General features: G+C 35.9%; 2 protein-coding genes and 1 long non-coding RNA gene across 3 annotated transcripts; all 3 read right to left on the reverse strand.

The window, feature by feature from the left end:
* Window positions 1-11,998: 11,998 nt before the first annotated feature.
* On the reverse strand, window positions 11,999-12,418 carry LOC137388088 (octapeptide-repeat protein T2-like). The gene has a single exon (XM_068074601.1). It carries the CDS (start codon window positions 12,416-12,418, stop codon window positions 11,999-12,001), a length of 420 nt encoding a protein of 139 aa, XP_067930702.1.
* A 17,756-nt stretch (window positions 12,419-30,174) lies between these two features.
* On the reverse strand, window positions 30,175-31,668 carry LOC137388089 (uncharacterized). Its single transcript, XM_068074603.1, has 4 exons — window positions 31,569-31,668; window positions 30,904-31,320; window positions 30,654-30,799; window positions 30,175-30,327 (listed from the first exon to the last, which is right to left on the reverse strand). Exons 1-4 carry the CDS (start codon window positions 31,666-31,668, stop codon window positions 30,175-30,177), a joined length of 816 nt encoding a protein of 271 aa, XP_067930704.1.
* Window positions 31,669-38,491: 6,823 nt separating this feature from the next.
* LOC137387163 (uncharacterized) lies at window positions 38,492-50,067 on the reverse strand. Its single transcript, XR_010977872.1, has 3 exons — window positions 47,535-50,067; window positions 39,239-39,359; window positions 38,492-39,018 (listed from the first exon to the last, which is right to left on the reverse strand). It is a non-coding gene; the product is annotated as an uncharacterized lncRNA (long non-coding RNA).
* Between the last annotated feature and the right edge of the window lie 2,766 nt (window positions 50,068-52,833).

The raw sequence follows: 52,833 nt of genomic DNA on the forward strand, positions 1-52,833 counted from the left end.
TTTTGCAAGTGCAAGGGTAGGCTTGTGGCAGTGATTGTGGGAAGTTGTTGTCAGATTCCGAGTTCAATGCAATTTTCTTGTAAACTTTTTTTCAAGAAATTAAGAGCATTTGCAGAAATCTTAGTTAAAAGCATCAAAGCTTTATCTGAGTTTAGATGCAGTAGTTTGTATTTACAGAGAAACTTGAGAATGCTTATTGAAAATTGAGTAGACAATCGTAAATTTACGATTGATCAGAAATTAAATTTAATCTCAGAGTTAAGCAATGACTGAAGATGGTACCATATAGTTTTTTACCCTCCATCAGTGTTATATACCGATACTTGTAAAAAGGCTTTTAAGTAAAAGTGAGGCTCACCTTATTAGTTGTTACAACCAACTAGTGTTAGAATAATCCTCATATTCTAAACTAAAAATTCCACTGTCATACAGCCCACGACCAAAGTGATAATGGAAAAAAGAAAGGGTACTGATGGTTGTTGAAAAAGTAGTTCTCAGCAGGAATTGACAGAGTATAGTGTAAATGAGACTTGTTTGAAATAGAAATGTTTTAGAAATAGCTTGAAAAGCTTGGATTAATACAATAATAAATCACACCTAATCACACAAAAATCACACCTAATTTACTACTATCTTAAACCTGTTTTACCACGATAAAAAAATATTAATTTTAGCTGTAGGCCTAACCTACTGGAATGTATGTATTTTAACAACAACGATAAGGAAATATGTTTATTATAACCCTGAAATGCAAAAGTAGAAGTAAAATGGCAAATGGTTGTGTTGAATGTAGAATGGTATTGATAGCGATCTTTAACAGAAAGCAAGTATGAGCGTTCACGCGTCTGGAAGATTTCTGCAAACTGCAGCAAAATAAACGCTGTTATAAAAGTGTTATAAAGCTGTAGGCCTAATCTACTGTAATGTATGTAATTCAACAACAATAAGGAAATATGTTTATTATAACTCTGAAATGCAAAATTAAAAGTAAAATGGCAAGCTAATGTGTACTATACACAGTTTGAAAGTTGGTTGCGTTGAATGTAGAATGGTTTTGATAGCGATCTTTAACAAAAAGCATGTATAAGCATTCACGGGTCTGAAACTGCAGCAAAATAAAAAATGTTCTCGTCATAAAGGGGTGCTGTAGTGCCGCCTTAGCTTGTACATAATGTTGTAAAGAATTTCGGCTAACGTTTTAAATAATGAAACCTTCGGTGATTGGACAAAAAAACATAGGCTGATAAACTGTGTACCACAATTTTGTATCTGTAATTCGGTCTACGCCTCAAACGGTCTACATTTATTACAGAAACCTTGGAATAATTTCGATTACAAGTAAACAATGCCATAGACTGGTGAAATCCCTCTCATCTCCCCTCTTTCTCCCCCTCTCTCTCTCCCCCTTTCTCTCTCCTCCTCTCTCTCCCCCTCTCTCCCCCTTTCGCTTCCCTTCTCTCACCTCTTCTCTCTCCCTCTTTCTCCCTCTCTATCTCTCCCTCTCTCTCTTCCTTTCTCTCTCCCGCTTTCTCCCTCTCCCTCTTTCTCTTTCTTTTTCTCTCTCTCTCTCTCTCTCTTTCTCTCCTTTCTCCCCTCTCTCTCTCCCTCTCTCTCTCCTTCTCTCTCCCTCTCATTTCTTATTCTCTCTTTCTCTCCCCCTCTCCCTCACTCTCCGCCCCTCCCTCTTTCTCTCTCTCTCTCTCTCTCTCTCTCTCTCCTCTCTCTCTCTTTCTCTCTCTCTCTCTCTTCTCTCCCCCTCTCCCTCACCTTCCGCCTCTCCCTCTTTCTCCCTCCCTCTCTCTTTTCCTCTCTTTCTCCTTCTCTCTCTCCCTCTCATCTCTTATTCTCTCCATGCACAAAATAAGCCAGAGCAAATTAACTACTGTATATAATGAAGTAAATTATGAAAAAAGAAGTGAATTGAAGGCACAACTCCAACTTGGAGTTGGATATTGTTATTAATTCTTCATCCTTTGTCATAGCCAAGAAAGTTCGTTGGGCCAAGTACTTTGTGTGATACAACCTACCGGCTCAAACAGAAGCGAGCTGAAATCAACTCTTTGTACTTTGCTGAAACCAGCAGGCTATGCTGAAACTGACACTACATGAAATGCAAACAGCTGGACCAATATGGTACGAAATAAATTTTTATGGATAATACATTTACCCTAATCTAGTCTCGGCTTTACCATACTAGTGTAGTAGTACCCATTTAAAAACACTCAACTAATAGGTAAGGGCCTTTAAAAATAAAACGATTTATTTAAGCTTGTGAGTTATGTGTGTTTTAAGACAAAAGCACTAGCTGACTATCATCTATCACTCATAAATGAGCATAATTTAACTTAGCAACAATTGTTTAAATTGTTCAATCACAGACATTGCTGACAATAAAATATGTTTTAATTATGTAGATATTTGTAATGGCAGGCAATAGCTGAGCCCAGGTTAAAGGAGTCAACTGGTCGGCATCTATACTGAGGCCTGAAGGCCGATTCAGCCCCTTTGAACTGCCAGGGATTTAGATAGGTCTCGCCAGACCGGACACCAAAACAACAACAACAAAAAACTAACTTACGACTGAGCCGACAAATGAACCCTAGACTTGTTACCAAGCCGGCTAAGCAAGGACTGACCTGTTACCGACTCGATCTTTTTGGCAGAGGGCAAAGCCTATTGATATGCTTCATATATAGGAGCCGAGTTGAGCCAAGCAAGGCAGAGCACCAAAAAGTCTTATTTAATGCAGTTCATGAGCGTGCGCACTTTTGGCTGTATACAGATATATTTGAGAAACACAAATGTATATATTTGCCTTATATGTATACTCGGGTGATGTGTTTCCTTGTGGGCTAGGTAAAAGTTGCTGCCAGGTATTTAGCGTGGCCTGGGCATGGCTCTCGTTGGGGATTGGGAGAGAGAGCCTGGGACACATAGCGAAAAAAAGGTAAGATAACTTCTGCAAAACTAGCGACATATGTTACATATGACGCTCAGACTGATACTAATGGAAATGTGTCATTAATTTCAGATCTCACGATGTATTAGATGTGGCGCGTTTAAAAACCTATCGTCATGGTCACGGGACTTGATCTAGTAAAAGGTCCTAATGTATGTTTTTGATAGGCTGGGTGGTTACGTAGTACCCCATTTAAAAATAAAATGATAAGAACCATAGGTTACTGTTCTCTTGCGTTTTCACGCTAGCAGTTTCATTTCATATACTGATTAAAAAATGGAGCGATTCAAAATTACTACCAAAGCTAGGCATACTCACACTGAGATCAGAACAGTTTCAAGCTTCACAACATATTATCGCAGGTTTTGACCAGTTTATAGTTCTTCCTACTGGCGTTGGAAAGAGTATTTGCTTTCAGATGGCACCGTTTTGCAGTGGTAGGTCTGAGTTATTCATAATAACTGTCGCGAGTAATCATAATACTCGCGAGTAAAATAAAACTGAAATTACTTTTTACTAGATAAACTTTTCTTTACTAGCAGCTTGCAATTCATTTTTGTTGTTCTATTGCTATACGTTTGCTATGTTTGTATTGTTATTGTGATTTTTTTATTTATTTAATTGATTTAATTTTTTATTATACTTAAATCAAAACATAATCAATTGAATACATGAAATAATATAACTCTCGTGATTGATTTATTATGCAACCAACATTTCATACTTACTAACCAGCGTTTGTTTGCTGCCAATTCAGATTAAAAATAATACGTAATACTCGCGTAGATCATAAATAAGACCGTCACATGATACTCCTTCGGAAATAACGATTGTGATATTAGCGACTGCAGAAGTCGACTTTTAGAGTTGTCTTCCTCGCGTGTTGCTATGTGTCCCAGGCTCTCTCCCAATCCCCCACGAGAGCCATGCCCAGGCTATATTTCACGGCACACCAGCTAATTCCCCTTTTTCAAGCTCAGAAATAATAGCGCATTAGAGTAGAGTGCTATATTAGCATATAACAAGCACAGTCACAGCCAAAGACTACTCTGCCATCTCAAAAAAGTGCCAGCCTTTTATATAATTGGCCTATGAAAATAACAAGTGTTACACAAGTTAGTAGGGTCAATCTCGAAATGGCGAGTACATAAGCTGTGGTAAGACGTTATTGAATGATTTAATAAATGGCTAAATATAGATATGCATACATGACAACTACTACTACGGAAGATCAATAAAATAAATTGGAAGATTTTAAAATGTAGCCGATAATGTCTGTGCCCGACGGCCACCACTCACTCCCCGTTGGAGGTACTGGGAGCCTCCAATCACGGCTCAATGAAGGCTGTAGTAATTTGGCTATGTCCGTGTATCGTTCGCTTCAATGGTCTAAATAGTCATTTCCTGAGTCAACAGTCATTTATCGTCAGGGCTAAGTGTCTCATCATGATCTCCTATATCTCTGGTTGTGTCTCCGGTTTTTCTCTAAAACCGGAGACACATCCTCTAGCACCTATCGATAGCATTATCAGGGGCGGATCTACTGTGATGCATATGGTGCAAATGCACCACCATAAATATGGTAAAAAAATTTTAAAAAAAGATTTAAAATCCATCAAGAACTGAGAAAATTACAATTCATTTCACTGAGAACTTGCTTTGGGAGGAAATGAACAATAACGGCCTAGTAGAGCTCGTTATAACGAACCAGTTTTAATAACATTGACCTGAATTTGTTTAGCTTAAAAACAAATGAGAGTGGTCCCAATAAACATCCCCAATTGAGCCACAACTTTTTGAAAGAAGCACTACAAGCAATTTTAAAAGCAAAATGTCTCAAAAGAAAGGTCAAGAACGAACTTTGGATCATTTTTTTCGACGACAAAACAACAATTCAAAAAAGTATGCCCTAATATGTCTGTTTTATAATAGCATCGTTATGGAGCTAATACTACGAAACAGTTTTTATGGTGGTTTGCAGATATGATGGCTAATTTCTGCACAGCCAAACCAAATAGCTGTTGAGGTTTTGTGATTGATTTTGTCTTGATTTTATTTTATTGCATAAATGTTTGTTAACTTTCTGTTTACACGTAATCTTGATATACATAGTATAAGGAACATTATAAAACACCAATTTAATTAATCATATCTAATGTCAATTTGTACCTCTAAACTTGTTGTTTGCTGCAAATAAATGATTACACTTTTTTTGGGCTCAAACACACCTCTCCTTCATTCTAAGATGCCTAAATTTCAAAAAGTTGCGCTAGCGCGGGGCCAGGTAAAAGGGTTGCCCCGCGCACCCCCTCCCACTCTAGATATACCCTAGGACACTTATATTTCGCTAGTATTTAGTTTCCTGAGTAGCCTACAGAGTAAAATTTTGCAGCAACTTAATTTCGAAGCTCTGATGAGTGCGAAAATATAGTGATGTAAAAATAAATGCAGTGGAACAAACATAATTAGATTCCTCAGGTTCAGTTCAACGATAAAAAAGTTTCAATTTGCGACTAGATTGTAATTGTGAATCGCAGGTAGAATGGTGTGGGCAAGGTCGATAATGCAGTTTGATCGCTCGCTGCCATATGTTTCTTGGATTATCAACAGGCCTGTATTCCCTGGGGCGGCTGGCCGGCTGAGCAGCCCCAACTTTTTGGGAATTTTTCACGGCTAAGTACAGTCAAACTCGGATACCTCGCCCTCGGATAAAATGTAACATTTCATCTCAAACACAAGGTTAACTCGAATGGATTTGTTTGGTCGATTCCAACGCAATGATAAATTGCTTCAGATAACTCGACTTCAAAATCATTTATTCGAAAAGTTATTTGCCCGACGGCCATGAACACGGTTTTTATCGCTGTAGAATATCACTTCATTCCAAGCCATAGAGACAAACATCAACTTTTAGTAGTTCTTAGGCATCATTATTATCATCATCAGTGGCAAAATATTCTTGTTAACGACTTTTATAAAGGTTTGCAAAAGATCAAGTTTTACCAAACACCCGCTTTGCCATGTCCCATCGAAAGCGTAAAAACCTCCGAATAAACTAATAAAATCCGCAAAATTGATCTTTGTTAAAACGTTTAAAAGAAAAATATGTCTTTTTTCTGAGCGTTTTAACTGCGGTCAAGTTTTGCCTATTTTAATTTAAAAACGTCTAGTCATTCACATCACCTAAAACAAAACAAATCCCAAAAAATATAAAAATGTTGATACTTTCCGATAAAAATTTTTAAAACTTCACACGAGAGGCCTGGCTGAGGCCCTACATGAGAGAAACCTGTTGGGGGCTTACACCGCCCCCCCCCCCCTCCACACCCTAAATGTTCATAACTAGTCACCTAACATTAGCCGCCCCAACTTGTAACCAGTGAATACAGGACTATCAATGAACAAAGCTATTTAATTTCGCATTTTCTCTCGTTCGTTATGATTGTTTAGTTTCGCACATGAAATTTTCGCGAAAGGATGACTCCGCGAAAATGCGAAAGTTAGATGAGGCGAATACATAAGTGTCCCAGGGTATTACACAAATTTTGCACCACACACTTTTTTTCCTAGATCCGCCCCTGATTATGCATGTCTTTCACACACAGTCTGGCTGGGCGACCTCGTAATATAGTAGTAAGTCTCCTGGGTAGCCGAGAAGTTGTCCTCTTCCGTAGCCTAATATGGCCCACTCTGACCGTCTTTTTTTTAAGTTGCTAAAGACTGGGAGACATTATCATTAAATAAAGCAAATAAATCGACCAATAGCGTGTCCCGCTAACAAATAGACCAAGTGCCATCTATCCATTGCCTACACACTAGCGTGTCCCGCTAACAAATAGACCAAGTGCCATCTATCCATTGCCTACACAACTATTACTCAATGCAAAGTCATATCTGAAATATATCATTGTAAATCATAGCATATATTTTTGCAAATTTTCTTTTGCCTCTCAAAACATTTGTATATCATTTTATTTGCGTGTCAGGGTATTACTGTACTATCAAACTTTTCATAGTGATTTTTATTATGCTTTCACATTGTACCTTTTGAACTACTATAATAGCTAAATGTTTTACAAGTTCTCTATGGTCCTTTATAACCAATAGAGTGTTGCAGGAAGCTAACCAAAGACGAATCTACAAAAGAAAGTTGTAGGCCATAGCATGACTATACATCTGACTGTACAGAAAACAGAAGGACTTGATGGTAATAAAAGTGCACCATCTTCATTTCGTGAGGCTGCTATCAGCCTAAATCACTGGTTTTAGGTTTGCAGGTTTTCACTATTAAATAAGAGCTCCACAAAGTAAATTTTTTTTAAATCACAGACAATCAAATATTATTTTCATTCTCAATAATTATTAGTTAATGCATATAAATGACAAAATGCTATATTAAGAGGCTATCCTACACAAACTACGTTACTGGCACAAGAATGTAGTTGTCCGCTGTTATTAGAACATACTATCTATGATTATATAATTATTAATATTCTAATTACATTATTATATGTATTGTATTGTATTAACTAGTATATTATCTAATTATGTAGGTTGATATAATTATATTATTGTATACATCATGCAATTTTTGCATTGTTTTACAGTAAGCTACCCGAAAACAAATGCATCGGTTCACAAATTAACAGCGACAATCTTGGAAAATGTTATATTTTCATACAGTCAAAGTTGAGATCAAACAAGAATGCTTTGAGTACAATGAACAAGCCTCTTAATTGCACATTGTAGGCATTTAAGCTACACCATCATAATACAAGATAATCATATACATATATGAGGTCATTGAATTTAACCATAAATACATCTGCAGTGTTTAGTCTGTAGTTGATAAGTTCAGCAAGAAATAGTCTGCCTACTTCTCTTTTAAGCTTCCTGTTTAGAATGTCTCGTTGTAAAAGACTTTGAGCAGACAACAACTATAAAAAGCTGATCGTAAAAGACAAAAAACTTATGATAACATATTTTATAGCATATAACATATGTTGACATATAACATATAACATATTTTGACTATAACATATGTTATAGTCAAAATGTGTGCTAGGAGAAATCAGCAGATATTTTGCATATTAATTTTATTTTAGGCAGTTGTAAGGTGCAAAATAGACGTTTAAGCTATGAAGTTGGTTCAAAAAAGACTAAGAGACTTGCTTAAAGATTCTTTTTAAAGCTCCTCTCGCGTTAAGGAAATATATTCAACCATATTTTCCTAACCTCCATAACAAGTTCATTTCACAGATCATACCTTACCGTAAAACTCTTCCTACAACCGACAGTTAGTCAGTTGCCTCGTCTATCTTGTCTTTAGCAGTTACTTTTTCTGACACTCTACCAAAGGCATTCATGTAGACATACTTTTTTACATAGTCTAAGTTGTTACAACTCTTGTAAGTTTACAGAAAGAGCTAACCACCTGCTCACCAACTAATGCTGATCAACCTAATAAATACCTAAATTACCTCCTGCAATAGCACTTGTAAAATATTGTGTTAATGAATAATCATTCTTTTTGTTTTTTTTTTTACTTTTGAGCAAAGGCAAGATTTAAAGACCTGTTTTTGCTGCAAGCCATCAATTTACGGAGAACACTCTCTGGAGGCACAAATACCTTCATCAAATTCAGTCTGTTTCATTAGTAAAGATACAAGTTTTTTTCAAGTCACCTACAAATTCTAAAAGTAAAGAAAATGCTTTGTACATCAAACAAACGAACAACAATAAGCAATTGGATTAGGAATACAGTAGACACTTCTACAACGTAAGTAATCCGTTCCAGGAACATTTACGTTATAAGAACAATAACACGCATGTAAGTTGCCTAATTAGTTCCAAGATCTATTCAAACTTATCTTTTGGCCATACAAAAACAATAAAACTAGAGTTAACTTTTAAATTTGTTAGCTGTATTGGAACTGTAATAATATTAGTGTGCACCGACAACTTGTCTTCTTTTTTTGATCAATTTCACTGGTTTTATAGACTATTATTGCCTTAATTTTACAATAAGTGGCTCAGAAATGCAAATATTTGGTGACCATTTACAATTTGCTCATTTTTCTACGCAACAAGTCTACTCCGGAAAGTAAAAATAATAACAAATATTTTATGTCTACAAAAAAGCAAAACAAAAATACATTTTACAACTAAAAAAGCAGTGTCTACCTGTCATCTATCTGTATCCAGGGGTCAAGATTAGAATAAAACATAACTTTTGGCAATACTCTCAACCATAGATATAGTAGGTATGCCCTAAGGGATAACCCTAGGTATGCGAATAATCAAAATACGTGAGGCCTATAAATAGCATGATGCACCGTGATGGTAATGCGTAGATCTATGAATTCCTATTGACTTAACACTACAAACTGCACAATTTTTCCTTAGTTTGTGCATCTAAGACTGCATATTTTATTGAAAATATATAAAACTTATATAATGTCTTTGGATGAGAAAGGCAAGAATCTTACACACATGGTAATGGATAATACCAATGATTTAGAAGCTTCTATATCATTGATAATACAAAGAGTGACCAAATAGAAATTAAACTAATAACAAACTAATGAATCAAATAAGATTTAGAAGCAGTTGAGCTGGACCACTGTATTAAACACCCGTTAGACATGACTGAAAGTAACTAGGCGAGATAGTCTTTGTCTAAGGCTGTTTGAACTAGTTCCTGTTTTGAAGCGCCATAGTGTATTCTGATTTTTGAATACACTACCGTGTATTCGAAAATCAGAATCCATTTTGAGTAGATTGGTGCATGCCACCAATCTACTCAAAACTGTAGTAAATCGCGATTTACTATAGTTTTGAGTAGATTGGTGGCATGCACTGTGCATGTGAAACATTGATTGAGGTTATGTAATAAAACATATGTTATTGTCTATGATGTTACTTGTTTAAAAACTCTCTGTGTGATACCATAGCTCTTCATGTGTGAACATAAGCCCTTTTCTGCAACAATACATATTCGACCTATCAATGGGTATGGCGTCACCAATCCTTCTATGTTTTAACTGAGATTAGGGTTATGTCATCACTAATTCTACTTCCCACTACTTCTACATCGGTCAAGAACTTGATACAGTCATCACATTTGAGCTAGAAAAAATTTCTCATCGCTGAACTCCTCATCTTCACCTTTTTCAGCTTTTGTCTCTACTTTCCTCTTTCTAGCCAAAAAATGTAGCAGGGGTTGGCCAGTTTTTTCAGCCCTGCTCACATCCAGATCAATACAGTTAGCATTGAGACTTGGTGTGATATCTGCTTTTATGAGCAGTGCTCAAGTGCAGATCTAAAGCACTGCACGTTGCGGAAAAGATATTGACTAATGTCATGTACAAATTTAGCTGCTCACTCAAAACCAATGCTGAAGGTTTTCCTATTATTTTTCCACTAGCAGCTTTCGGCTTGGTGTCTTTAATTGGCATAGATAGCTTATGATATTGTTGAGAACTTCTTGTTTTGAGTTGAAGTTCTGTCTTGTTAAGGGCAATTCAGGATATACCAGGGGTGTTTTAGTCTCCTCTGATGACATTTCACTAAGAATTTGGTCTTAATGTTACGTTTATGACTTAGAAACTAGTATGACAAGCATGCTTTCACTACTAAACTCGTTGCTCAATTGAAAGCTCTGATGCTGTGATGCACATCACTGCAACGTAACGCCATGAAAACAACAGCCAATTATATGCCTCACTTTTGCTCCATTGTAATGATAGCTACTCGCCAGTCAAGGATTTACTATAACTATGCTCCCAACTCATGACATTCAGATAGGTAGACTGACGCCGTAATACCTCCACCAGTAGATAGCTTTTAGGTATTTATTAATAATTGCGCTGCTGCTTACAATGTACATTTATTCTGTTTTGGCAACATGTCTAAAAATTTATCACGACGAACTACAATGTCATGGAAGTTGTACATATAATAGATACATCGCTATATGTAGATCTTTTTTTCTCACAAGTGCATCGAGATATGCTAATATTCAAATCGAATTTGAGAAGTTGCTCTTATTTGACACTTACATTTAATGGAATTTTTTACATAGTAAGAAGAAAAAACTTTTCATAATTTTTTTACATTTTTTGGAATTTATGTTTTAGGAGACATATGTTATAGGAGACATACGTTATAGGAGACATACGTTATAGGAGACATACGTTATAGGAGACATATTTTATAAAAGCATCTACTGTATATTGTATAATGACAAATTTTAACTCAAATATTTTACCTGAAACATTGATATCGAGTTTCTTGTTATATGATATTTTCTCAACCTTTTTTCTCTTTTCTTCTCATTTCTCTCTCTTTTTTCTTCTTGTTTTCTTTTCTTTCCCATATTTTATGTCTTCCTTCCTACTTTATGTCTTCCTTCCTACTCTATGTCTCCCTCCCTACTTTATGTCTTCCTTCCTATTTTATGTCTTCCTCCCTACTTTATGTCTCCCTTCCTACTTTATGTCTCCCTTCCTATTTTATGTCTTCCTTCCTACTTTATGTCTTCCTTCCTACTTTATGTCTCCCTTCCTACTTTATGGCTTCCTTCCTACTTTATGTCTCCCTTCCTACTTTATGTCTTCCTTCCTACTCTATGTCTCCCTTCCTACTTTATGTCTTCCTTCCTACTTTATGTCTTCCTTCCTATTTTATGTCTTCCTCCCTACTTTATGTCTCCCTTCCTACTTTATGTCTCCCTTCCTATTTTATGTCTTCCTTCCTACTTTATGTCTTCCTTCCTACTTTATGTCTTCCTTCCTACTTTATGCCTTCCTTCCTACTTTATGTCTTCTTTCCTACTTTATGTCTTCCTTCCTACTTTATGTCTTCCTTCCTACTTTATGTCTTCCTTCCTACTTTATGTCTTCCTACTCTATGTCTTCCTTCCTACTTTATGTCTTCCTTCCTACTTTATGTCTTCCTTTCTACTTTATGTTCTCTATTTATCCCTGGTCGTTTATACTCTTTTCTCTTTTCGATTTCTCTCTTTCTTTATCCTTTTGTCTACTTTCCTTTTATTTCTAGTACGTTCAATCTCTCCTTTATATTTCGTGCTACTTTTCTCTTTTTTGCTATGCTACATTCTTTTTTCTTTATTTTCCTCTTTCCCTCCCTTCCTCTTTCTCCCTTCCTCTCTCCCTCCCTTCTTCTTTCCCTCCCTTCCTCTTTCCCTCCCTTCCTCTCTCTCTCCCTTCCTCTTTCCCTCCCTTCCTCTCTCTCCCTTCTTCTCTCCCTCCCTTCTTCTTTCCCTCCCTTCCTCTCTCCCTCTCCCTCTCTTTCCCTCTTTTCTTCTCTCTCTGTCTCCTTCGCTTCCTCTCTCCCTCTCTCTCCCCCTCCTTCTTCCTCTCCTCTCTGTCTCTCTCTCTCTCTCTTTTCCTCTCCCTCTTTTCCTCTCTCTCCCTGTCTCTCCAAGAGTGAGATCATATTTTCTGTTCTACTCACAAGTAAGCTAATGATACCAAATATACTTTTTTGCAATGATTTGGGTTACATATGAGGAATATAATTTTTCTGTTATGGTACTTAATGGAAAAGAGCTAAACAGCCTTGAGTCTGCTATTTGCTATATCATCACCTCCTTTGACTTCATGAAATATATCTATCTAGATAAAAACTCAATCTGCCAAAAAGCTTAATATCAGAGAGGAGAGGGTCCTATGTTCTAGAACTTAAATAAATGTTTTTTGTATGGTAGCCATCAAGCTATGCACATTTTTAATGTGTCACATGGATTTTTATGTAGAAATAAGCGATTATTGCCCTTAAATTCAAAACTGCACCCGGCAAGCTCCTTCATCTATTTATTTTGCTGCAGATGAAATACTGCTCAATGTACTAGCATTAAGTTCCAAGTTGCATAGAATTTCTTTGAGATTTAATAAAGGTTTTTAACCCTCATCGCTACACAATTTTCATGATTACAATTATGCATGAACGCTTCATTACAACAATTATCTTTAACTCATGCAAAAGCAGTTTCTAATCAGATAGATTGCGGCACATGTCTGAGGAAAACAAAAGTTCTAATTGTCCAAATTGAGCCGGGCAATTTTGCCCTGAAGCTTACTTAATGCTTTTTATATTAAGTAAGCTTCAGGTAACACACGGAGCTCAGTCAGGCCACTCTAACTACTCTTTCCTTATGTGGGAATATTTTAACGTCATCACGGTTGTAATAGTAAATATGATACAGCAATTCCAGAGGTTGGATTAGTACAAGTAATAAAGTGCTAGACTACCAAGTTGAAAGTCATGAGTTTGGGTACCACATAGCAGATTTTTATAAAGCCCTTCAACTACAGCCAATAGCATTTTCTTTGCGCGACGATTTCAAGCAGGAATAGAAGATGGTCAGTGTTTTATAAACAGATTTAAAAATCTAATTTTATGACAAAGTTATATGTTTTTGCAACATTTCTGCTTAAAAATAAAAGCTGTAAAGTCCCTAGACACTGTTACTCAATTTGGCATAACTTTATGTAGACTTCATAAACTCAGCAAAGTTTGCCCATAAAAATAGAAACTCAAGAGTGCCTAGACACTGTTACTTCATTTGGAAAAACACAGCAAATCTATTTTTCAAATTTCAGTGTTGTTATGCATAAATTGTATGCACAAAAAAGTAAGTAATACTTATTACGATTTTAATTGTCTAGACATTTGTCATACTGTAGCCTGACTAGAAATAAAAAATTAAGCAAAAGAGACGAGGTTAATTGAATGTAAAAAGGATGATAATGTGTTGTTGATGACTCTCACTGAAATGACATGTTTTTGGACAAAATTCAGTCTCATGTGTTCGTTGCTCTGCTGTTGTAAAGTTTCATTCGTACGAAAGCAAGCTAAGTAATGAAATATGAAGTATTTTTATTCCAGGCTTAGAATTTTGCAACTTGCCATGTTTTGGAAGTTTAGTGCAAAGTTACAAAACTCGCTTGTGTTTTTTTAACTATTCTACTAACTTCTGTGTCATACCACGTAATCAAATAAACTGTCTATTTATAAAATTCCTTGAAAATGTGAAAGTTACTACTTGTACATAGATTTGGTTTGATATTAAACTACCAAAAGGTATGTAAGGCTAGCCTCTTAGATTATTACTCATCAGCTAAAACAGTTTAGATTGAAGTGAATAGTAGATCACTTTATTGAATAAAGACAAGAAAAAAGAAAGACATGAGTTCCTTTAGATTACCGTTCACTGACGTGAAAAACAAACAGAAAGAAATAACAAAAACATGAAAACATTTGTTAATTTCTTGACATCTTTTTTGCATCCTTGACTGATCATAAGCATGAGCTTTACTCTAAAATGAATGAGGTGAAAGTAAAGATGAAAGTTAAGATGAAAGTTATGATTAACACAAATTTCTGTTTTTCATTATAACTAAAGTATGTAATTGAAAGCTTTGTTTAGCTATTGTTTTTATATCTGCTACCAGATTTCCTCAATTATCTTTAAAAAGGTTTTAAACCGATTTTAAAATCTATTACAGTCTTGTTGAGAGGCTGCTGTATTTACTTTATAATCAATTTGTGATACTAAAAGTTTAATTGAAAGGAAAATTTTTGTCAACTATTTTGACATCAGGTCTCTCTTACTAATATATAGTATTATAGGTATGTAGTGAACAGCTTGAATCTAAACAAGAATCTGTAATATTATCTTTAAAGTGTAACTTCAATACTTTCATCAAATTGATTTTTGCCTTCTGTTTATCTAAACTTGGGTCAATTTCTGAGACCTGTGGTTGAAATCATATCACCCAAAATACTCAGATAAAGAGTAAAATTATCATAAAAATACAGCTTGTAAATGAAAACAGCATTTAAACATCTCAAAAATACTTCAAAACTATGTTCTATCAAAAGTTTGTGTAGACTGCAATGCTTAAAGAATAGAGAAAGCATAATATTATTATGCTTTATTAGTTATCTTGAGGTGTTGACTGATGTTCTGAAAAAAGAATCAAGGAGATTGATCCCCAAGAAGCTGAGATATAGACAGCCAAACACAGGTCTACCTAATAAAGAATCAGAGGAAAACCCTTCGAAAATCCCGAAAACTATGACGTATAAAATCGACTTAATGGTCATGTGCCGGAGTTGCGCACCCTTACCACCGTTACTTATAATGATTGTTTTGGCTACGAGATGTGAAACGCTTCTCGCGATAGTAAATAATTTACATACTAGCTCTGGTTTCTCAGGAAAATCATCCAAACATTGTGTGGTAAAGGCATTTGTCCACAACCCCAGGCCATGATTTTTTAAAGCAGAAGAGCAGATTTTGACTATTGTGCTTCAAATTTTAACTCGATCTCCACGGATATGCTCCGAAGATCATCTGTTCAACGAACGGCGCGTGTATAGTCTATATGCGATATCCGCGATTGCAGTTTGTTTAGAATACGAAATAGGAATGGGACTTTTTGTTCCTTCATCATTTTTCTACTGTGTATCTACTGCAGCATTCAGTTGATTTTCATGATTATCGTCACTATTAACAGACTGGAAGTTCACTACAGCCATAATCTTAAAAAGACTAACTTGACCGTGCTGCTCTTGCTATAAGAAAAGAAAACGATAACTTTTGCTTTGATTTTTCTATTGATCTATTATCTTATCTATGATTATTTTTTATGATTTATATAATATTCATAATGCATATTATACAAAATAATAATATAACTGCGTATAGAATAAATGATGTAACTAATATAATTTGTAGAAAATTCCAAATGATAACCGAGATTGATGATTGATTTAATTGATTCTATTTATTAGCTATAGTTAAAAAATCTGAACAACGCTAAAGATGAGTCTGAATAGGGAAGCTAAGTAGGAGAACAACAAAACTGAGCTGAACTAGCAAGATAGCGAAATGTTGTGAAATAATAGATGCGTGTAATTATTTTATGCTAAAACTAATCTACACGTCCGGAGGGACTGGTTCGGAATTCTAGGAGCGATGATTGTTAGGCCCAATTTGATTGTTCTATACTTCCAGGGATTAAACCAATTAAAACGCCGTGATTGTTATAGGAGAGCGCATTAGTTGGCTTAATTGACCAATGACACACAAGTCGATTTCATACGTCATATATTGATGATTACCAAAACACTTTTGTTTTTTGGTAGACCTGTGTTTGGCTGGCTATATCTCAGCTTCTGGTTGGTCAATCTCCTTTATTTTTTTTTTAAAACACCAGTCAACACCTCAAGATGAATAATAAAGCATAATAATATTATGCTTTCTCTATTCTTTAAAGTAAGGAAGCAATTGGATACCCTGCAATCCATAACGGCTATAATCTATAATCTAGAAGTGTATAAATAGTCTGTGACTAGGAGTGAGTAACAAAACAGATTTAACAGACCGTTAATTTTACAACCATGAGCTTTTACACAAAACAAGTTTTCAATGAGTATAGTCTCAAAAATGGTTGGAAAGTTTAGTAAGAGCTAAATAAACTTACTTCTTATCGCAATAATCTTTTTTTACGATAGAACTAAACAGCTGTTGGTTTTGTATGAGGCTCTGAAGCTCTGCAATAAATAACACAAACCTTCCAGAGTCTGCCATAGTATATAATTATATGCCTATAATGTATATATATTTATATATATTTCATGCATATATTCTGTGCATGTCACTAGTGTATATATATATATATATATATATATATATATATATATATATATATATATATTCATATAAGAATGTATATATATTTATATATAAATACTAGCGGAATGTCTGGTGTTGCACAATTATTAAAAAACAGCGAAGAGAAGTAACAATCTCTGATATAAAAGATATAGACTGGATACTAACCCTTGTGTATTCTTTCCAGCAGCTCCCGCTCCAGCACTTTGATCCTCCATTCTACCTATTGTGTACATAGCTCAATGACATCAACATAAATAGATTAGAGAATGGCTGAAGAGGATATTAGTCACCATACAAAATAATAAAACAAACATAAACAAAACATCGCTTCTCTGTAAGCACATTTGACAGATTTATTACACATCTTGTGATAACTCTATTGTTAAGGTTTTTGCTGTAGACATACTTCAAAAAGGCGTTTAACTCTAAAAGCTAAAACCATATGTTAGCTCACTGTATGCTTCCTACCAAATACAGTAAACTACTTAAACTGCATTATAATGCTTTATGTTTCCATTAAGCCCTTTTATTTTTCAATGAAATTAAAAAGATCTCTCACTGTTGCATTTGTAGTAGCTTAAAATGACTGATAAAGAATAATGAAACTTGATTGACATGAAAACTTATTTCTTTTAAATTTTTAGAAACACACAATAAAAAGTTCAGTTTATTGGCATCAACAAAGTAGCCAACTATACAAATGCATTACTTACTATTTTTACTAGACAAGGTTCTATGTAAGAATAAGGTAATTACATACACGTAGTTAACTATGAGTAAGTATGTATGCTAAATAATTAAACTCTACTAACAAACTATAATTAAAAGGTGCTGTTGATACATGCTCATGCAAAACAATATATTTACACCAAGTTGTTGAGTAAAGTCTCAATTGAATACAAGAACAAACATTTTTTGGTAATTTAAAGCATTAGTCAGGATGTAACTAGTAGAAATCAACAAACATATTTAGCAATGACTACAGAAATTTTAGCTTATCACAAGAGAACTGATGTTCCAAGACACCTAAATTTTGTTGTTTTTAGTCAAAAGACTTTGTCTAACATAGTTATTTACCATACTATAATGTTATATATAATATATTATAACATAATAACATAACTAATTATTTCACACCAACATGACTGAGCAGATCTTGTGAAAACTTTAATAGTTGCATATTAGTCACACATTAGTCCTAATTGTGAAAATGATATTGTAGTTGTTCTCTCATACTAGAGCCTTAAAAGTGCATTCAATGAGTTGATAAAAAATATTGTAATTGCTGGTGTAAGTTAGTTCCATATGCTAAACAAATTAAACTACTGCAACCAGTTAAGAAATTGGGTATTTTAATATAAACCCACACTATTATAATGTACGACAAGCAGGCTTTCGGTCTCAGATTGTTGTTCTGCCAGAATATGCGCTCTTTAGATACAAATTAAAAGGTATATCAGAGCTATTAATAAAATCTGTTGCTGCTACCTGTGTGTTTTCTAATCGCAAATGCTGACAAAGCAACCATTCCGATAATCAGTACACCCGCGCCAACAGCACCTCCGATTGTTGCTCCGAGATGTGAATCTTTCTTATCCGCTTCTGCGGGATTAGTAGGGTGGCACCATCTGATCGCCATTTTATATTGAATTTTTGCATCTTATCCATCAATCCTATTATAAAGGATAGAGCTGTAAACACTTCCTCAGGGTTGAGATCATGAAAGAAGAAGAGGTAAGATCAGAATTTGTAAATGTAAATTTAATCATCGGTCAGGCCTGATGACCTGCTTTGTATGTAGAACACCAAAGCTAGTAAAAGAAATAAAGTTATAAAGAATCTAGTGAATTTTTAAATTCTGTAGATAGTGGTAACTGTCTAGCATGAGTGAGCGAATCTAACACAATGTAACATGCTCTACATTGAGCAGAGGGATGTTAGTGCAAAACTTGTTAAGCATGCTGCTCAATGCTTGGCTATTTTGTGAAAGACCTGTATCAACGGTGCATAACTACAAAGGTTACAAATTAAAAGGGTGAATGACATGGTGCATGAGTCTCCAGTTATATTTCACTTAAATATTAACTACAGAATGCTAAATTTAGACCATAGCGCATTGCTTCATGTCACTCTACTTCAACACAAAATGGTATAGAACAATATAGATAGCTTCGGCTGGAACAGTAACCTTCTTCAGGAAAAAATTACTAAGGAACTTGAATCATTAAAGTCATTCTGTGTATTCTATTCCGTATCAATGTGAGTGTAAAACAACTAAAACTTGTGGTCTTCTACTACACTCACACAATTTGCTAAGCACGTAGGTGATTTATGGCTGTTCTTTTAGATACTGGGAGCCTTTACTGAAAACGAATATTGTTTGCGATGAATGACAAGATTAAAAAAAAGGCAAAATATTTGATGCATTGGATAAACAGGATTTTTGAGAAGCATTCATCTTAGATATAGCGACGATCAGTGGCATGAATGAACTTACAAATGCTATCCTGCCACCACCATTTTAATACCTGAACATCTGTGTGACACCTCTACAATGAATGCCTCTAAACATTCAGTACTAAATTCTCAATGCATTTGCAAACCTGTATTTTCTGGGGTGGATGGCCGGCTGAGCCGCCCCAACTTTTTAGTGATTTTCGGCATCTAAGTACTAAGAACTGTAGTCTAAGCTCATTCATATGCAATTTCCAACAACTACATGTATATTACTAGCGACTAGCGTTTTATTGTCTCCATGGTGATCTCACCAAATGAGTGATCTTGTGAGACTTTGCTAAGATTTGGAAACTGAACTTTACTGCTTATAGTGTGGGTGTGAAGAAGACCCCCAAACTTGCATTTTTCTTATCATAGCTTAACCGAATCAAAACACAGATGAGGAGCACCATGAGGCACACTTGTCTAAATAATCTTGTAATATTACACATACATAAAGATGTTGAAATAGATACAGAATCAGTCGTGAAATGTTTCTGCCAAGGACACATTGACAGAACAAGAGCTATTGCAATAAAAGAGTAACAACTCTTGTTCTGTCCATTTCCCTTAGAGAAATATATAGTGTCATGTAATTTTATTATCGTTTGTTGAATAAAAAAAAATTTTGCTTTCTATGAGCCATATACAATATATTTATGTAGATTTTTATGCTAACAGTTGATTGAATTTATGCATACTTTGAGGGTTGTTGATGCTTAAAAGGTCCAGAACTTCATGGCGCTGTCCGAACCTCGTTAGGGGCTTACATTGCCCTCCAAACCTCCAGGTGTTCATAACTAGTCACCTAACATTTGCCGCCCCAACTTGCAACCAGAGAATACAGGCCTGTGTATTTGTCAATAGTTTTATTGCTAAATTTTATTTTATCAAAAATAGTTTAACATTTTAACGTATCTACTAGTTGATGCTCAATAGAAGTTAAATTTGGTAAATTAATTTCATCTTTAGATATTATTGACTTGACGAATTACATGACGACATAAACCAACCAACTTCCTTGAATAGGTGATTGTCTTCCTGTCATATCATGATGAGATATTCCCACGACCAAACGAGCGGAGCGAGGGTTTGAGAGTTTTATGATAAATGCATATGCACACAACTCACTAAAATTATTCATCAACAACGTCGCAAACCCTTGTACCGAAATCTCATCGACAAATTTAACCATTTTTGTGTAGAGTCGTTTAAGTATAATAACAATACCAAACACATAAAAACATATTTAAATATGTTACCAAGTCTTTGAAAGGTGTTGGCATATTTCTAAAACTTACCCATCTGATTGGATTATATACAAATAGACAGATTAATTTGGCCGAAAATCGTTATTAGAACTTGCCTATCCTTGCTTTTATCACAATTAAGACCGGCAAACGAACCGCCGAGCGACAGATAATAGAACCATTAAGTCGTGTGCATTTCACAAAAGAATAATGTGCACATTTCACCAGTCTATAGCATTGGCGAATTGCCGAAGGTTTCTGTAATTAACATAGAAGTACTGATAACGTTTCTTTTTTGCCGATTTCTAAGTAACTGACATTTTGGAAACTTTTGAGTACTTTGGTATTCTAACTGATGTCCGAAGCAGTGTAAGTATAAGAAATGATGATGAAATTTTTTTCTAACAATTCTTATGAGATTATTACAATATTTAATTATAAGTTTGGATGACTATTGAAGTCTTATAGTCACACTAACAACATCGATGATGTTACTGTAATTATTTTTTCTAAATAGTTTTGTTAAATAGATTTTCTAAAAATCTATATACAACAAATTCTTGATATTGTTAGCTATGACGTTTTGAAATGTAAACAAAATTGTGCATTGGTTTTCTATTATTACTGCATTACTATATTAATAATATTGGTTATTCTAATAATATCAGTGCATTTTGCTTCTAATATTGCATTTCTCCTATTGCAGGGGGAGAGATATAAACATATAATCTTTTCCTTTCATTATTGCTGTTTGTCATGACCAAACACTTTTTTAAATAGATTTTTTTAAATCTAAATAAATATCACAACTTCTTGATATTGTTAGCTATGACGATTTGACATGTAAACAAAATTGTGCATTGGTTTTATATTATTACTATGTTAATAATATTGGTTATTCTAATAGTATCAGTGCATTTTACTTCTAATATTGGCCAATATTGCATTTCTCCTATTGCAGGGGAGAGATATAAACATATAATCTTTTCCTTTCATTATTGCTGTTTCTTGTATATAATAACATCCACACCCAGTACATTACAGCTACCATTGCAGTTATCCTATTGCACTGCAGTGCCATTTGACTGCTAATATTGCATTTCTCAACCATCAGTACCCTTTCTTTTTCCAATATCACTTTGGTCGTGGGCTATATGACAGGGGAATTTTTAGTCTAAAAATGTTAGTTTTGGTGCAAAATATGTGTTTTGTGCCAATTTTAATACATATAGAACATGAAAAACAATAAAAATTGTACTTAGTATCTTGGAACAGGTAAACAAGCCACTTCATGATCAAACACTAATTAAAATAGTTCAATGCGCCTTGATCACCTCTTATTTTAGTTCAGCATTTGTTTACCAAATCAAGAATTCTAATTCATATCAGAAGCGCTGGCAACAATTCACCAAAGCATTCATGCTCTGAAGCTAACTATCACGGCTAACTCTGTGGTATAAGAAACTTCAAACGGTAATAAAGTAATCTCTCCTGTAATAAAGTATAACATACCTGTCCCAGAAACAGTTCCCATGCAAGACATCACTTGTTCATCTCCAACACTTGCAGAATCAGCAGGAATAACAGTGTGTTTGCCAGTTCTTAATGTACAAACTTCATTACAATCCCATCTAATGGTAACACCAGCTCCAATGATACCGCATTTGAGTGTCTGATCAAAATTGGGGTTGAGGGTCATTGATTGTTCTCCTGAGTGTCCTTCTTCAAAGTCGATAACTGTGAAATAAACCCTGATCATATTACTTTAACAATCTAATTATCAAAAATGTTCTATAACAGTCACTTTGCAGAGACTTTGACCAGATATTAATAAAATTTTCTTCCAATTCTTTCTTGTACAAACAAACAAAATTCATGATATAGCCAACAACATAGCAACCTATCAGTCCTTAAACCTATGATGTTTACTAAAACAATGACTGCAAATTAGTTTCCATTAGCTAAATAAAAATATTAAACCATAAATAATGTTATATGATCATTAAAACAAAAAAGACAGTTTACGTAATGCAATTAACTGCTAGCTCTAATCTTGCTATGCTCTCAATTTATAGACGCTTTATACTCTTGCTATGTATTGGAACACTTGTTGTACACTTACAGCGTGGCTCCAGATTAAGTTCTTGTTTGACAATATCAGGATAGACATTTTCAAGGGTTGAATGAGCTGTATTCCTGCATATCAAAGTGAGCCTTCCTCTATCATCTATTGTTGGGGTGTAGGTATTGGTATTTACTATAACCGTGTCTCCTCGTACTACTTCTGTAAACCAAAAACACAAACTAATCAATGCCCAATAACATACAAATTTTACAAAATACAACATGTTCTAAAAGTGTGCTCTGTCACACTGTGTGTTTTATGAACAACAAAAAATGTGAACATGTAAATATCTAAATATAAATTCTCCTCATTACATTGTCTGTTGGTGCAATGAGCATACTGTAAGAGAATCATAGTTCTACTACTTCATCATACAAAATGCAATAAAAATTCACTAGTCACTCTGCAGTTATAAAGTAAATCATATAATAATTACATATTTTGGTATTTTTAAATATAGAATGAAAGTATGATATGAAATGGGATCATGTATGCCCAATTGTATAATTTATTTATTGTATAATTGTATAATTAATTGTGTAATTTGAGAAGCAGAGTACACAGCTTAGACTTTTGAGCGGTATACTTTGTATCTGATATGCTCCTATACCAAGCATGTGAGATGCTCATATACTAAGTATATGAGATACTCTTGTACCAAGTATAGGAGATGCTCTTATACTAAGTCTATGAGATGCTCTTATACTATGTCTATGAGATGTTCTTATACTAAGTCTGTGAGATGCTCTTATACTAAGTCTATGAGATGCTCTTATACTAAGTCTATGAGATGCTCTTATAATAAGTCTATGAGATGCTCTTATACTAAGTCTATGAGATGCTCTTATACTAAGTCTATGAGATGCTCTTATACTAAGTCTATGAGATGCTCTTATAATAAGTCTATGAGATGTTCTTATACTAAATCTATAATATGCTCTTATACTAAGTCTATGAGATGCTCTTATACTAAGTCTATGAGATGTTCCTATACTAAGTCTATGAGATTGGTATTGTAAATGACTTTGCATAACCCTTCACTCTTCCTCATTCATTGAACCAGCCACTTCAAGTTTTTTGTCAGAATACATACGATATATTAGATCATATATACAAGATCATATATAAACATATACATGTATATATACACATAATTAATTATATATTATATATATAACATACAATGTATGTTATATATTATATGTTATATATAACATATAATATATAACATTGTTATATATCATATCATATAACAACTATATGATAATTATATATATATATACCGTTAAACCACAGAAAGACAGCAACACAGCATACAATATAACATGGAAATATTTGTTTGCTCAAGCACAATCATATACAAGCAAAACAAAACGATGCAAACTATGTTAACTAGAGAAATAGTTCTTAATATGCAAACCGTATTTGAGCATATTGAATAAAAGGAATGAGGTGTCTTCTAATTGCAGACATGCTAGGAGTTATATTCTCGGTTACACTTACCGCTAAATCACATAAGTAAAACATCGAGTCCATTCCCAGCATTTCGGTGCTGCTTTTCATTTTAGTCAAACTGCCCCTGAGGGGTGCACAAAACAGATTTGTAGCGCTTTTACTGAAAATTTATTTTACTCCTAAAAAGTTTGCTAGTATTTTATACTCCACAAATTTTTTTCAGGTTTTCACTGTAGAGTTCTCTTTTTATATACTTTTTTACCTGCTTTTAGTTACTATCTATATATAAATATATATATATATATTCTAAACAAAACCAATACAACAACACACCACCCATCTTTTTTGATTATCACTCTCTCAATCCCGAAGGTCTTATCCTACTTTTGTTTAGATGGCCAATGGTAGATTAAGATAATGACATGAGATGAAATATTTTGCTGTTTGTGAGGAATAAAGATAACACAAGTTGTAACTAAAAATAAGTCATGAGATACATAAATTTAAAGACTTTCATATGTATTTTTTCTGGTTATTAGACAATCATGGCAGCTTTGGAGACAAACTTACACAACTTGCACTCTAGTTTTTCTCTCTAGGTACTGATCTATCATACAACACACACTAATATATTTCAGTAGACCCTCAACTTGAGCAGCATCAACAATCTATAGCTGACGAGGTTTGATTATACAATCACTCAGAAAACCAATTAAGCTAGCAAATCAAAACTTTTTGGAAATTAACGTAAATATAAAATGGTTATTACTCTATAAGTTCATAACATTCTTGGGTTACCCCTTTTTTAATACATTTCCGAGTTATTGGAGGGTAACACAAACCGTATTGAAGCATTGAATCAAGATTTCCCCCAGTACTGGTGCAGCTGAATGTAAACTCATTCAGCTCAACTATCTGATCTGGTCCATTTATTACAAGACTCTCAGGTTTATCCACAAGAATGAGGATAAATCTACATAAAACTAGGCTGCAGAAAGAATTTTTTTTAAAAACACTACATAAGTAAATAGAAAAATAAAACTGAAGAATGAAGTGATGACTGTTGTTAGAATTTCTGAAAGCAACCATACAATCCCACAAACACACTTATTTTACATTTATTTTTCAGGGTAGCTTCAACTACCAGATATCGGTAATCAACAAGCTTAACACTACTGTATATTGGTTGGTCTGCACGCATGACAGGGTGGTCTAAATAATTAGGAACCCCATGGATTCTATAGGTTGTGGATTGGCATGCTTGAAAATGGCTTCTAGACACAAAAATGTTGGGAGTGTAGTTATTTTTAATATTGTTTACACGTTATGAATTTCTTCAGATTGAGTTAAAAAGGAGAAACAAACTTTATTAAGTTATATTGGAAAGCACAAAAAAACCTTAAGACTCCTGCCAGTTGAAATGGTATGAAGGAATTATAACAAGTTTTCAAAAATGCCTTTTTGCATGGAAAAACTAAATAACTCACCCAAGATTTACTCATTTACATTTACCTATGAATTAATTACTTCCTAATATTTGTATATCAATCTCAAAATTTGATTGTCGTTGCCTATATGTTGCCACCTGTCTGTCGTCGCTTGTTTGTCGTAGCTTGTCTGTCATTGCCTGTCTGTTGTCTGGCGTTTGTTTCTTTCTGGGAGGTGAGTCAAGTGTTCCAGGGTTTGACAAATTTGACTGAGTTACGGCAGCTTGAGTCTGGTGTCTAGCTCTTGGCCTTGGTTCTTCTTTCGTTTTTTGGCTGTGACAGATCGGGCGACCGGCTCTAGGAAAGGTCAGCTATAGTCAGCGTTGAGCAGCAAAGCAACATTTCCAGGTCAGTCAGTCACCTTTTGACACTCGGAAAGGATTTCCAGCGGGCTCAGTCGGCCAGGTAGATTACACTGCCACCCTCTGTAGCCTGGTGTACCTTCCGGTGGGCCTGGCCCACCAGAAGGTAGGCAGCTCATGGCCCACTGGGCCATGAGCTAGTTCTTCGAAATGTGCTACAAATGGCACAGGCAGACATAGACTGCAAAGTGCTGTACTACATGCAGCTAGTTTCAGCATACACTATTAGTAGCCCCAACACAAGCTGCACGTGGTAAGATTTCTCAGCGCATCCTCCACCAGCCCTTACGTGCTGTTGCTGATTCAGTGCTTGGTATACACTACTTCTTTCTTAGGGTCCTTTTCAGTCTTTATTTTGGCCAAATTGACATGTAGTTTTTGCAGAGGTGACTATGTGGGACGGCGACTGAATGAACTCGGCCTCAGTCATGAGACTCAATCCAGCTCGGCCAACTCAGCCTTCTCTACCTTTTTCACCCAGTCGAGGTGCTTGTGGATCTAAAGGTCGTCTAGGCCAGTGGGTTTACTGGTATTTTATAAAAAGGGCACGAGGAAAGCCAGTATCGTCTGTTCGATAATGGCTAGTGTCTCTATCAGGTTTGTTTCAACTCGAGCATGTTTGCTGATAACAGATTGACCAGGAAATACAGCCTGGTCAGAGCGCTACTTTGAGTTGCCAAAAATCTCCTTTTGATGAGTATGGCCTTAAAGCCATACTCATCACATAGACTTCTATACACAACACCTGCGGCATGGTTATATATATAACCATGTCGCATATATACATATATATATATATATACATATATATATGCATATATATACATATATATGCATATATATATGCATATTTACATGTAAACATAAGATATGTGCGCATGTCTCTATGAGCACCTAGCATCTTATCCTCGGCATCATCAAGCCTATTGTATTTAATAAAAGATTCTTAATATGTTTTGGTTGCAGATCGAGTTAAAAGACACAATTCTTTATGAAAATATTGTATTTTCATAAGAAAGTATTTTCTTATGAAAATATTGTACCTAACGTGCTGCAGTCTTGACATACAAAGCAGGTCATATATTGAAAACAACACCAGTACCACCAAAGTACCACCAACTTACCTTTAATAGTGGAAATGGTGAATGATGTGGAGGTCACACGAGATGTGATGTCAGCGACACATCTAAAGTCAACACCGAGAAGGACATCTGATACTGTTGTTGTTACTGAGAGAATAAAAGGAGGAGCAGCGGCTGCAGTAGCTTCACAGTAAGCTCCATTTATTATAAAAAATCCTGGAATGATCAAAGCATTCTCGGCTGTCCATCTCCCTCCAAAGGTATCATAAATGCAAGAAATCTTCTCGTCTCCTACGGTGTCACCATTGATCAGATGGACAGCAATAACATCTGTATCCCCGCTAGCGGTACATGTTAGAGTTATTGACTCATCTCTGTAGAATAAAGGGTGGCCTGATGAATCTACCGACAATTCAACTTCACTGCCTACTATTAAAAAAACAGGAAGGCATTACATGAAACAACTTAATAAAGTAATTTCATCTGTAGTATTATCTATTATCAAGATTAATAATACATTGTCCATACAGCGGAAGTGATAAAGTTGTTGTCGTAGCTTATCACAACAAAGACACCATTCATGGAGTCCTGGTACTATAATATTCAATTTAATAAACATGGTTGATGGCATGGAGCCCTGAAAATAAGAATGCTTTATGATCATTAATAACATTGCATTATAAATTAATTTAAAAAGCTAAACATATTTACATTTTCACCTAAACCTTTTAACACAACAAATTTTAGCCCTTAATTGTTTACTCAACTTAGAATACAATACTGTTTCTTTATATAATAAACAACTATATGTCTGCATGTATATATGTCTGCATGTATGCAGACATATGTATATATGCATATGTCTGCATATATACATATGTCTGCATGTATACATATGTCTGCATGTATACATATGTCTGCATATATACATATGTCTGCATATACACATATGTCTGCATATATACATATGTCTTCATGTATACATATGTCTGCATGTATACATATGTCTGCATGTATACATATGTCTGCATGTATACATATGTCTGCATGTATACATATGTCTGCATGTATACATATGTCTGCATGTATACATATGTCTGCATGTATACATATGTCTGCATGTATACATATGTCTGCATGTGTACATATGTCTGCATGTATACATACAGACATACACACATGCGTATGTATACACACACGTGTATGCATACGCGTGTATACATACGCGTGTATACATACGCGTGTATACATACGCGTGTATACATACGCGTGTATACATACGCGTGTATACATACGCGTGTATACATACACGTGTACATATACGCGTGTACATATATGCGTGTACATATACGCGTGTACATATATGCGTGTACATATACACGTATACATATACACGTGTACATGTAAACGTGTACATGTACATGTGTACATATACACATGTACATATACACGTATATATAAATGTACATATACACATATATATACACTTGTATATATACAACTTAAAATTTATAAAATAAATTTATAAAATATATACAACTTAAAATTTATATAACTTAAAATTTGGCGAATTATGAACTGATTATATTGTCGTGGAAGTCAGCGCTGACTAGCCACTTGCAAGTAGGTTCTGTGTATAAGTTGTCTTATACCGAATGAGTAATAGCTTTCATGTACAACTGTAATTGTTGCAAGCAAGGTGACTGGTGAATGAGTATGGCTCTTTATTCACACAAGCTCTATAACCATGAAAAGATAGAACAATTAGATACAATTCACTACAATCAAGCGTAATGCTGAAATGAGTTACAAATAATAAATACTCAAACAGTTACACTTGTAAATGTAAGAATGTTAAGATATATATGTATACACAAAGCTGCACAAAGGTAGGTTAATGTTACCACGCTGTTCTTAATGCAGATTAAGAATGTAATTCTCAGTCCTTAGTTCTGTCGTTCGTAGTCAGTATCACTTGCTCTGTGCTTTTTGTTCTTTTACTGGAGCACCTTTGCTTATATAGCAAGGGCTGAGTGTTAATCTACGAGCTTCCCATGCAAGCTGGCTTTCAAATTACAGGGCTAATCTGAGAATAGCTGTACACCTATGGTAATTAAAGCAGCTCAGCTTAGTAAATCCATCACATTCTCCACACTTAGGTGCAGTGCCAGTATTGTAATATTGGCTCACAAGCGTCGATAAAAGATGGATTATGGATCCAGCTCCAATGTTGACAACCCTGTTGTAACCTTAGGTTACAATGCTTAGTTGTCCTGACAATGCAGCTGGTTAGAGTGAGTTGAATGTTTTGAGTGGCGGTTAATGCTATAGCAAGGCTTGAGACCGTAAATAAAGGCATCCGAGACTCCCCAAGTAATTCTCCAAACTTGGTGTCATCGGGCCTACCAATATCTTCTTGTAAGGCCTCGAAGCTCAATATAACAAACACATGATCCGTCAACCAAGGGAGTTTTCTCAAGGCGTGTTTTGGCCGTTCAGGAGACAGAACTTGTTGTTCCCCGGACATGTTGAGATCATCAAAATGCTGATCGAGTGCAGCATCTGCTGATGCTGGATCCTCTTCAGCCCCGATATGCTCTTCAATATTACTGGGAGAATAATTCCTTGGCTGGTCAACATCCGAGCTAGTTTTTGGGCTTCTCAGCTGTCCAGCTGGATCAGATGCCGGCATAAACAGCTTGAAATGACATTCATTGACGGTTCTTTGACCAGCAACTTTGTAATTGCCGTTGTCAAAGACCCTCTTCACAATGTATGGCCCATTAAACTTTGGTAGTAGTTTCGGGTGGATTCCTTTTCATCTCTGTTTGTTTTGCACTAACATCAGGTCACCTTCTTTGAAGATTGCACTTTGCCGATCAGGTAATCTAGGAGGCTGCACTTGTCGAGTGCAAATCAACTGGTAAGCAGTATCTAACTGATGTTGCATATGTGAAGCATATTCACTTCGTGTAGTCTCATCGACATCATGTGTACCTCTATTAACTGGTCAGTTAGCCTACATTCCCGCCCTAGCATCAAATAGTTTGCAGTTTCCTCTGTCGCCGCATGTGGGGTTGCTCTAAAGGTCCTCATGACATGTATGTTGTGGCACATTGTCCCAGTTTTCTTGACCTTCCATCTGACTAAGTAAAAGACAGTGTAGGGAATCGCCCAAAGTTCTATTTCCACGTTCCACGACCCCGTTAGATTGGGGATGAGAGGCAGTTGTCTGAGTTTTAGTGATCCTCTACATGGCCCAAAGTTCTGCCATAAGGTCACCTTCGAACAGTGTTTCTCGGTCTTTATGGAGCTCTTCAGGTAATCCGAAGTAGCAAAAGACAAGGCTATCTAAAGCCTCAGCCATTACAGGAGCTGTAGCACCAGGTAGAGGTATAGCATCCTGCCAACGATTAAAATGATCTGTCAACACTAAAATTCATCTGTTTCCTCGAGGGGTCAAAAGTAGCAGTCCAACTAAGTCGATCGCAACCTTTTGCCAAGGATGGCCAACCGACAGTGGTCCATGACTCGAAGAATGATGCAACCCTCCATACTTCGCTCGCTGGCATATTTCGCAGCTGTTGACTATACGTCAAACATCAGAAGTCATTCTAGGCCAGTACCATGTCAGTCTAAGTCTCCGGAAGGTCCTCATTATCCCGGCATGAGAAAGGGTATTTGTGTTCCACACCACCTGTTCCGCATGTTCATAGGACAAAGTATCACCTCCCAAGCTCTTTTCTCAACAAGTATACGAGTTACCAGCACTTGATCTTCTCTTATTCGCATTAAAGAGAGCATGGGGCTAAGCTTTTGTAATTCTGTACTGCCAAGGTTGACTATAGCTGGATCCAGAGATTGTTGATTCTTGACTGCATTGTAGATAGTCAAATATCACTTGGGAGCAACTGAGCCTGACACAGTTCATCAGAGTTAAGTGTATCTGACTGTGGTGTTGGTGAAGTTTGGTTGCTACCCTCTTGTTGGTTCGAAGAGTAATCAAATGTTCTCTGCTCTTTATCATTCTGGCAGTTATCACAAGTGCTGGAATCTTCTACCATGCAACAACCATCACCATCTGTTAGGATTAAGCTGGCAGTTTGTGAGGATTTTGGTCCACTCCTAGCTGATACTTCACAGACTGTACCAATAACTTGACGGGTGCGATTTTCCTCCAATAAATCATCAGCACATTCCTGTGCAATCTGCTCTTCTCCAGCAATCCTAGTACACACAGGGTTTTCATGTTGGGCCCTCTCTGATAGTTCAATTTGGATTTGGCTCATGCTTGGTCCTCCACATTGTTTGGTGACCCTTTCGTATTTGGTGTAGTCATGGCATGGCCTCCTTGATAACCCGTTAGCGTTTCCATGTTTGCTCATTGGTCGATTTTCTATAGTAAAGGTGAATTCGCTCAAGATCTCTAACCACCTTGAACTTTAGGCAGACGGTGTAGTCCTCCTGCAGAGCCACAAAAGTGAAGTATGATCAGTATGAATTTTAAACTCTTTACCATACAAATATGGACGAAAATGAGCAACAGCTTTAACAACAGGTAACAGTTCTCTTCTAGTCACACAATAGTTTTGCTGAGCAGGTGACAAAGCACGACTATAATAGGATATTACCATTCCTGGTCACCTTGGATTTGAGACAAGACTGCACCAACCCAATTAAGAGAAGCATCTGTGTCCAGGATATAATCAAGAGCCGGGTTTGGATAACCCAGAACTGGTGCCATCAGTAGTGACTGTTTCAGTGTGTGGAAAGCTGCATGGCACTTCTCAGTCTATTCAAACTTGGCTGTTTTACTGGTTAGCTTTGTCAGTGGTCGAGCTTTGTTGGCAAAGTTCTGGACATACTGACAATAGTGACCAACAGTCTCAAGAAAAGATTGTAGCTCAGTCACATTCTTCAGAGATGGCCAAATAAAAACAGCGGATATTTTCTTTGGATCTGTTGCAACACCATTACTACTAACTATATGTTCCAAATATGCCACTTCTTTTTGAAAGTGATGGCATTTGGATGGCTTAAGCTTGAGCTTGGCCAATCAAAGCCGAGATAGGACCTCTTCAAGGTTGAGGTAATGTTCTTTGAAGCTGTTACCCATGACTATAACATCGTCTAGATACAGCAGCAAAGTTTTCCAATGCAGCCCTTGTAATACTTGCTCTATCATTTGTCGAAATGTTGCCGGAGCTGCTGTCAAACCAAATGGCAAGACTTTCCATCTCCACAGGCCTTCTCTAGTGCAAAATGTCGACTTATCTTTAGCATCTTCATCTAATGGAATTTGCCAATAGCCACTCATGAGATTTAGTGTGGAGAAGAGTTTGCTGCCAGCCAAAGCCTCCAAGCATTAAGATGACATACTTGCATTGCAGGATTAATGCATCTAACAAAAAGTTTCCTTTCCTCACTCTATGTACTCACACTAGCAGCAATAGCTATGCCATGCTTAGCCGCAACCCTTGTGTCTTTCACTATGCCAACAGGGGTACAAATGTTATTTAACAACCGACATCAGACCAACTGTTCAGATTTAGCAGGAATCGATTCATTAGCAATTATCTGTATTCTACTAACAAAATCTATACCACGCTGGTTGGTGCATTTAAGGTGCTTACCATTCATCACAACAGTAGAGTCTAAACAACTAAGCAATTGTGACTTACTAAAACGGGCATTCCAAGTATAGCATCTGGCTCAATATCTGCAACACCAAAATATAACTCGATTGGTTCTGACCTTGATCTTCCAGCTAATTTTATCTGTCCATAAAATTTCAAACCAGATTCATCTGCCAGAGTGCCTGTAGTATTTTCAAATGCCAGCAATCCGCCAAAAAACCTCCGTGGCAGCTATCATACATTTTCTTTGCCAGCAAGTTGAGGGTACATCTACTGTCTACTAAATAGTGTACTGAGCAGTGGAATATAGAGTGCAAAAGCAGTGGCTGCAAAATTTATACAAGGATGCTCTACACCAACCCTAGTACTGCAATTAGATTGACCTACCAAAGGGTTCACAGCATCGCCAGCACAATGAAGAGACAAGGGAAGCAAATCAGGTTTCCTATTGATTGGTTGTAATTGTGACAACTCACCAGGACTATCTGCTTGGCTCATCCTTGTTTCTCTCTTGCCCTGCTTATTTGGCTTTTTGTAACGGGTATATGACACCGGTCCACCCACTTTACCTGTAATCTTAGGAGTGAACCTTGCTAGTTTTCCTGATTAGGGTTTGTGGATGGTGGTGGCCTTTTCTTCCGTACTGTACAACTACTCATCAGATGGGAAAAGTCTCCACATATGAAGCAATGTCTGACTCTATGAGACTTGACATTGGTGTGTCAAAACCTCTTTGCTCTCGGGCAGCAATCCGTACATACTGATCTTTTATTAGCTTTGGCTGTTTTTCCACATCTAATGACATGAAAAGTAGAGCCTCAGCCAGATCTGTCTCAGTGCCATCAGAGTTGTCTTCTGCAGCTTTGCAGTTAGTACCACTTAGATTATTTATTTGGGTAACTCTCGAAAGAATTCTAGTCCTTGATAGTTGTACTGGTGTATGCCCAGCTATTTCATATTGTTTTGCTGCAGTGACGGCTTTTTCCAGATTTGAGACCCTGACCAGCAGCAGGTGTCGCCGAAGTGCAGGGACATCCACAGCTCACTGGAAGTGCTCCAAGGCCATCTCGCCCTCGACAGCACACCCAAGACCACCATAGGCTAACTTCGACAGCCTCTCTACTCTGTTACCCAACAATAGGTAATCTTCTCCTGCTTGTTGGTGTAAATAGTGCAGCTGTTCTCTTGCTTCAGACGCCGACAGTCCGAACATCTGTAGCAGTTTCCTATTTGCATCAGCAGCCGTGTCAGCTCTTCCACAGTTTTTGGCTGTTTCCTCTAAGCAGGATTTTAGCTGTATTAGTGCGATTCAGTCATTCCATTGGCTTACACCACAAATTTCAGTAAATTGTTGTCTAAACAAATTTACATCTCCATGTCCATCAAAGTGTGGTAACCTGAGATCCATTCGATCACTGACTGTAAAGTTTGGAACTCAGCCTTCTTATTAGAGACTTGGTCTAGTTGTTTTGTGAGGGTGCGCAACAAATCTTGGGTAGACTCACAACTATCACACCTCTCTGAAGCAGGTTTGACCAACCTGGTTGAATGCAGCTGCTCTGTTGGTGAGATAGTAAAACGTGCCAAATTATGGAGTCCACCTTCGGCTGGAGACGATATGTGATTGCTGGCAGCCTGTCTGTCCTGCAGTTCCAACACATATTTCCGGCACATATCGTCAATGAAGGTTGTCAAAACAATGTGTACTGATGTATCAGAGCGCATGACTTGCTTTCGCTCTTTTGCTGTTTCTCAGCAGTATTGTTAACTTGGTTAGCCATGTCCCAGAATGGGTTACTGATCGGCAGGAATAAATTAGTAGACATTCTGTGATCTGTGCCTTGAGCCATCTCTTTCCAGAGAGCTGTTCAACAAGTACTAGTGCGTAAAGCTAAACTTTCAGTAGCAACAGGATTACAGATATCTCACTGCTGTCACCAATGTGGTGGAAGTCAGCGCTGACTAGCCACTTGCAAGTGGGTTTTGTGTACAAGTTGTCTTACACCGAATGAGTAGTAGCTCTCATGTACAACTGTAATTGTTGCAAGCAAGGTGACTGGTGAATGAGTATGGCTCTTTATTCACACAAGCTCTATAAGCATAAAAAGATAGAACAATTAGATACAATTCACTACAATCAAGCGTGATGCTGAAATGAGTTACAAATAATAAATACTCAAACAGTTACACTTGTAAACGTAAGAATGTTAAGATATATATGTATACACAAAGCTGCGCAAAGGTAGGTTAATGTTACCACGCTGTTCTTAATGCAGTTTAAGAACGTAATTCTCAGTCCTTAGTTCTGTCGTTCTTAGTCAGTATCACTTGCTCTGTGCTCTTCGTTCTCTCCCTTAGCACCTTTGCTTATATATCAACAGCTGAGTGTTAATCTACGGACTTCTCATGCTGGCTTTTTAATTACAGGGCTAATCTGAGTATAGCTGAACACTTAGGGTAATTTAAGCAGCTCAGCTTAGTAAATCCATCACAATCACCGGTATATGTCGCTGAACTTGCCATGGCGAGTTATTTGTATCCGTTATATGGTATATTCGTTATCCGTTAAAATAAAAACATCTCACAATAATATAACTAATGTTAAAAGTTTAAGGTTTACTAAAATACATACTAAAACTTCTTTCAAATATGTGTTTAGTAAAGTAAATTCATTCAAGTTAGATTCAGCGTTTATGTTATACGTTTGTCTTGAAAGTAAAAACTCTCCACACAGTACATTGTAATGTTATATTATCTTGGGCACGCAGACCATAACCACTAAATTCACTAAAATCAATGTAGGTACCTAAATAGTTACTAAGGTTAACAGAGTATTTTGGCACTACTTTTAATGATGATTATTAGTACCTATAGCCTACGATATTAGCCAACATGTCAATTTTTGCATGCTAACACTGAAACGAACTGAAATCATATAATTCTTATATCAAATAATTTTGGATTGTAATTGTAGCAAAATAGACTATATTTTGCCATTACTTGCTAACAATTTCACTCTACATTTAAACACCTTTACATTTTTCTTTTTCTTTCTAATTTATTTCAACAAAACACTTCTTTCAAGTTATGAAACTTTAAATTTACAGTTGTTTGAAAACTTTTAGTTGTTTTATTTGTTTTTAATTTAGTTGTCCTGCACAAAACCTTTTCCTCATGATATGAAGTTTGAAAGTTAAAGTTGTTTGACAAAGTTTGAAAACCTTTACAGTTGTTTTTATCTTCTCTCTTGATGTATTTCAAGTACACAAAACACTTCTCCCATGATATGTAGTTTGAACGTTAGAATGGCAAATGTTGTTATATGTTAAATACAAATCAATTTTCTGTCCAAAGTACTAGCACAACTAGTATTTTTAAAGTAGACACACAGTGTGTTTTTAACTTATAGTATGTGCTCAAGCTTGTCAAACTTTTGACTGTAACAAAAAGACACAAACTTATAATAAATAAATACCATATAATATAAATATATTGCTTAACTTGAAGTATTGTACAATCTAAAAAAAGGGTTTCAACTGAGTGAATAACATAAACAGAAAAAAAAACATCTAAATATGGTTATTATGAGAAGCACTGCCATAGAACAGGTTAACCTGATAAAAAGTAAAACTAATGACTAATTTCATGCGAGTGAAAATCAAAGAACATTGGGTTGTAACAATAGTTAAACTAGGACTTCAAGTATTGATCTTGCAGAAAAAATCTTCTTGAACAAAATTCCCTCATATTTCAGTGGCTGTCAAAGACTAGCTGCTGGTTTTAACAAGTTATTTAATTAATTAAAATAGGGTTTCCAAATAACAAAATGACTATAAAATCCAGATCAAAGACAAACAAAAAAAGGTAAAAAACTGTGTACTATTTTGGATCTCTACAGCTAAAATAATGACCTTTACTGAACTATGAAATCCAATAGCTGCTACCTTGGTTGACATAAATGGAAATGATAAGAGGCTGTAGAACCAGTGAGTTTGATCTATCAAGAGCTTTTCCTAAGTGTTAGTATTGAACATACTCTGTCGTTTAAATTCATAACATTGCGTATTAAGTGTAAACTTACCAGATACGACGTCTCTTATTATAACTGATGTGAACAAGAAAAAGTTGTACCTAAACCATAGCAATCCTTTCATGACAGTAACGGATGGCTGCTCAGCAACTAAGACTATTCTGAATTTATTTTATTGTTTGTTAATTTAAATATCAGCTCCAGATTTTTCTGCAGAACCAAATTCACATTCCCTTTACACTTGTCAAATCAACTGATACCTTCACTATTGAAGGAATGTTGTATGGAACGTTGTACGAAATGTTGTACGGAATGTGCCAGCACATAGCTATAATTCGCTAGAAGCATTATAATAGGGAGTTCCAGCCTAGCTAACATCATCATACTACCAGTACTCATTAGTATGGATAGAGCTACAGTTTACACCTTAAAAACAGTACTGTCATTTATTTTTATATTAAAAAGTCCTAACAAATAAAAAGAGCGTGTGACCTTTACATCAATTTTAGTGTTAGCTATATACATAATAATTTGATGGAAATTGTGAAGGTATTGTATGGTTGAACAGGGAGTTATTTATCCTTCATGATTTTACATCGTAATGTTAAGCAACTTGACTTGCCTCATCTCTAAATTCATCAGGCTTCTCTTAGGAAATTGTTTCCAGATTTTCTTGTTATCCTTGGCAGCCATGTTTAACGTATCTTGAATGCAATCCTTCAAGAAGACCCTATTTGCCTTTTGTGATGCCTTGAATGCTTGTGTATGTTTTATACTTGTATATTTGATATGCATCTAGGAATCATCAATGATATACAGCCCCACATGGGGGCTGTATATCATTGGCATCATCAAAACTACATTTCTCTCAAAGGTAAAATAACAGTAATTATCTCACCCTCACTCCACATCTGTGCCTATAGATTGTCAAACCTATATTTCTCTCTATAATAGATGACAAGTAAAAACTTATTAAATATGACTAAGAAACCATATTTTTATAAAATACAGCCCAATATATACATGTATATATATATTGTGCTATATATATTAATAGTGATATATATAGCAATAATTTAATATTCATAATAGGTTAGAATAAATGGTTTGATGTTTAAAATAGCTTATACTACATATTTTTACCACCACTTCACCACTGAAGCCACCATATTGGTCTGCTGTTATATCCACACGCCTCTGCAACAAAGTAACAATGCCGTAGTTTACTAATTTATTTTCTATGTAAGATTTAGTTTTTTAAATTGCTTTATAAAATGCGTTTGCCTTAATTTCCTGTATAAGTTGTACATAAAATGAAGGCAAACGCATATAACATAACTATAATAATATATATAACTAATATAACTAAATATAACTAGTATTCTGAGAGTCTAGTGTGCCGTGCAAGGTCACCAGGTGTCCTATAAAGCACAGAGAATAATTACACAAATGTCTAATTTATCGTAACTGCATATTTGCATTAGTTTGGGTAGAATTGGGGAAAACTGGTACAGTACCCAGAGAGCTGAAATGTTGAACACCATTTGATGCCAATGACTGTCAGCACTGCATGGCATCACAGGATAAGAGGTGTGACAAGGGTATCGATGTCGAAGGGGTCTAACTTGAAAGGGTCTAACTATATAAGCAAGTTGAAGCAACGCATCTTGAGGTATAGGCTTCATTCCTGGAACCTTTGGATCAGACTTCCTAAATGCCTGGGCAAGTCGGTGGCCCGGGTATTAGAATCTCAAGTTGGTAAGCTGAACATCAAGAGTTCGAACCCCACAGGAAGTAATATTTTATCCCAACCTTTAACCATGTCTCCAGACAGACAAGCAGACAGACAGTTCAAGTTAAAGCAGATTACCTTCAGCATTTATCAAAAATTTATTATGGGTTTTAGAAAGAAATCAAAAACAATAGGAACCACAGTAAATTCTTATAACAGCGTTTATTTGCTGACTCCACTCAGTTGCACAACAGTCTTAGCAGACCTAGTAGTTCTCAGAATGACTCAGTGTTGTATGTAAAAGTCTGTATACATTTATTTCAGCCTTTCACCAGCAGAAAGAGTGTCAATTGCTTGCTAAGCCTTGGTACCAGCAAAGATTGGCATCTTAAAGCAAGCAAGCAGACAAATAACTGATCGTTACGCTGACAAAAATGAGAAGAGAAGCTAAATGTCAAGTACATATTTCAAAATTATCTTCAATATCATTTGAATGTAGTGCAGATTTCTTGTTCGGTAGGATTTGTATGAAGTGTAGATTTCTTGGCTCATTCAATTAAGAGCCAAAGAAAAATAGCTGCAACATCTTGGGGTTGTCGTTTCTCCAATATGCTGATTGGGCAGAAGTGATGACAGAGAACATGGTATAATCATTGGCGCTCCAGTAGGCTTTGACCAGGCCATCCGTTACAATATCTACAAGTGGAAGCTAAAAGACTTGAGACAAATAAAAACAGTTAATTCTCTCTTGAGCTAGTAGTGATGCAAGCTGCTAAGAACAAAATAATCTAAAACTTGTTCAGTTTAGAATAACTCGTCTTGTAAAATTTGATCAAGTTGCAATTTCATAGATGTAAAACTTTTCCATAAAAATCAAACCCCAACCTCAACATTTGCGTCCAAATGGTTACCTCACCTTCAACCGCTGTATTGGCTCATATGTACAAGTTATTCCCTTCACATCGGCTCCCGTGTTAACTTGTGTTCCTGGAGAGAAGCAAGCGTACAGCAAGTCTTCACATCTCAACTCCTCTGCCCTACCAAGAAAAAATCTGAGACTGAGCTAATGTATTCACTAGTTTTCCTGGTATCAGAAAAACAATTACACTTGGTGTAGCACGAAAAATGTACCTTATATATGTAAGCTGCAGATATGGTTATGTAGTAACATACCACAATGACTTTGTGAAACACCTGCATAGGCTTACGAAGTGTATGAAAACCAAGCTTGGGGCGAAGTACTACTGTAAAATTGGGTAAGAGATCTATGGCAGCGTCTATGATAGAGTGGCTTAGCTGAGCTATCCCATTGTTCTGGAAGACCACAAAGGATGGACCGTTGCACTGAGCATAGGTTGGGGTAGTAATGACCAACAGTGCTGCTTTATAGAAATGGATTCTAGACCAGTGGTTCCCAACTGGTGGTCCATGGATCCCTAGGGGTCCACAGGAGGTTTTGAGGGGGTCCACAGGCTGGTGCCAGTATTGGTTTTTCTAGTTAGATATTTACAGCTATTTCTGTCATAGTGGTTGGGTCAATGATATAAAACCTTAAAAGAATAGACGACGGCTATCATATGGGCGGGATTTAATGATCAAAGTCTGTTGGGATTGTGCTAGCCTGGGTTTCGGGGCTAAGGCAATTCGCACGGGGTAGTCGCGTTGTCTTGCTATGTTTTTGGGTCTAGACTTTTATCACCTATGTGCGTCAATCGCTGGATAGTACCTGATTTCCGGTTAGTAGTACAAAACAACACAACCTGTAACCAGCAAACACGTAATTCTCTCTTTCCCTCTTCAATTTCAGCGATATACTAAAATCCATGGAAAATAAAACATTTCAACTAACTTATTTTTACTAATTTTCAGATTGGTAGGGTTCTTAGTATATGCTTAAATTTAAATATAATTTACCCAAAATCACCTGAACAACGGCCTTTTTTCCTAGCTTTTAACTAATATTTTTTCACCTATAATATAAAATGGCAGTCTTTTGTCGTTGTCACATTGTTTGACCCGGCCAATAAGATGGGACAGCAGGCAAAGCTGTGCAGTTTAGTTTTTATACTCAAAATCTAAATGTAAAACCAAATTTGGGTCATTTCACAATGGCGACTATTAATATCATGAATGCTTGTTAATGGCAGCTGACTGATCATAATTGTGACCATATTTGGCAACTATATTTATTTGACAACAAAATGAAACCAGCAGATCGGTAGAATAATCAAAGATGTTTATGAAGATAAAACCGTTGAAGAATTTTGGCCTTCCATTATTCATCCATAACCACAGACAGCCATACACGCCCTTCCATGATTCATCCATAACCACAGACAGCCATACACGCCCTTCCATGATTCATCCATAACCACAGACAGCCATACACGCCCTTCCATGATTCATCCATAACCACAGACAGCCAAACACGCCCTTCAAACTCTGCTCCCATTTGTGTCAAAATACTTATGTGAGTCCGCTTTCTCCTCCATGGTTGTTCTCAAATCGAAACAACGAAACTGACTGGGACTTGAAGACAGGGATTACGTGTTTGTCACAATTGCCATAATTCATTTCCATATTAATAACATTTCCATAATTTATTTCCATATTATTTCCATTTCCATAGCATTTCCATAATTCATTTCCATATTATTTCCATTTTCATAATATTTCCATAATTCATTTCCATATTATTTCCATAACATTTCCATATTTTTTCCATTTCCATAACATTTCCATAATTCATTTTCATATTATTTCCATTTCCATAACATATAAGTATTTCTAAAATAAAATTTCCATATCCATTTCCATAAAATTATGGAAATAGTTATGTTTATAGAAATGGATATGGAAAAGTAAACATTTCCATAATATGTTTAGCGATCCCTGCTTGAAGACGACATGCGATGCGCTTTGTCAACCATTCCCCCAAAGATTGAGAATTTGGTGAAAAATAAGAAGTACAATCCATCCCACTAACAAACTGACTACTGAAAATTAACAGTCAAAGCAATTTAGTATAGCATTGCTTTATGTAAGTAAATAAATAGAAACATGTCAAATCTATTGACTCTTATATTCGTCTAATTTATAATGTACGCCAATTTACAATGCATTGTTATAAACACCATATATTATGATGTTTATAAAGGGGTCCATGACTTTTAGATAAAGAGCTCAGGGGGTCCATGGTTCCAAGGTAGTTGGGAACCACTGTTCTAGACTGCTTCAAACAGCTTTAATAAATGTAGATGCTCCGACAACATGCATAATATTTTATAGATTCATAAATCAAACTCCAAAGTTGCGCTCTTCGCATATTTGTATGGATGTTACATAGAACACAGAGATATGTCAACTACTTGGGAGAAATCTGATCAAGTGAGAGCAACTCCAAATTTAAAGGATATTGAAAAGGAGAATTTGAGTAACTCAATGCATAAAGATGCTCTTGCTTAGAATTACGGTAAAACAAGTGAAATATGTGCCTCTCTTGGTCAGCTCGTTTAGAAATGAGATGCTAAGATGCTGCCGACAACTCAACTTAATGCTTGAGTCTACAATTTTCTTCATAAGCAAAGAAACAATTAAAAAATCTATCGTTTTCAGGTTTTAGTGCGGTTAAAAATTGGAAATCTGCATGTGCTGTGTTTGTAATATTTAAATGTTTGATAAGCAAAACACAAGTTCCACTACTATTAAACATTCTCAATTTAAAGCTATTGCAATAGTGATATTACGCCGTTTGTAGTGATTGACATGCTACACCCCGTCGATCTAAATTTTTGAGAAATACACATCCGAAAGATTCAGCAGAATAACAATGCATCCAAAACTGTATCAGTAAGAGAAAATTTTTCTTGACAAAAATTAGACAATATTAAACAGAGTTCTTAAACAGCATCGTGAGGGACAATTGGTCTGGTATAATGCATAGTTTAGAACAGTGGTTCCCAACCTGGGGCAAATTCCCCCCTAGGGGGGAATTTGGCATTTTAAAGGGGGCAATTTTAGTTTTTATAATTTCACATTTTACGAACGCTCTTTTAAGCCTTAACAAAATCTTAGATGAGTTTTCTGTTCTCATTCCTCTTCTATTACATGTATATTCTGGCTGGGGTAGTAGACCAAGTACCTTTTACTGTACATTCATTGTAATACAGTCTGCATGTAGGTACTGTAAATGTAATAATCTTTGCCAACAATTTGGAAAAATTCCAATAAGCCAGCTTGACCGTAATTAATGACCTTAGTAACAAAGGTCAAACTAAGGCTTAGTTTGAAATTGTGCTGCTAACAGTGCACATGTATTTGACACATGGACACGCTCACTTGTCAACTACTGCATCACATGTAAAAGAAAAAAATCTGTAATATTCTTTGTACAAGTATAATTACATCTGTGCTCACATTATCGTTTCCTATTATCACTCATGTTGTCTTACTTGCTTTTCTGCAAATAAGTCACATAATCATGTATCTATTATAGTAGTAGATTAAATAAAAAATATTAATACAGTCCAGATGATTATTATTGTACAAACAGATACTAGGTCATTTATAATATTTTTTAGCCGCCGCTTTATTTTTACAACTACTAATTAGTGCAAGATGTCAAAGGCAAAGAAACGAACCTACACTGAGAGTTACTTAGATTACGGGTTTTCGTATCTTATGAAAAACGGTCATCGGCCTCCGCAATGCGTGATATGCCTGAAAACTTTCTCAAATGACTCCATGAAACCCTTTTAGTTGAAGCAAAACTCGCAAAAAATTTACCCCACACTAGCTGAGAACGACTGGAATTACTTTTAGTCCAAAAAGCGGGAAGTAAAGAGAAATCGACGTGATGCAAGTGGAGATCTCTATGCTCATAGTAATGCACTTATTACAGCTTCATACGCTGTTTCCTACCGTATTGCTCAGTGTAAAGGGGCACATACAATAGGAGAGACCTTGATCAAGCCATGTATATTAGACTACGCATCAATAGTACTTTGAAAACTAGCTGGGCAAAAATTTCAAGACATCCCACCATCCAACAACACTGTGAAGTGATGCATTGATGATATTGCAGCAAGTATTGAAGAGAAATTAGTTGCTAAGACCAAAGCATCCCTATTTTGAGCCATACAACTTGATGAGTCAACTGATGTTGCCAGTCTTTCCCAGCTACTGGTGGATGGTAGATATGTGCATGACACATCCATTGAAGAAGAGTGTTTTGTCAGCTCTTGCTTCGAACAACTTCCAAGAGATGTGTTAAAAATAGTTAAAAATTTCCTTGAAAAGGCCAAGTTAGGTTGGGAGAAGTTAATAAGTGTATGCACTGATGGAGCACCTGCTATGTTAGGATGTAGATCAGGCTTTGTAAAACAGATCAAGCAGAAGAACCCTGATATAGAAGGAGTGCATTGCTTCATTCACCGTGAAGCATTGGCATCAAAAACTCTTCCACAAGAGTTGAAATCAAACTTGGATGTGAACATAACAGTTGTGAATTACATCAAAGCATCAGCACTAAATACCAGATTGTTCTCAGCACTATGTTCTGAAAGTGATGTCATGTTTACAACTTTGTTATTTCATACTGAAGTGAGGTGGTGGTCCAAGGGAAACATGTTAGGCAAGCTCTTTGAGCTACATATGTCCGAGGTTATGAAATTTTTTGAAAATAAAGGCCAGCATGAGCTTTTAGCAGCCATGAAAGCTGATAACTATGTATTTGAGACTGCATACCTGGTTGATACATTTGCCTAGCTAAACAAGTTGAACTTGAAGTTACAAGGGAGCAATCATCATTTCTTTGCCTTTCATGACAGCATTGATGCTTTCAAAGCAAAGCTGGTACTGTGGCATACACGAACCTGCACTGGGAACACGGTATCCTTTCCCACACTCACTGAATTATTGGAACACAAAACCTGCTCTTGGTAGTTTAGTGGCAACCATTACTGAACACCTGTTCGATCTCATAACAGAATTTGGATGCTACTTCCCTGAGCTACCTTCAGAAAAAAAGAAGATGCTCAACATCACACGAAATCCATTTCAACGCACTGTTGAAGAAATTCTAGAGAAGCTACAATAGGAGTTTGTTGAGTTGGTTAACATTTCTGCACTGAGAGATGGTCTCAGATCAGTGTCTATTGACCAGTTTTGGCTCTCAGCGAGAAAAAATTCTCTACTCATTGCTAAAAAGGTAATAATGATTCTGATGCCATTTAGCTACACGTAAAAATCCTTCAGCATTGATGAAAATCCTACACGTAGGACTTTCATCAATGCTGCACCTTAAAAATGAGAAAAGAAATCGACTTGACCTTGAGAGCGACTTGAGATGTGCATTATAAAAACAAAGCCTGAATTGTGAAAACTTGCACAGAGGCATCAGCAGGAGCGGTCTCGTTAAAACTCATAATCTCATCCCACACCCGTTGAGTGTACCGGAATAATAATAATAATGTTGACGTGATTTATTACTATAATTATATGCTATTTAGCAAGTTATTTAACAAATAAATATATGTATATATGCTGCTGACCTACATATATGCACCTGTGTAGCCCTTTCAGTGAATACAATATATAGTAGGCCTATAGGTTCACACTTCACTTTTTCCAGGGGGGAATTTGTATTTGAAAATTTTGCAAAGGGGTAAAAGCAAAGAAAAGGTTGGGAACCACTGGTTTAGAACATGATAGAGTTTTCAGTTGGTTGAGGAGTTAGTCTACTGCATAAATGTAATGACAAGACCTAGCACTGGTTGGTTAACTGAATCACTGCTCATAAAAAAGAGGACAAAAGAATTATGAATTATTTGAAAAATAAATTATTTTTTATTCAAAACAACGGTGTCTGCTCCATAACCATTCTTATAAAGTACCGTTGTCCCAACTTCATTAATGAGATGCCTAAATGCATGATCCACATACGCCCTGGCTATTCTGTTGGGTGCTAATGCTAAGGTTACACTAACATAAAAAATGTCAAACATCTGAGACACCACCGCTATTGCAACACAGGTGCCAGCGTAAACAGTAAAACTATTTGCTTTAGAGGTAAGAGTGGCAGTCATGATTGTTGACGCAAGAAATAAGTGTCTTATTATGAGTGTTCAAACGCCTATTGATAGCCAATCAGAACTCAAGTTGCCAATATATTGATAATGACTCCAGTTATTTCAGCTCACATTATTTGTGTTCTTTTTCTCAACTGTTGTAACTCGCGTGTATATTTTAGCTGAAATATTTATTACATTTAATATGAATAACAAATTTGGTAACACCATATTTATAGGGGTGTTGTTTAACAAGAGTATATTTGGAATTATAAATTTCATCATTGAATTTTTATTTATGATAACTACTAAAGCAGCTATCAATGTGCAGTACAACATCCCTCCATCGTCTAAAGACTCGTAGTACTCAAACACACTAGTCATTAACTAAAATGTATGAATATTGTGTACACCGACATATCGACGATCTTCAATCTTGCAACGACTTCAACTGAAGTGAAACGTGACTGAATAGCAACCATTGGCTAATTTGTGAGCAACCAACTCAATGTGCTGAAGGTAAACGCTTGTGTAACCTGGTCGTCTACAATACAGAGCGTCTACATTAAAAAAATGTAATCGCTTAGCATCGAACCAAAAACAGGAACACTACTAGGAATCTAGTGTATACAGTAATACCTTGAGATATGAGTAATACCTTGAGATATGAGTAATACCTTGAGATATGAGTAATACCTTGAGATATGAGTAATACCTTGAGATATGAGTAATACCTTGAGATATGAGTAATACCTTGAGATATGAGTAATACCTTGAGATATGAGTAATACCTTGAGATATGAGTAATACCTTGAGATATGAGTAATACCTTGAGATATGAGTAATACCTTGAGATATGAGTGCCCCCAACACATGAGAAATTTGAGATATGAGAAAAATTATGAGCAAATGTTCGCCTTGATAGCGAAACAAATTTCAAATATGAGTATGAGAGAAGGTTTTGTATACAGCTGCTAGGAGGCCGAGCTTGCGAGAGGTCGCTTACAAGAACAGCATCATTTAGTCTTTCTCGTCAGATCAAAAGAGATTGACAAAGGTCGGCGAAAAGTGAAGGTGAAAGCGAGTCCAACGGTGAAGTAAAAAAAGCCAAACCGAGAGAAGGAAAAATAAAAATGAAAACGAAGTTAGAATTAAGTTTGGTATAAAAGTTAAAAGATATTTTCAAGTATGTGTTTAGTAAGCTAAACTTGTTTAAGTTAAACTTAAAGTATATGCTATGTTACGTAGTGTCACAAAAGTGTGGTGTACCGCATGTCTTACTGTCAAGTCTCTCTCACAACGTCCTGAGCCGCTACTGGCTGTCTCAAAGGTAAGAACTACAGACAGTGCTGTATACCCTAGGACACTTATATTCCGCTAGTATTTAGTTTCGTGAGTAGCATATGGAGTAAAATTTCGCTGAAACTTAATTTCGCGGCTCTGATGAGTGTGAAAATATGGTGATGTGAAAATAAATGCGGTAGAACAAGCATAATTAGATTCCTCAGGTTCGGTTCACCGGTAAGAAAAATTTTTCAATTTGGGACGAGTTTGTAATTGTGAACCGCAGGTAGAATTGTGTGGCCGAGATCGATAATGCAATTTGATCGCTTGCTGCCATTTGTTTCTTGGACTATCAATGAACAAAGCTATTTAATTTCACGTTTTCGCTCGTTCATTATGATAGTTTAGTTTCGCTCATAATATTTTCGCGAGAGGGTTACTCCGCGAAAACGCGAAAGTTAGATAAGGCGAATACATAAGTGTCCTAGGGTATATGATGTCACATACCACTAGATAGGTATTTCTTACTTTATAAATGTATGTGCTGAATTAGAATAATTAAAAGCATGCTTTTCCATTGTAATATACTGTTTTTATGCGTCTTTTTTTTCAAAAGTGGGAACAGATTGAAATGTATTTAGTTATTTTATATAAGAAAACTTGATTTAAAATACAAGTGAATTAGCATATGAGCTCAAGTCAAACAACACATAACACTTATGGACGAGAACGGATCAATTTGTATTTAATTATTTTATATAAGAAAATTGATTTGAGATATGAGAGAATTGACATATGAGCTCAGTCCCGGAACGCATTAAGCTCGTATTTCGAGGTATGACTGTGCATAGTTAAACGTACCTTCGCTTTCATGTAGCTCAGGACTAAGTCAAACACAGACGATAGGCGAAGGAGTTGTCAAGAGTAGGAGCTCAGATGGACATCACCAGCAGTGGTATGTATTCACGACAAGAATGGGACAGAACCAGCTAAAAATGATAACAAGCAATCAAACATCAATAGCAGATGCAGTCTATTACAATCAGATGATCAGACCAGACGATCAGGTAAAATAATCAATAACTACAGATCTTTGAGAAAACTGTATTAAGTACTTTAATTTGGTGGAACTCAACAAATAGCATTTTCAAAGTTGTTTTTGCAACTGTCCACCGTGTGTCAGTCGTTGATGAACAAGTGTATCAAATGTGTTCCTATTAACCGATAGTAGTGCTCCTTTATCAAAAGACTTGATATGTTAGGATACAAGTTTGCTAGCTGTTCCTGTATTCTCGATTGAATTACAACGATATTCATAAATAAATCAATGTTGACCTGGTCAACACTGATTTGACTTGTTTCTTCCAAGACAGAACTTGGTTTAATAATATAATAGAATATTGAATACGATATATATCTGATGGAAAGTTCCGGAGCTAGTAAGTATAACAGTTGTGTGAGGAGGTATGCCATAGCCTGAGTGAAGAAATAAGGCTAAGATGAAAGATTTTGCAGTGACCAGCTAGGTAGTCAATAAAAATTTGTTTAAGACAAGTTCTTTGTAGCTTCCATTCAAAACGCTTTTCCAGGCCGGTATCATTGAGAAACCCGTTTGAAATATGAAAAAGTTAGATTTAATGTGAACCAGCTTGACTAAATCTGTATGTGATGAGAGTCTGTATGTGATGACATCTGGACCGGAACTTGAAATAAAGACCGACCATTTTTAAAACTGCAATTAAACAGCATAATAGATTTGCCGAACATTTGTTGGGTGACATTACGTATGCTTCGATCTTTGAGAAACAATTTGAAAATTTGTTATTGCTATCCTTTGCTGGTATTTTGCTAATATTTGTATGTAAAAATTGGCATTCGTATAGAATGAAAACATCTGAAAAGTTCATGGCCAAATCGACTTCGCTTATGATATCCAACTGATAAACTTGCAAGTCCAAGCTGTCTCTCTAAAATGCGTATCCTGTTGATAGTATATCCTCCCCAGATGTGCTGCAAATTCTTTTCAAACGCTAAAAAATGCAAAGATGGTACTTTTAGCAAATACGACAGAACTTGAAACAAAATTGTATCAAAGTTTGGATGAATTTATACAACTTGAACAGATTCGGGTGATTTGCTATAACACATCTGGTCCATCCACCAGAGTTTCCATATATTCTGTGGTTATAAAACCATGAGCTTCTATATATATTTTCTCACAAGTTTGTCTGCGTGTGTTTGTGCTTGACTAGCTACAGCTATTAAAATCTTGGAATAAAGAATCCGCATGGCAGAAGATTTGATCTCAGACCCTACCATTCACCAGCCCAATCCCTTACCGATTATGCCAAACAGCATTCTTGGATTCTTGAGGCGATATATGTCATTATATGGGTGCAAATACGCTACCGCTCTCCGTTATGACTCAACGTCATGGAGAGCAGTAGCGTAATTTTATGCGTGCTCAATAGTGATAGCATGTAGTTAGCTCTTATTAGAAAGCTTACTCAAATATCCATTGGCAATGTGCCAGGCTAATAGCAAGTGGCAGGCAACTACATTACCTCTCATTGCTTATAAGCTGATTTTTAATACCCGTACAACGCCAGGTACTCTGCTAGGATTCATAAAACTAATGTAAACCTTTGTACATTATTTAGTGTCATTAAAATTATGCAGTCCAATCAAAAAGCTGAGTAAAAGTCAATGCACATCACTAAGAGAACTTATTGTGTTACAGTATGATGACAACAGAGCACTGTTATTGAAAGAATCATAGAGATGCCTCTTAGAGATACATGTGTGTTTAGACCAGGTTTACATGAGGCGAGTCGGAGATATAACTTTAAATTGTTTATTCTTTCAATCAATGCACAATAACAGTTGTTGGGTGATTCACCAGTTCATCTGAAGACTATTTGCTTTAGGGAACAGCTGATGGAAAGAAGAATTGAACGCTCAAAAAGTCTATAGATTTTGATCAATATTCATTGATGAGCTAAAAAATGTGTGAAGGTTATGTGATAACATGAACAAATAAGGCAAGTGTAATTGCATAATTGCTAAAAAGCAGTATTACTCAATTACTGCTGGGAAGGCCAGTGTTATAATAGTAGTTGGTGCGCCTAATGATCTAGCCTAATGATCTATTCACCATGTCATGGGATGATTTGAGATCGTTAACACACTACCACAATTGTTCTATATTATACATTTATACTACTAGCCTATGAAAAGTCGATGGAGTTTTTAAAAGACTGTCAAGGCTTTGACTGATATCATTAATTGATGAAGGAAGTGGCAGTAGCCTTCAACAAGTCAAATGGTAACTTTACACTGGTGAACAAAATGTGAGAAGATGAGTTACTCTGCCACAAGTCAATCAATTAACTAGTAATTATTTAGCATACTGTAAAACCCCTGTTTGAACGACACCTTTACTTGACCGCCACCTTTATGTGAACACCGCCTCTAGTAGATGCCACTATAGCAAGGTTGAAAAATACAGCACCACCCTTCAATCGAACGCCACCTCTATTTGCCTGCCACTTTGACATTCTTAGATCTTTATGAACACATAATAAAGAGTAATCAAAAGAGAAGTGTCCACAAAATAGTACTATTAATGACTCGGTTACATTAATAACAATTAATTTTTCCGTTGTCATAGTGGTTGGCATGTTTTAGTGAGTGTACCTGAGAAGATCGATCGTCACAATGATCAGAACTACACTCTGATTCAAGTGACAAAGGTCTAAATCATATACACTGTTTTCAGATTTGTCTATAATGTGGTCTACAATCTTACCTAAAGACTTTTACACTGCTTTGATAAACACTGAGAATACTCTTCCGGAACATCATATAAAGTAACAACAGCCATTATGATGGCGTATTCTAACTTTAAACCGTTAAAAACGTCTTTAAAACTGAAAAACGTTATATCCGTTCTATAACTCTCAAGCTTTACAATTTTTCTTTAAATCTCTAAAAAACCCACCATCGAAATAATTAATAGCTGTCTCAAGCTAATATATTATATTCAAATTAGTTCATTGTTTAACTTAGTTGGATGCTTCGATGTGTTAGAAAAATAGTTTTGCAAAATGCTGAAGCAGACGGTACTAATGCTGATCTGCCCATGGAGAGTGCAAAATAAAGGTCACATTAGGGTCGCTTCACCCTTATAAGGGTTAAATTTATTGAACTAAAACTCTGATGAGCTAGTCAAAAAATACGGCACCACCTATTATTTGTACATCCCCTCTAATAAAACGCCAAATGTTCAAATAGAGGTTTTACTTTAAATTAATTTGTAAAACATTTACAAAGCATTTTTGACATAAGTGCCATTGCCTGTTGAATGTTTATGAAAAAAATTAACAAAAAGGGGGATTAATAACGTGTTCATCCCAAGTTTGATTGTCATTTCAAAAGGGAGCCATTTCAGTGAAGCATCATTTACAAAAGCATTCAACTATTACCATTAATTTGAAATACATGTATGCTAGCTACTCAATTTTTGCATTTCCTATGAGGCTTACACTAGAAACCACCTTTCGCTATTAGAATAGTTAGTGATCAATTAACTTAGGTTTTTCTAAATGAGATGCTGATGTTTGAAACTGAAGCATTTTTGAGCGGACATTGATGGCTTTCAGAATTTGAGATTATTTAATTTTGCAAAAATAAAATGTTGTACAATCAGCACCCCACAATGATATTTTTATGTTGTTTACTTACAAAAAGGTGGGTGAAAAACTTATTTGGAAATAAAAGCGAAGTTTTCATTGTAGGAAGCTTCGATCCCGTGAAACAGCCAAGGTAACAGAAGTGGAATAGCTTGTAACAGAAAAGCTTCTGTAATGCTTGATTTATTCAAGCAATCACAGTTAAATGGCTTGAGTAAAATGTTATTTGTTAATGCACTATTGACTCTCTCCGTAACAAATAAAAGTCACAACCATCAAACAGGAAACAGTTCGATTGATTTGAATTTTGGTGAGTTCACTTCTGTTCATTATGGTCTCTATTTGCACACTGGGTGCTTTGGCAGATCTTTTCGCTCTGCAAAAGCTTCCGATCGGCTGTCATGAGACCACAGCTTCAGGAATTAACAACTTGTGGACAGGAATGTCCGCTACTGTATCAATTATTTTACTGCCAGACACTACACAAAACTCATAATTGCATATCCAATTATCTTAAAGGTTGACTCGCAACAAAATTCACATTACAGTTATTTGATATAAAAAGATTCACCATGTCTTACTCTGTTGTGTTGTAGGTGCCAAATATGTGGGAATGTGATTACAAGCTCTTAAAAGCTAAAAAACGAAAAGCCGCCGTAGATTGGAATCTCTTTATTTCTCTGACGTAGTCATGAAATTTGGTTATCGTCTAGTCATGTGATGTTCTCCCGTGACCTTTAATAAGTCAAGTCAACCTGTAATAATCCTAATTCTGTGTAATACAATGACTTAATTTGCTTCGGTGCACGTTTCATCATGTCTCCCTTTTCAGCAGTCTTATTACTATCAAAACTCTAGAACTTGCAAGTTTCAGTATTGCAATTGCAATGGCTCTTTGCCAGTTTATCAAAAATGTGTAAAATTTCATAATTGATATAAGGCAAATCGCTCACCAACAGACGCCCCTCAGTCTGTAGCAGAGATCTGTACAGCACGGTAGAAACCAGAATTATCGTCTAGGCTTCGCCACAGAAAGCGACAATTTGATGCCGATTCGAGCGGGCATCAAAATTGTCTAGCGAGTCTCTCAATTGCCCTTGGCTTCAGCTACTACTCTTTACATTGACATTATGTGCGTGATCTTTCAGCTTTGCTGCACAAGTTCAGCTAACAGTCATAAAAACATCACATACACGAAGGTTTCAGGATAGTCATGAGCTTGGAACAACCTCACAGGTTGTAACACCTTGAGAGTTCTTACAAAGCTCATGTAATGAGCATTCTAATGAGTTTGTTGGAACATCCTGGCTGTTCAGCAAGTGAATTTCTGTGAAGTCACCGTCAAAAGCAGACCAAAAAGAGAACTTTTGGCAATATCCGCTGAAGCAAATAAAGATGCCCCCTTAGGAGCCTACAATCTATCTGTATGTTTGAAGAATGGTGGGTTTGGTGCAGACAACGCAAGGTGG

This window comes from Watersipora subatra, chromosome 2, assembly GCF_963576615.1.
Source record: "Watersipora subatra chromosome 2, tzWatSuba1.1, whole genome shotgun sequence".
Taxonomy (NCBI): Eukaryota; Metazoa; Bryozoa; class Gymnolaemata; order Cheilostomatida; family Watersiporidae; genus Watersipora; species Watersipora subatra.

What these genes read in the sequence shown, in the direction of transcription:
- LOC137388088 (XM_068074601.1), bottom strand. Translation starts at nt 12,418, where the DNA reads ATGATCTCACTCTTGGAGAGACAGGGAGAGAGAGGAAAAGAGGGAGAG.
- LOC137388089 (XM_068074603.1), bottom strand. Translation starts at nt 31,668, where the DNA reads ATGGCACCAGTTCTGGGTTATCCAAACCCGGCTCTTGATTATATCCTG. An exon ending in AGTCTTGTCTCAAATCCAAG is followed by an intron (nt 31,321 to 31,568) that starts GTGACCAGGAAT and finishes CCTTTACTATAG; the next exon opens with AAAATCGACCAATGAGCAAA. An exon ending in TTGAGAAAAGAGCTTGGGAG is followed by an intron (nt 30,328 to 30,653) that starts GTGATACTTTGT and finishes AATCGTTGGCAG; the next exon opens with GATGCTATACCTCTACCTGG.